The 72,089-nt window shown below is 39.9% G+C and overlaps 1 long non-coding RNA gene across 2 annotated transcripts; it reads left to right on the plus strand.

Annotated features, from left to right (window-relative positions):
* The first annotated feature begins 27,378 nt into the window (after window positions 1–27,378).
* Window positions 27,379–31,806, plus strand: LOC134223428 (uncharacterized). 2 transcript variants are annotated; one of them, XR_009982573.1, is made up of 5 exons: window positions 27,379–27,526; window positions 27,626–27,793; window positions 27,854–28,066; window positions 28,730–28,880; window positions 31,082–31,806. It is a non-coding gene; the product is annotated as an uncharacterized LOC134223428 (long non-coding RNA). The 2 variants fall into 2 exon arrangements; XR_009982572.1 differs by lacking the exon at window positions 31,082–31,806 and adding an exon at window positions 30,064–30,240.
* The last annotated feature ends 40,283 nt before the right edge of the window (window positions 31,807–72,089 follow it).

A 72,089-nucleotide genomic window follows, 5' to 3' on the forward strand; every position in this document is an offset into this window, starting at 1 on the left:
CAGATATCTACATGATGATAGTCAAGAGTTTGATAATTTCCAACCTCTCAAATCTCAAGATAGGGTCGTAATAAAATCCAGCCGCCTTCAACACATTCAACGTTGTAGCCATACATCTTACTGGTAATCCAAGCGAAGTTCCGAGGGTCTCAATAAAGACTATACTCAGTCGAGAAACTTCCGATTAATCTAAATATCACTCTACTTCCGAAGTGCATCTTGAATCATGCACCTCCAATCCACTTTATCTTAGTGCGACGACAAAGCTACCATCGCTCTTAAGCAACTAGTCACGGCACAACACTCTCCACCAAATCAAATAATGTCTACTATGCACTAAACTAAGAATTGGTCTTCAGTAAGTGAATACATCACTGTCAATTCATGACCATATTTTCTCCAAATTTCCAAAATTTAGCTTCTTAGCATTCGATGCTCGGCAATACCTTAGAACAGAACTCTGCGAAATACACCGATAAACACCCATGAGTGCACCTCTGCACACTCTGCCATCTCTTCTTTTTTAACCTCCAACTAATCTTTCCTCTTAAATGCAACCAAATGTCAAGAAGGCTTATGTTATGCAACAGGAGCATCTTTTAAATACAGATCTCTTCATTTTCGTTGAAGTGCCAACAATGGACTTTTCCATATGAATACTGATCCTCACCTTATCATAATTCATTCATTATTTTATTTCTTTTCTCTCCGAGGCCGACACTCACTGTCATCAACATGTATTACTTCTCTAACTTCCAAGTGCTCAGAGGAAATCCATGTAATATTTGCGTGTCATTCTCATCAAAATTTTACATTTTCCTGCTTCAGTAAATCTAATTAACTCCGCGCTCTCTGAGAAAAACAACAACTATCCAAATCAACGAAACTTCATCCGGAAAACCAGAAGTCTTCCGCCCTCTCACATTTCAGGGAAACTCTCCGCACCACAATGACTACTGCAGAATTCACAGATTTCGCCTGACAACTCATCGTCCGGGAAATCCTATAAACTTCCGCTTGCTCCGCGAAAATGCCAAACATTTTCTCTATACCTTCAGAATCCACAGATTCTGTCAGATTTGCTTCATCTGGGAAATACTGAATATTTCCGCTTCTCCACGAGAACCATTCTCTCGAACTTTGCCCCCTGGAGAATTCTTAAAATTCTCGCATCTAATACTAGGGGAATCCTTCAGATTCCCGCCTACTCCAAGAGAATCACTCTGATTCTCGCAAAGTTCGCCCCACGGAGAATTCTAGCAAATTCTCGCGTCTTTTTTCTCATCCAGTCGGCAGTGAAACTATCATTTTCACTCCGCAAAATCCAACCAAGGAAAAGGTTCCACTGGTTCCAACATTTTTCAAACGAAACCATTACTTTCGTAATACAACGGCTAACCAGTATCCACTGGTTCTTTTTTCGGAGAAAATCTGCAATATTTACCTTTTACGATCCCATCCTCGTCGCCAGTTGTGAGATCGCGTCCGCCCGCGGCTGCGACTAAATAAGACTGAGCTGTCACCACCTCAACAGCAATCATCATCATCAACAGTGTTGCCGAACACATAACAAATGCAAGAGCTACACATTTAATGACTGTTTACATATTGTGCATTTCATCATAAATTGTACGGTAATGCGCGTCTAATATACTACAGTTCCGGTCGTCAACCGGAAACAGCTGCAAAAAAAGTTTTTCGGATCCGGATTCGAACCAACGACCCCAGCGTGCAAGGCGCGCACGGTAACCCCTACACCACCAAGTGAGGCGATCGCCGCGACAGCTACACACGACAGCTAGAAGTCCACCGATGCACGCCCAGGAGGCGTCGATGGCGTGAAGCACGACGGCAACGATCGAATAGGCGTTTTTCCGGAGTCCGCAGGAGTTAGACGGCCGCGTGTCGCAAACGAACCGTGAGTACATGCATGTTTTCATAATTCCAAGCGCTTGGTGAAGTTTGCCCCTAGCCCGAGATAAACCGCTAGCGTGGCCACCGTTTCGACAGCCCTACCGCTCGTCTCGTTTATGCGTCGGTAGTCGGCAAAGTTAATTTGCACACCCCCAGTTACCAGTAGTCGCAATGAGAAGAGTAGGCCTATAAGAGTATATAATCGGTAAAGAAGAGAGAATAGAGGAAATGAAATGAAGAATGAAATGTTTTTGCCTTTCTCGTACACTAAGTGTACGTAAAGGCTATAATATTGCTTCAAAAACAAAATTTTGATAGGAGGCCCGGAGGGCCGATTTTTATATACCGATCGACTCAGCTCGACGAATTGAGGTGATGTCTGTATGTGTGTATGTATGTATGTGTGTGTGTGTGTGTATGTGTGTATGTGTACAAATTTTGTAGACACACTTTTTTGAACTTCCCATTGTCCGATTTGCTCGCAACAAGTTGCAGACGACGCGGAATTCAGTCCCATTGTTTGCTATTGAAAATTAGATCAATAGCTCATCGCAATCTGGAGTTATGGCCATGCGAATAAATGCGAATAAAAAAATAGCAAAATGTTCTCAACTGAATACACCTAGATTCGAACTTCTGACCTCTGGGGTGGAAGGCGCTTGCCATACCACAAAACTATCGGAACACACGTGGTATAAGTAAACTGAATTCGTACAGTATTTATTAAATTAGTATGTGTGCATTTCTTTTCAAAGCCACAGAGTTCACTCTGCTTGGGTAATGGTGCCAATATTGGAAGTATTATTGAATCAATGAAAGAAAATATATATTTGATAATTCGAAATTGATAGTTTTAATGCATTAACAAATAGACAAACTTTGAATTTGCTAGAAATGAAATTGGATTCATTTCGTCTTAATAACTAATCTAAATTTCTTGGAGGTAAAATGAGCTCCACTATACTGCCGTCGCAAGCATAATCGTCCAATATTGATTTTGCATGGAAGAAAATATGGAACAGTTACGCTTGCGGCGGCAGTATATAGGTAGGAAAGCCAATTTGTTGGAGAAATTATTGTTTTCAATTAATATTCATAATGGCACAATTACAACGTGTCGCTTCAAGTAAAGCAAACGTTAAGTAATGCAATGATGAACAATATTATTAAGACCCCATTGTCTCCACTGAGGCCATGATCGCCTTATAAGTGTTTATTTGGGTAACCTTTAACGAAAATAAATGTGTTCAATAATTAATAACAGGGTTTCGACTTTTCGTTTCAATGAGACCAAAGCAAGCGTTTTTCGGGCCAAGGGAAAATCTTGTTTCGTTGTTTATGTTGAGGATCATCTTTCACCCATCAATCTTTTCTCTAGAATTAGCATTGGAAGATGAACGAAAATCTTGCATATTAGTTGAAAATCCTGTTTCGTTGCATTACTTTCATCTCTCACTCACTTTTCGCGAGAATTATCACAGAACAATTACAAAATTGTATGACCGCGCCGGGATTCGAACCCAAAATAGTAACAATAATAGCTGTGGGGATGCGCTTACTTTAGCCACACCACCACGCTATCTGTATGAAAGCGTCAAGTTATTTGTTCCACATAAGCTACTACCATTTGCATTGATGATGCCACGAAAAGACTCGAATATGAAAGAAAAAGAGCAAACCAACGTTTAGCGGCAATCGAAGTGAGCGAAAAATTGTTATCACTCTCCAGGCTGTTTTTCTTTCCCGAAAAGCGATTTCTCCCCGAAAACTTTCGTGAGGGAAAATCATGTGCTCCTGAGATTGAGTGAGCATTATGAACCCTGATAGCGATACATCAAATTTCGAAAAAAAATCGAAATTTAGTTTTTGGTCCCAAATGTCCTTTAGATGCATGAAACTTCGATATTTGATGCCGTAGTAGAATAATTGGATGTCTAAAGCGACAAGAAAAATTTCTGGAAAATTTGAAATTTTGATGATGTTCTGGGGGATGCAAATCTCCCTGTACAGGGCAACAAATTTCGAAAAAAATCAAAATTTAGTTTTTGGACCCAAATCCTGTAGATGTATGAAACTTGGATATTTGATGCCGTAGTGGAATAGTTGGATGTCCAACGGAATTTTTGAAAAAATTGAAATTTTGATGATTTTAGTGTTCTGGGGGATGCGAATCTTCCGATTTTTGAAAAAGAAATCGAAATTTTGTTTTTGGTCCCAAATGTTCTTTAGATGCATGAAACTTCGATATTTGATGCCGTAGATCAATAATTGGAGGTCCAAAATGACAAGAGGAATTTTTGAAAAAAATTGGAGTTTTGATGATTTTAGTGTTTTGGGGGATGCAAATCTTTCGGTATAGGGAAAAATCAAATATCGAAAAAAAAAATCATTTTTTTTTTGTCCCAATTGTCCCGTAGATGCATGAAACTTTGATATTTGATGCCGTAGTGGAATAATGAGATATCCAAAGTTACAAGGAAATTTTTCAAAAAAAATTGAAGTTTCGCTGATTTTTGTGTTCTGGAGGATGCAAATCTCCCTTTTTTGTCCCAAAATTCGAAAAAAAAAATCGAAATTTTGTTTTTTGTCCCAAATGTTCTTTAGATGTATGAAACTTCGATATTTGATGCCGTAGTGGAATAGTTGGATAAGAAAGAGAGAGATAGTCGTAAATGACGCTATTTTCGTTTCAAATATTGACTTCGTAGACTTCTTTGCGTAGTAAATTCAACATTCATTCAAATAACCTAGTGTATTTTGACTACTAGGTCATAATGATTTTAGTAGAGCTGTCTTGATCAACTTCACCCCAAACCAGATTACTCAAAAAATGTGTGATAATTTAATTTATTTTAATAAATGCGAACGCTTTTCAGAAAACTAAAGTTGTTGATTATTGCAACGTTTAGCAGTACATGTTTTGAAAATATTTGTTTCGATTTAAAATGTAAACACACATTGTTATTGCATGTTTTGTCTTAAAAATGATCATCTTCCCCCCAGTTGACGGTACCAAATAGTTTTTCATGAAAAATTCCTAATTTTGAGAAAACCCGCGTTAGATGTCTTTAGCCATACAAATTTTGGGCGGTTAACTCATGCTGGCTATTTACGCATATACGATAGCGCCTGGATGTGGAAGCGGCGGGTAGAAAATCAGCCACTGCCAATAATTCATTCTGGCGGTTAGCTCATGCTAGCTATTTTGCGCATATACTATACTGCCGTTCTACGCATGCTTGTACCAAGTTCAAAAAACGACAAATGGGAAAATGGCATTTGAAATTGAACACTAATTTTCATTGAAGGCGTATAACCATAATGCAATATAATATTATTACATCAAAGCCCTATTCAGAAGACTTAATTTCATTGAAATCATTCTTATTTTACACTCACAAATAGAATTTGCGACAACGATCATGAAAATAGTTTGGCGGGACAGTTATGCCGAGAAATAAGAGCACTTGTTTCATGGTTTCTAGGAATATCAGCCCTGTTCAATGCATGATTTCGTGAATGACTACTGCGATTGACATGTCTCCACATGCTTTATCTATGGAAGTGAACCTGCCACGTGGTTGAAGTGATTATGTCGTTAAGAATGAGTATTGTACAATTTACCCCCATTAAACCAGTGCAACAGGCTAAGATTGCAAGATCTAAACTGAAAATGCTATTTTAATATGTGTTGCTTCATAAAATAACAGAATCCGCCATATTGATGAATTTAATCACCGCGAGACAATTATGCGTAGAAATTAAGGAATGGGACAAATAGACTTGATGTTGTTTTCAATGATTTTCCGAACAAAGTTCGAAATCTGTTAGAGTTTTATAGACTGCTCTATGGTGAAAATTTAAAAATCCACAAAAACTAACATGGGACAACTATGCATAGAAGGGCAGTATAGCGCCTAGATGTAATAGCGGCGGGTAGAAAATCAGTTACTACCAATAATTCATTTTGAGAAATCGAAAAAAATTTAACATCTAAACATCTAAACAAACAAAATATTTCGTAGGCAGATCAAGTTAACGCCACATGCTTGGCGTATAGTCAAATTGCAGCTAATGTTTGTTTCCCCGACACACCACACCCCATCACATAGAAAGCTTTTGCCAGTCGTACGATCCATAATGAAGAACCAACAGCAACAGCAGCGCTGCCAGAAGTCAAATTTAAAGTTTTGCGCCATGACAAATGATTTCAAATAATTTCCTCCTTGGTATGTTCACTCGTTCTCCGCGCGAAGAGAACCAGCGTGAGCGTTGCCAGCTTTCTTCGTTTCCTTACATCATCCTCTTTCGCATGCGAAGCAAGCACTTTTAGATGCAAGTTCTGCTATGCGCGCAGCAGGAGTCAAACCCGTTCGACGCGCTGCGAGAACAATCAACGACGCGACGCACTTTCGGTTAAACTCGATCGTAGTGTCGGGCTGTGCTTTGCCGAAAGGCGCACTGACACCGTGCACGCTTTCGTTCATACTTCGATGATTGGAAACAGTGATGGTCGATTCCCGAGAGAATCGGCAAAAAGCTTTTATTCTCTCACCACTTGACACACACTCGTCTTCTAAACATGTCGTATGCGAATCAACACACGAGCTCTCATTTTGATGAATTTGAGAGGACCCGATTTCAAGCATGTTCATTTCTTTCTATACTCGGTTGATAGCGGATTTAGCCCGCTCTCGATTCACTCTCTGCTGATCGAAGCAGCCCAGAAATTTGACCAAGTTCAATCGCTGCTCGATAATTTTCAGTGAGTGAGTCCGATTTCACTCATTTCATTGCAATCAGATTTGTTATATCCCCATATAAATCGGATATACTGACAGCAAAATGTTAGGTGCGTCGCATCGTTTGCAGTACCTACGTGGCGCTGCATATACTTCAGGGGCAAAAACAGTTATAGATTAGTAGTTCTAAACAATATAGAACATCACTTGCATTATATTATACAGATATTGGTAACATTTAGTTTGCTTAAATACGTTGCGTTGCGTTGCGTTGTAACGGAGTATTTCGTAGATTGCATACTGATAGTTGTCATGTATATTCTTTACCTTTCTTACCCCAATTGCTTATGGATTTCCATTTGGGATTCAATGGAAATCCAATTGGGGGTCCAAAATGATAAAACATTTAAGCTATCATTGACGGCCACGCCCATCTTCTCCGTTACTAGGAAAGGGAAGGAAATGATGATATGACATCTACTTAACGAGAGGCCAGCGACTCACCGACGCCCTCATAGATGTCAAGGAATTGGATGGTGGGTAGGGTATGTGGTTTAGGAGTATCATTATAAGCAAATGATAGAAAATTTGTGGAAATACGTTGGGAGTGACTTTGCTAAGAAATTTATGTCACTCCATTATCCTTGCCGATGATTTTCCTCGGATGGGGCGAAGGTATTAGCCTTGCCCTGGCTAATAGCCTAGGTTTAAGCGCCTTTGCTCGCTCTCTGAAACGAAAAAAGAGCAAGAAGAAATTAAATTCCCCTTCCCCCCTGATATAATAATGATTTTTAACTCTATAAATAGCACAAAACAGTAGAAGATTGCTGCAGAAAGTAAAATTCAGTAGGAGAGACGATAGAGTATACCGGTACCGGTTGACATAGGTGATCATCGAGAAAATCCGATCTAGGGAACATATAACCTAATTTACTGATTCAGCTTATCTACAAGGTTCCTATAACAAAATTGTTAAATATGTACATCGACAGCATGTGTTGGATCACACGTATATTGACCAGTTTAGTCCGCTACAATAAAAGCTCACATAGGTAGGAACAGTGAAATGTAATGTATAATATAAACACAATCAATGTAATACGTATTCCACTGAGTTCTAATAAATATAGTCTAATAAGCAATAAGGTTTCATGATAAGTATATAATTTTGAATGGTTAAATCTGATTACAAAAAACCTATTCACTACGCTTGAATTGAATTCTTGATTCAAACAATAATTCAGTTGTTTAAAAATGATTACGTAAAGTTCCAACGCTTCAATGTGGATCATTTTGTGCAAATGAAATCCCCGTTAGAGTTATGCAATTTTAAAATTATTATTAAAACATGTACAATAATAGGTAACCTTTAACTAAATGATACACATAGATTGACGATTGGGCTTGAACATACGATGTTATGTTGCTCAGCTCATTATGGATCGCCAATTTCCCTATTGTACATTTATCTATTGTAAACGCCTTTTTAGACGTTAAAATTACAAAATATGGAATTTCATACAAACTTACTAAATATTGTTCGTTATCTTATGGCCCAATATTGTTCAAACACAGTTCTTATATCTGTTCCCATGTCAGTAACAAGGCAATGTGTACATGAAATACATTGATTTCTCACCCAAACATCAAGAATCATGAACAAAATTATGCTCACCTAACTTAATTTTGAATCGAAAACCATTTTATGACATCCAAAATTTCATTAATTTCACACTTTTTAAGAATTCAGCTAAAAAAAACACCTTCACCACCATGCACATATTATAATAACATTAAAAAATAGTTAATCCCATGCCTGTACCTATATTAATAACACTATTTTCTACAAAAAAATCCGCACAATATTACTCGTATGTATATGCAACGATATTTTTGCGGTGTTGCCGAATTCCTCAATATTTTGTATTATTGAATGAATTATAAAAATATACAATACCAAATATTGTTGTAGTTTTTCTACTTAACCGTTCAATTTTATGTTCGCCATGTCTTATCTTTTTGAAACACCTTATTTTACAAAAATGAGGTGAATTTTACAAAAGGAAATGTATTCAACTTTTTTTTTAAATAAAACTGTAGGTTGATAACACTTAAGAAATAAAAATACTGTAAGCCATGAAAACAGTTTGGAATATTTAAGAAGTTGTGAATTTCAAACCTATATCAATCTAGAGGGAATGACGGCTTTGGCAGGTTTTGTTCTATTATTTGCAGGGGGGTTTTTTACGACTGACTAGGCTCAAATTTGGCTTAAACATTCTTTGCATATCAAAGAATATTGTGACCAAATTTCATAAAATTTGGTCGACAAAAACCCCCCTGCCAATAATAGAACAAAACCTGCCAAAGCCGTCTTTCCCCCTATGTGAAATTTTTTAAATTATACTTTAAAAAAAATCAAATAGATATAGATTTATCGTGAAATGGAATTTACTTTATTTGTTGTGAAGTAAATTTCAACAGAATACATATGTTTTATCTGGAAATGGAATTGTATCTGCTTGTAATAATTAAGCAGAAAATCGGATCAACAGTTCAGAGGTAGTAATATTTTTAATTTGGATCTCGTGAACTAATGTATTCCATTATGGTGTTATTAATATGGGATTTTTGATCATTTCATACAAAGCATCTCATTGAGCAAAGAAAATGAAAATATTAAGAGGTAAAAACTTATCTTGGTAACGGGATCTTCATATAATTTGGCTTCTTTTTTCAAATCACACACGACACTTATGACTTAAAAATATTCACCGGCACCACTTGAACCTACTAATCTACTATTTTTTGCTTCACTTGCCGAACTACATTTAACACAAACTTTCAAATTAACTAAAACATATAAAAAAAAAAACGGAAACATAAAATGAAAAAAATGACAGCAACTTTAAGATGCATGCGTCCACGCGCAATGCTTGCTGCGACTTCGTAACATTTAGTTTGCTTATATACAGCATATATATGCAGTTGATAGTTACCACCTAAATCAAAGCCTCGTAAAAAACGTGTTTAGGTTCCACCAACATTCTCGACCCGACAGTAGATGCAGCGAGCCAGCGATAGATTCACGGTGACAGTGACAGTCGCGTCGCATGTCTTCTTCTTCTTCTTCTTTGTTGGCATTACATCCCCACACTGGGACAGAGCCGCCTCGCAGCAAAGATTTTTAAGTACAAGATAGCCCACTCTTCAATATCACATACATGCCACTGGTGAACCATTTTTAGTGATACCAACGCAGCCTGGTGTTGAAAAGTCGGACCATTTTAATGAAAATAATCAAGTTGACCATGATTTTTAATTGTTACTGAAATGTCACTGTTCCCTCATAAACCAATTTGACTTTGAAATCCTCAACCATCAAGAACGGGCTTGTTTAGTGGGAAGAGCACCTCCGATTTTGTGTTGTACCTTCTTGTAAGAAGTAACAACAGGAGGAAGCGTGCAATACCTTAGTCAAAAACAAGCTTCGTGAGACTCCGGAAGAGCACAGGTGGGTGCCTTTGGAACCCCTGAAAAATGGTGTCGTTTCAAATAAGGTAAACTAGTTGCTTGTTTCAGAGATTATCTGTGCTGGTGCTCTTTGTGCCAGATGTAAGCCTCGCCCGGAAAGAAATGAAAGAAATCTTCGATAGGAGGACCTGGTAAGATCTCGAGGGCTCACCCCCGCTTGCTAGCATCCAAGAACTGATAAGTTCGGATCCGGAAGTGCACATGCGGAACGTTGGAGCGAAGATGAAGCTAAAGAGGGTGTAAACCAGAGAAACTCATGTATGCAGCACGGGAAGTGAGCTCCCATACACGGTAATCGACTATTGAACACATGCGTTTCTCTCTTGATTTATGCTTGCTCATCCATGAGCCCCAACAGATCCCGAACGACCACATCGAGATCGCCCTTCGATTCATAAATATTGTAAAGAAAGAATAAATGTTTAAGAATCATTTGCTGTGTAATTTTTTATATCATCTGGAGATAGCAATAACGTCTTCTATTGGTTCGCCTACGTTTTGAGTATTTGGTCTGTTATATATTCATCAGACGCAAGTCAAAATTGATAATTGGATAGCTGCTCCATGAGCTGACAAAAAGGCTATTACAATAAATTTTATGCATGGCAGTATCAATTTTTTTTTTTTGTTAGTTGGGAAGTCGAATCCGAAGTACTCACGGTGGCTTGAGATGATTGGGAGGATGACATGACGTTTGTTTTAATTGTTTGATATTTTGTTTTGTTTTAATTGTTGGACGCAACGATGCGCTTCTACGCGTCGATATAGAGGCAATGATGCGCCTTCAAGCGTGGCTGTGATTTGATAGTTCGACCGCCATCCGTTGGAGCGCTTTTGTCGCGTTCGCCTGATTTTAGCAAGAGTGGGCTATATTGTTAATATATAATATTTGCTCGCAGCTTAGTGTTCATTAAGCACTTCCACAGTTATTAACTGCGAGGTTTCTAAGCCAAGTTACCATTTCTGCATTCGTATATCATGAGGCTTACACGATGATACTTTTATGCCCAGGGAAGTCTAGACAATTTCCAATCCGAAAATTGTCTAGACCGGCACCGGGAATCGAACCTAGCCACCCTCAGCATGGTCTTGCTTTGTAGCCGCGCATCTTACCGCACGGCTAAGGAGGGCCCGTCGCGTGTGTTAGGGGGAATTATTTAGTGGCTAGTAGAGCTCTATGGCAATACAGAAACCGTTTTTAGAAACGTGAAAATATCAAATGTGTTGACAATCGAAATAATTTCAAACAATTTAACCTGCCTATATCTCAGCTCAAATGAAAAAAAATATGGAAAGAGTTCTTTGATTTTTGCAGCCGCTAGGACTTACGAGTTATAATCGATTTCAGTTCGAGTTTGGGGCCGTACACTAATTACGTAAGCATTTTTTTCTGGGCTCCGTTGCGTTTTGACAAAATGACAAAAAAAAAATCTTAAAAATCGGTCCAACCGTTCGTGAGTTATATTGCATCAAAGGAAATGCAAACTCATTTTTATATATAGAATAGGGTGGCTCAAATTAGTATGGGAAAAACTTTTTTCAATTTTTTTGATGGGCCGCCCTCTTATTCGGTTCTATTATATGCCCTGATGCTCTGGACAAAATTTCAGCCAAATCGATCAACGTTTGGGCGGTGCTAAACTCGTTGGAAGTATAGGCAAGGTATGTAGAAACATCCAAAAACAGTGAATTGCAGTTGGACGGCACAACTTAGGAAAAAGAACTATGATACTCATCCAGATCTTGAAGAATTTAATACAGAATGTTACGCAGAAAACCGCGAGAAGATTAGAGTTTGCCCGGCTAAGTTATTAGCATTTCTCTGTAGTGGGGTTTGAGCAAATTTCGTTTCTTTTACCTTTGAAAAGAAATAAATTTACCCCTACAACACTCCAGTAAAATTCTAATATCTTTGCCTAATAAACTCTAATCTTCTCGCGGTTTTCAGCATTACATTTTGTATTTAATTCTACAAGAACTGAATGAGTATCATTGTTCTTGATCGTAAATTGTACCGTCCAACTGCAAATCACTGTTTTTGGATGTTTCTGCATACATTTTTCCATATAAACTTCCGACGAGTTTAGCACCGCCCAAACGTTGACCGATTTGGCTGAAATTTTGTCCATAGCATCAGGGTATCAAATAGAACCGAATAAGAGGGCGGCCCATCAAAATTTTTGAAAAAGTGTTTTTTGAGCCACCCTAATATAGAAGGTATTTTTTTCAATACATACAAACATACAAACCTACAAATGTGGTAAATTATTTTACCCAACCGGCGTATTTTGAACAAATTTCTAAGAAACAAAAAGTTTGACATAACAGCTAAATAGCGGAATGTTGATCATATTTTTAATGGCAGATTGACTCCAATGAACTTTATTTTACTTTAACTTTATTTTAATTCAAAATTGCATAATACATTCGCCTTTTAATTTTTTCATTGAATTGCGGTTTTAAAGGTGAGTTCAAAGTTTGAAACAAATTGTTTTACTATATTATCCAACTTTTTGGCATCCGTAGAAAACTGTTGCCGATATCTATGAGAATTTATTTTTATATAACTATTTTTTAATAATTCGATGTATTTTGTGAAATATTGGTTTTGACAACCCTAATGAGTTCACGAATCAAGTTCGTATAATCACACATTATACAGCGCATAGAAAATCTACTGGTTTGGCCACTCTTGATTACAATAAAAAATAACTGACAGATAGTGCATGAGAAACACGATGATAAAATCAAATGTGGAGAAAAATACTGTGTATATTTTAATTAATATGTAGTAGAGCGAGGTGTTGAATGCTTGCTATTTGTATCGCAAAGAAATTTTGCGCATCAATGAGAGGCACAGAACTCCCTATATGGTACATGTTTTTATTCAAAATTGTCATATTTGACATTCTAAAATATTGTATTGTAAAGTATCATTTGGTACATGATGCGCACTTTCGTATACAGGCCGGACTCGATTATCCGGAGTGTTGAAAAAAATTTCACTCCGGATAATCGAGCCATTTTTTGTTGTCGCTGAAAATTTAACTTTTGCTCAAAAAATCTTTATTCCAGTTACCTATATAAAATTTAATAAAATATCCCGTTGGTCCGTTTATGGGTTCTGACTACCGTTAGAGGTCAGCGCCGATCCGGAAATCTTCGGCGGCGGCGTTTGTCATAATTCTGGTCGGCGAAGGCTTGGCGATTTATTTATTACGTTCGTAACGTAGGTTTTTTCTCAGGATATTTTTAAGACATTAACGGGAGAATCTTTTTATTTCGCCGGAAAAATCTAATGAACTGTCCCAGGAGATTCTTCCAAGTTTTTCGAATTTTCAACAGGAAATGCCTTCAAGTTTTCACCGGAACTTAGTTGAAATTTTCTCGGGAAATTGTTTTTGAAATTTGCTTATGCCACCGGGCATGCATGCTTCAATTTTTCTCTCGTCGAGAATTTTCCGGAGTTTCTTCTTAACAGAAATTTCTTGTGATTTTTTAAGGTTTTTTGAAAATTTTCAAAAGACGAAGGGTCGTTTGGTTGAAAATCATTCGGTGGAAAGTCATTTGACCGGATACCACTTGGCCGAATAATATGTTAAGCCAAAAGCTATCTAGCCGAATTCCATTTGTTCGATACGGTTATTATGTGTAAAACGGATTGACGGTTCGACCAAACTAGACATTTGACTGAAAAAATCATATGCTCTAACAGGTCTTTTGGTCGAATAGGCCTTGTCGTCAAAAATTCCATTTGACCAAAACGTTATTCGAAAATGTTATTCGATTGATCGGATTATATGGTGAAAATCGTCGACCTGTTCGACCAAACGCCATTTTTGAACAAATGAGCTGTCGGAGTAAACGTATTTTTGGCCAAATTATCTATTCGGCCGTATGATCTTCACCCGTATGTCGCTTTCAGCCAAATGACATTTTTGGCCAAACCGTTTTCGACCTTATGTCACCTTGTACGGCCAAGCAGCATTTTTGGTCAAACGATTTTTTTCGGCAAATTCTTCAGAATTACCAATGAAAGTTCTCCGGGAAATCTAGAGGATCCTAAAAAATTAAAACTTCTAAATTTTATCCTTATGTACCAAGATTTTTCATATGTACTCGATGTTGTGGCTTATACATGTCGTTGCCTTCCGAAAATTCCGGAACAAAAAATAATTATTTTCATCGCATAGCACCATTTGACATTCTAACATCCGAATTTATTTCATTTGATTTATTCAAACTAAGGCCTCTGCAATACATAAAATGAATTTACATTCAGCTCGATCTGTAGTTGCATGTCGTTGTAGTCCACGGAGGGACCTCAAATCGATCCACCTTGCTCTCTGCGCTCCTCGTTTTCTTGTCCCCTGCGAAACCCTATCAGGAACCATTTTCACCGGGTTATTGCCCGACATTCTGAGCATGATATTGAGTATAGATCACTTTGGCCACCGAGTGATTCTTTTAAAAATAAAAATATTGATTTCATCATTAGGGGAGATCCATTAATTACGTAACGCAAAAATGGCCATTTTCAATCCCCCTCCCCCCTATGTCACACTTTTTGTATGAGGTATCTAACAAATTGGTATGCATTGTCACACTTTTGGAACCCCCCTCCCGTTACGTAATTTACGGATGTTTCCTAAATACAAGGATTTTTCAGCGACATTAGTTGTTACTATGAATATAGAACTGGTGTTTTAATCCATACACCGTTGGTGAAATAATTATTTTATCATATAAATATTGAGGCTGTTCACAAATTACGTAACGCTGGAAGGAGAGGGATGAGGTCAGGCCGTTCATTACGAAAATTTTAAGTGCATCTAAATTGAAAACATTTTTGAAACAAAAGAGATTAATAAGCTATTTATTGTTTTGTAAATCCTTTCTATTTAAATTGTTTTTTTTTTCTTCTAATATTTGGTTAAGTTGTATAAGAAAAGTTTGTACAGGGTGTTCAATAAGTTCGAATACAAATGTTTGATCACTGTGTTTGTAAGCCCAATGTACATATTCTGTATTAGTATTGGTGTCAGCGTTAGCGGTATATATACGCTCTCGGATGTGTGTGGTGTTGACATTCTGCCACTTGTTGTTTGTTTTAAACGCGCGTAGAAAATGGATTGGGGCATCATAAATAGCCGTTTTTGAAGGTCAAAATCATTGCGGCGTACTACAAAACTGAGGTTTTGAGGACGATTGATGCCCCCAGTGGCCCGGTGATAAGACGGAGATGAGCCCTACGTGTTTTAATAGGACGATAACCCTTTAAACGCGGAAATTGCGATTTTAGCCTAATATGGAGATAATTTCAGCGACTTTTTGGACAAAACATTGCGACTTGCCAGCTTCCCGGATTTGAACCCTCCTAACTTTTTTGTTTGGTCCTTCATTATGTTAAAGCTGTACGAATACAAGGTCAGTAACTTGGGCCAGTTCAAGACGTAATTATTAAAATCTGGAACGAAATGCCCATGCAGACCGGGCGTGCCGTTTGCGATGGGTTTTTGAAACGTTTGAAGCCCGCGAAGAAGTACAAAATAGAGGTCATTCCAAAAGAAATGTTACAAACGTTCCTTATAAACAATACTTCCAATGAAATGCAACCGGGAAAAGAAATAAATTAATCTCAATTTTTAAACATTTTTTGAAAGTGTATTTGAACTTATTAAACACCCTGTAATATTAGATTAAATGGGTGTCCTACGAAAGGCTGAAACACATAAGGCTGAATGCTCATAAGGCTGAACTAAAAGGGCTGAAATCTTGAAAGGCTGAAAGCCTCAAAAGGCTGAAAGTATCAGAAGGCTGAAACGTATCGAAAGGCTGAAATTGATGGGATGAAATGAATCCCAACCATACGATATGTTGTACCAACTATGTTGAGTGGTTGGATAGTGAATAATTGATAAAGAATAGAGAATAATGAATAAAGAAGAATAAAAAATAAAGAATAAAGAATGAAGAATAAAGAATAATGAATAAAGAAGAATAAAAAAATAAAGAATAAAGAATAAAGAATAAAGAATAGAGAATAAAAAATAAAGAATAAATAATAAAGAATAATGAATAAAGAATAAAGAATAAAGAATAAAGAATAAAGAATAAAGAATAAAGAATAAAGAATAAAGAATAAAGAATAAAGAATAAAGAATAAAGAATAAAGAATAAAGAATAAAGAATAAAGAATAAAGAATAAAGAATAAAGAATAAAAAAATAAAGAATAAAGAATAAAGAATAAAGAATATAAAGAACAAAGAATAAAGAATAAAGAATAAAGAACAAAGAATAAAGAATAAAGAATAAAAAATAAAAAATAAAGAATAAGGAACAAAAGAATAAAGAATAAAGAATAAAGAATAAAGAATAAAGAATAAAGAATAAAAGAATAAAGAATAAAGAATAAAGAATAAAGAATAAAGAATAAAGAATAAAGAATAAAAGAATAAAGAATAAAGAATAAAGAATAAAGAATAAAGAATAAGAATAAAGAATAAAAGAATAAAGAATAAAGAATAAAGAATAAAGAATAAAGAATAAAGAATAAAGAATAAAGAATAAAGAATAAAGAATAAAGAATAAAGAATAAAGAATAAAGAATAAAGAATAAAGAATAAAGAATAAAGAATAAAGAATAAAGAATAAAGAATAAAGAATAAAGAATAAAAGAATAAAGAATAAAGAATAAAGAATAAAGAATAAAGAATAAAGAATAAAGAATAAAGAATAAAGAATAAAGAATAAAGAATAAAGAATAAAGAATAAAGAATAAAGAATAAAGAATAAAGAATAAAGAATAAAGAATAAAGAATGAAGAATAAAGAATAAAAAATACAGAATAAAAAATAAAGAATAAAGAATGAAGAATGAAGAATGAAGAATAAAAAATAAAGAATAAAGAATAAAGAATAAAAAATAAAGAATAAAGCATAAAGAATAAAGAATAAAAAATTTACAGAAACAAAGGAAAGAGGAAAGAAGAAGGAAGAAGAGAGAATGAAGACGGAAGAAGGGAGAAGGAAAAAAGATGGAAGATTGAAAGAAGAAGGAAGAAGGAAAAAGTAAGATAAAGATAAAAGAAGAAATAATGATGAAGCGAGACGAAACAAGGAAGAAGGAAGGATGTTCTATGTTACCGCCATCGGGAGTGACAATGGGTCATCGATCTCACCGGCAGTCTGGAGGTCGTAGAGAAAAATCGTTCAAAAAGGTCTCTTATATTTTATTCTTCTTGCCCTCAGATACATTCAATGCATTCTACAAGCATTCATTCAGTGACCCATGACCCCGACGACGGTACCTCAAAATTTTATGAGCTGTATAGACTACAAAATAAGAATTCCGTATAAAAATTGAAAGACAACAAGAAGTTACAAGAAGGTTGCGGATCATTTTAGTTTGTGCTCCTTTTAACGTCAAATGTGAATTCTTCCACTAATATTGGTTTCTCACGATTTTTCAGCCTTTCGAGTTTCAGCCTTTTGTTATTTCAGCCTTATGTGAGATTTTTACTTTTCAGCCTTTTGTGTTCAGCCTTACGAGTTTTCAGCCTTATGTGATTCAGCCTTTCGTGGAAGACCCAGATTAAATGTACAACTTTCATTCAAAACCACACAGCTTGATGAATATTTTTTTATCAGCATGGTAGAACAGGTGTAGCTAAAGTCCACGAGACGCCCCTGTGTTACGGAGATCCTGAAATATTTTCCGCGCCAACTAAAATCAAATCCGCGCCATTTTCGCACGACTTGAAATCCATTCCACGCCAAATCCACGCGACAAAGAACTAAATTGTAAGCAAATACACGAGAAATAACATTTTTTCAATTAATTGCATATTATTCGGCAACTCGGCCCTACGAAAACCATTTTTTTGTTAAATATCTTGGCTGTGCATATGCACAGCATATGTTTCGAAATGGACAAATTGATATGAAATTTGCGAAAAAGAATCCACGTGTCTTGGAGGGACTCGAACCCTCAACCTCCTACTCTCTAGATAGGCGTGATAACCCCTACACAACAAGACCACTTAAAGGTCACGTTTGCGGAAAACCCATCAGAATCCGAGTACCAACCTCCACCGCGGTTAGCTCTCTTTTTTGCAAATTGAATATCTTTCGGATGCTTGATTTGTCCAATCTCCACATGTGCTTTACTATTGTATACCCACAGCCAAGCGAGTGCACATTGTTTATTAAACGAGAGGATCGCACTCCATGCCCCCCAGTAACTGTCTGGGCGGGACGGTATAGAATGCGAATTCAATCGCACTCTGCTGCTGCTGTGTGGGTTATCACGCCTATCTAGAGAGTAGGAGGTTGAGGGTTCGAGTCCCTCCAAGACACGTGGATTCTTTTTCGCAAATTTCATATCAATTTGTCCATTTCGAAACATATGCTGTGCATATGCACAGCCAAGATATTTAACAAAAAAAAAACATTTTTTCATCAAAATTTACTGAACGTCTTCTTTTCAAGTATATTCTTATTTATTGGCCATACATTTAAACTGGGAATTGGATTGCCTATCCAACTTAGTATTTCTTTATATAATAAGTAACCTGCAATTAGTATTACAACAACTCTAGATGGCCCTATTTCTACTCTAGATGGCCCTAGAAGTACTGAAGCTTAGTGAACAAGAACCAAACAGTCAAAACTATTTCAATAAGCACAGGTTTTTAAATGAGATGATGGTTTCGGCATGTTTTGTTCCTTTATTGTAAGTTGATTTTTGCCTTTCTCGTATACCGTGACCTGCCCTAACTCCGCGCATTGCCTAATACCGTGGATTTTATCCAAATTGATGAATATAGAGGTACTGTCTGTCATACACATCACATTATTTGGTGAAATGCACAAATATATATCAGAAAATGTTAGCAAATTATTATTGTGGGTATTTGTGACGTAAATTAGGCGCTAAAAAATAAATGGGAAAATGTATGGCTCGACCAGTCAAAATTTTCATCCGCTTAGCAAAACGCTTAAAATTATGGTTATATTTCTAAGTCTTGTAACCTAATTTTTTAATGATATTTACTTCCAATATCTCATTGAGCCCATTTTTACAGCTATAATATATGAGCTGGATACTGAAATAGTATTTAATATTCTTGTTTTTGCATTTTTATTGATCAAAACCATTGTCGCGGTATTAGGCCATCTTCTTCGCCAGTAGTGCCTAATACCGTGACTAGGCTATACCGTGAAGTTGATACTCATAAAAATAAAACAAAACCCTCTCATTGGATACATAGACCAGTAGACAGTATAATATAGGTATTGAAACATTCATGTTAGATATCCACGACATTTTATGCGTAGGATTACTAGCGGAGCATAATTCAGGTGAATTACACATTGTGATATGTATTATTCCAGTATTTCCCCAAAGAGAAACTTCTGTTGGAAGACTTGAGGATGATATACATCTAATGAACATACAAATCGTCTTTATTGTGTCATTCAGCACATGCGAATACGATATCATTTATGCGATATTTACCACATACTATAGACGTAAATATTTTTCCTGTACAGTTTCCATTAGAAATGTAGGTAGAGTATTTTTCATCTGAATACTAATCCTCCCATTGTCTTCAAATCTACTTAGACACTCGATTGGATATCACCTATCTAAAATCTAAATTAATGTGAAGTAAATTATTTGAAAAATTAATAAACGCTTTTAAACCATCAAACCATTGAGAAGTTGCTAACTTCCCAAGGAAATGATTATTTTTCCAGTAGGTATCTGTGTAAAATTGTAATTTTTTTATGAAGTTTTTTAGTAAGACCTAATAATTTAATTGAAATTTGTATATGATTCGATTACTTACATATTTTATTGTAAATGTGGTCTTAAGTTCATCATTTGAGCTTGTTTGACAGGGCACGGTATTAGGCAATTTTATGCGCGGTATTTGGAATCTTCTTTGAAATGTACGCGGTATTAGGCATTCATAAGTCAAATGTCGAACACTATTTTCTTCATTTTTTTATGAGTTGAAGTACAAAACATATTTTTCCCTTCAAATGTATTTAATATTGATTAAAGCGTCAAAGTTTTCAAGGGTGATTGTTACAAATTGAATTTTATATAGCGAATTTATTGTGGGCCCGTCCTTAACCCCACGGTAATAGGGCATGTCACGGTACAAAGTATACGTAAAGGCTATATGTTCGTTCCAAAAATGAACTTTTTATAGGAGGCCCGGAGACCTATAGTGTTATATACCAATCGACTCAGTTCGACGAATTGAGGTGATGTCTGTGTTTGCGCGTGTGTGTGTGTGTGTGTGTGTGTGTGTGTGTGTGTGTGTGTGTGTGTATGTGTGTGTCTGCGCGCACCAACCTAAAAAAATGTCACTCATTTTTCAGGTACTTATCCTTAACCGCTTTACTCGCAACAAGTTGCATTCGACGCAGGATACTCTACCATTGTTTCCTATCGAAAATTGGTCAGATCGGACTATGGGCTCGAAAGTTATGGTCAAAATACCACTTTTTTATAGAAAAAAAAGAGTAAAAAAAATGTCACTCATTTTTCAGGCACTTATCCTTAACCGATTTACTCGCAACAAGTTGCATTCGACGCAGAATACTCTCTCATTGTTTCCTATTGAAAATTGGCCAGATCGGACTATGGGCTCAAGAGTAATGGCCAAAATACTATTTTTATAATGCACGAGAAAGGCACCATCAACGCTAGGTGGATTAATGAGGGTTTTTGTTAATCGAACTCTATAAAGTTCGGCACAAGATACATTGATATACAAAGAATGTTCAGGTCAGATTTGACTATAACTGATTATAGATAAAGTTAACCAATAATAAGAAATACCAATAATTTCATCTGAAGTAATAATTTATGCAACTTTGTTGTAATTATTGATCACAAGACAAACTTGCTTAGAGATTAGAGAATTAGACAATGCAGCTCCGGTTTTAAACAAAACTTCAGTAAAACAATTATTTTAATTCGTATCAAGAAACAAATCTCGCGTAACATATGATTACGACTTATAAACTAAAACCATGATTTTTGTTATTCTAGCATAAACGATTGCTGTGTAAAAGATTCTTCATAAGATTAATCGTGTGGAAGACGAGTGTGAACGTGTAAAAACGAAAGTGCTGTAACTCGCTGCTAACTTCAATTTTTCGGTGAAACGTTGTGATATTTGTCGGAATAATATCGAAACATAGGCTGAACTCCTGGGATTATTAGGTCGCCGTCTGTGCACACCTCCATAGTATCGATTACCTTCGATAGATTCCGAAATTTTGCTATCTCTTCAATACGATTCGTCAACTTTACCATCTACATCATCGCCATTGTTACTGTGCCGTATTGTTTTGCTGCGAATAAAATGGTTTGCCCGAAATGTCCAGCGCCCGTCAACTGTAAGGATGAAATTGTCGTCGTATGTGATGGTAGCTGCATGAAGTCATATCACGCATTTTGTGTTGGGGTTAGCGAAACTATTGCAAATTGCACGTTAAAAAACGTCCTATGGCTATGCGACATTTGTTTGGATGCGTTCACCAGCCCCCTGAAACGGCTGTCATCTGCATACAATATGATTGAAGCCGAAAACTTGGTGCTAAACTTGGTGCTAGCTGTCAAGCTTCGGATTTAAGCACGGAACACAGTGACGCATGCGACAATATCGCTCGAGGAGAGATTTAATTCGAATAAAAAATAAACAGTATTTTAGGCTCGATTTTAGGCTGTTGTTAAAAAAAAGCGCACCGTCTAACGTATGTTTCATAAATTTATTGCAATTATCTCTATAGCTGAATCGTTCATTTCAGATACACATGTTTCGCTATAGCGCAAAAGTTATCAGCAATGTATTTGTTGCAATAACAAATACTAAATTATTAATAATAACAAATTTGCCAAGTCTGCCCCCATGTCGATATCTGAACAGTTGTGATAGATGTCTGAAGAAATTTGGCAAATATTTGGCATTGTGGGCCTTTAATTTCTAATGTAAATGTTCTGTTCTGTAAAAAAAAAAACTAGAAAAAATAAGACGGCAAACCAATTAACTGATTGATCAGCAGTGATTTATTTTTCCTCCAAATTTTAGAACACTATTTTCGTTGGAATCTGAAGCAAAATAAAACAAAAACGCTGGTATCTTCAGCAGTTTTCTGTTCATGTTTGAATTTATCTATTTTGCTGCTCAGAAATGCAGCGTAATTGCAAAGTACATTGATCCGAATTCCGTAGTTAAAGTAACGCGTTCAATCGCCAAAACATACAAAATTTGAATCTCGTGATTCAATCTGCAGAAAATAGAACAAAGCTGTGCAACAGCTTTGAGCTTTTGAATCTGAACTTAAATTAATCTAGGGCAGCTGCTGGGAGAATGCATGGTTCACTAAAATATAATCTATCTAACGATAAAATTAGTATATTCAACCGCTTACATCGTTATTCTTACTGAAAATATAGTAAAATTGTGTGGTAAAATCAACTATTTCGTTTGAGTCTATGCTAAATAACAATTTTTGTGGTAAAATTGAAAATAATATCAATCAAATTCACTACATTTATAGCAAAATTAAGCGAATTGTCCCTTCGGTTGAAAAACGTCGGTACTGTTCTTAATTTTACTACAAAATTGTAATTTCTACTACAAAGTTTTTTTCAGTGAAGAGTTAATGCGTCAAGATCAAATAGATGAATTGAGTTCGTCAACTGAAACGTAGGTGTGCTGTCTCATATCTCATAGTGGCAGTTTAATAATAATCGAATAGCCCCGCTTGCAGAGCAAGATTACTTTTGATAAATCTATCGTTTTAATGGTTTAAGGGGTTGCATCAGCTTTTTTTAAGACTAGGTATATTTTTTAATCTTCGAACTAGCGCTTTCAAGTTAAGGGTAAATGTTCCATTTTGGACCCCTAGAGGAAGTGCTACCCAATATCCGCTTATATCTTCCAAATGAGACGTGCGATACAAGCCAAAATCACATAATTTCATTTTTAAAATTAAGGTCACATAATTTGATATATGAAAGTCTTATTTATGGAAAGAAAGTTTGAAATGGGCATCGGATGTTTATAAATCGCTGAAATTTTCAACTATCTGAAATGAAAATATTCTTCGTTTTGGACAGTGCAACATCTTTTGGATCCCCAAATGTACACATTTTGGACACCCCCTTTTAGTCTGTTCAAAAATGAATTATCAATATGCACAGGTAAAGTCTTATCTTTCGATTGACATGCATCAATGAGAAAATTGCAGCGATTTAAATTTGCAATTTCAACATGAACTGATTGTGTCCGTTCTGAGATATTCAATCATGTATGCAATTTGAAGCATAACGCATTGTAACGCTTGCCTTCTTGATTTCATTAACATTTCATTAACGTTTCAAAACACATTCGCAGCAATCTTATTTGCATAAAGACCATGCGGGATTCAGCAGCGGCATTGATTTTAGTTCAAATATCAAGAAAATGTCGACAGGAAGGTCCAAAATATGTAGAGGTCCATATCAAGTTGGTTACCCTAATTTTTCGGTAAATGAGATGGACTTAGATTCGAATTCTGATAAACTTATTTCTCGCAGGACCTTAGCTCTGTTAGTGGAATGTCTAGAAGTAATTTGATTAAAAACGGAAAGCAGTACGAGGTTGGACTTTTCTCATACTGTGTATCAAGTGTGATATAACAAAATAAAACTTGAAATCTAAAAATTGCGTTTATTATGCAGTAGAAGGAAAGTCTAGCCCCGTACTGCTGTTTTTAATTAAATTGCTCCTAAAATGTTTGAGAAGAGTTTTAAAAAACTTCTAGTATGTTTCCCCGTGCATTTTTTTTTCAAATATTTTCCTTCGACTTCTTTTTCTTCATGCAACCTTTATTCGCCAATAATGATAAATTCATGAGGATGATGATGATCGCTGTGATGACAAACGACACAAGACAAACGTCAAATAGATTGCACCTTACCAGATAATTATATATTGTGGCAGCTATTACCGCACGTAAAATGCTGGAGAAATGACGAAAACAGAACAATATAACTTAAGTTATTGAAATTTAAAACTTTCAGGATCGAAAATCATTTTGTGATACATAATTAAATACCCGCGCGAAATGTACGGTACAATATGAACGGAGCTTTAAACTTTAAGAACAGCACTAGCGCCACACCAACAAACGGTGGCTTCAAGAACTAGTGCTTGTTTCACGGGCAGGGATGCCAGATATACAGACATGTCTGTATTTATACACACGGTAACCTGAATATACTCTTTTAGAACTATAAAGTACGCATAATCGAGGAAAAGTGGAACTACGCCTAAAAGGAGTATAATTCGTTTACTCATTTTTGAGTATACTGCTCATACGTCAAAATAGGCATACTTTTTACCCCTTTTCTACAAGTAAAAAGTGTGTAATTTTTACTCCAAGAACAGAAGTAAAATGTGTAGTTTTTACCCCTACAATTCTATGCATAGATTTGCTTTCAAAAGCCGGTAAGGTTTCTTCACTTAGTTCATTTTAATAACAAAACATAAGATAGTCAATCTAAAATCATTTTATTTTAATACATTTTATAGCAAATACATTGGTACAAATCATTTAACAAATCCATCTTCTATTGCCGTAGCCCCTGGGTATTCTGGGCCCATCCAAACTTCCTCATCAGTGAAATTTTCAGCATTCTGGCACCTTAGACCTTACTCAGCTATCTTGAGGGCCACGGCAACATCCAGCGTTGGCGGCAGCTGGTTGCAGTGTTCGCAGAACAGCGCTGGCAGGTCGTATAACAGCTTGGCCAAGAACGCGGCGGAAGCGGTTAGCAATGTTGGAACTTCGGTTGGAACGTTTCCTTTAAGTTGGATTTGGCTGGTTTCGATTGGAAACTTTACCGCTGGTATATGACCTGGGCATCCATTGTCGGCAGGAACGACACCCATGGAATTGGTGTTGAAGAGTCCGATGTAACTGTATAAGAATGTTTGTGCTGAACGGCTTCTTGTTTCTCGGGATTCCTAATCCAAATTACAACAATGATAATTTTATATTATTTTAAGAATCTTTGAAACAATATTAACATTACATACCTTTGCTAGCCAAAACTGTCCGTAACAAAGCGTGCGTATTCATCAAACATTTTACAGCAACTGAACTGACTGATTGCATCGTGAAGTTACGTGCTTGAAAATTTTCTTTTCTTGTTATGTACTTTTTTTACGCATTTCACAATCGCATGAGCATACTACGAAAATCGTAAAAAATACTCTCCCGTCGGTAATTAAAAGTACGCATAATTTGACGTATAGGCAATATTCTCCAAAGTGAATAAAAAATACTCCTAAAATGAGTATTCCTGTATAACCGTGCAGACTTTTGGTCTTGCATACAGACATCATGCAGATTACAGACATTATACAGACTTTTGATTGATTTTACAGACTTTTACAGACATTTCTTATCTTTGGAGGAAAACCGAAGCAGAAAAAATCATGAAAACCTGAGAATCTCCGATGATGATTCCAGTATAAATTAAAACCTAATGTTGCTTCTGAAAACATTACGTAGGGAATCCTGAGAGAACAACACCAAAGAAAATCGAACCAATTTTTCCGAGGACCCCGGAATTTTTCGTTCGGAATTCTTGAAGTAAGCCTGGAATATGCTTAAATGTATATTCTTTGAAATAATTGTACAATCTTCATAAAGATTTTATAAGTAATTCGAAGGTGAATTTGGACACTTGAATGGAAGCACTTGATTTTACAAGCATCCGCTGACAAAATGCTGTACAGAGTTACCAATGTCACAGACATTGCAGATAGTACAGAAAGAGCTCCTGTCGAAATTATGCAAGGGCCGCCTGTGTCCGATTCGGAGCCGGGTGATGATCTGCTGATCTTCAAAATAGGGAACCTATGTCACGCCGATGTGGTCCCTTTAATTTTCCGGAGGTAAACGGATGTAGTTGTCCAGTTTTTTCCAGTTTTCTCAAATGATTTCCTCCATGCAGGTTTTGACATCACCAAACGGGACAATGTCGTAAAATGTTGGCCCTGATGTCCGACTTCGGCAAGGAGATCCGCCAGGCACTCCGCATTGCCCCAGGATCCAAGGGAAGGTAATGTTCGAAAGCATGTTCGCTAAGATGCTTTGGATCCTGTTGTGCTTAGGCTTATCACTCTGGAATGTGGAGATGGCGCTGGCAGAGTCTAAAAGTACGAGGATGGGTTCCCTGAACGGGTAGATGGCGGCGCCGTGGCTCCTTCAGCCGAAAACATACAGCACATACCTAGGAGGCAGTCCGAGATAGTGAAACCGGTCCCAGTGACCCTAATGCCGACTCCACCCATCTGTAAACCTGTGTTCATAGTTGTGAAAATATCTGTGGCTTAACCACCGACCTTCTAAGAGCCACGAAATTGTCACCCTTGCGGAAATTGCAATCTATTTATATTCGCCGCAGGTCGTAGTGTGTCTATTCCGACCCCCTTCAGCTAGGAGAGGGATCTTGTATTTTCCAGCAGTGGCTGCAGCGAACGAGCCAGCTAGCGGCAGATGGCCACCAGCGCACGGTGGCAAAAGGCAGAACGCCAGCCTCGGCACAGGCAGACTGGGGTGGTGTTGCGAGTAACAATTCTGAGGCGGCTCGATTGTAGGAAATTGTAGGACCTCCTGTTGTTGGTTCGATGAGGATGAGACAAAGTCCGAACCACGTTGTCTCTGGTCCGACAATTTACTTAGAGCTCGCGGAAGTGCGAAAGGAACGAGAGTCTCCGATCAATGGAGACTCCGAAAACTTCCACAATCTTTTTGTTGGAGATGGGTTAGTCACCCAACCAGCGAAATGAGGACGTGCCCTCAAACGCTTTTGCTGGTTGTCAGAGTCTACCAAGTTCCGGACAAAAGCAAGGAGGTTGCCGGAAAATCCCCATTCTTGCCACTGCTAGAAGTCCTGATGGAGGCCTTGGGAACGTTCTACACTGGTAGAAAAAACATTTTGATTTCCATAAGTTTTGCCTTATGAAACCCTATAAATTCATTTTATTTTTGTTTCATAAGGTACTATTGAAAGCCATAAGTCTGCCTTATGAAATTCATAGTTTTTTCTTGCATAAAATAATCATAAGGCATTCTTATGAACAGGCCCTGTTCATTTCAGCGTTCATTCTGACAGTTGTCAAAAAATGCGCGGTTATCGATATCGTTCGACCTCGAGCTGACAACTTTTAAGAAAAGTGAAAAAGTTAGGCTACTACTAATATTAAAAACGGAATACAGCCTAATCAATCGAATTAGATGCAATTCCTTTATCGGTAAGTACTACTGGGGGACGGGATCCAGCAGAAAGTGAATGGACCGGGTTTGGAATCGAAATGTTTACAATTCTTGTGTATTTTGTTTTCCTTTCTTAGGCACTATCTACGATGGAGACGATGAGCACCACAGGTACATTCTGTTTGGGCAGCGTTCCGTTGCGGACATGAACGAAACGGAAATCGAACTCCTGTCGGGAATATGCAGCGAAGGAGGACAATGAAAGCTGATCCGGGTAAAAGCCCTGTGGAAAGTCCAACTTGCAGGTAATTTTGTTGTTTAGCTGAATCGCTTTGATGATGTAATTTGTTTTGTTTTTTTCTCAGGATTTTTTCTCATCATCGATGCTGAGCAGCCAGAGATGTGAAATGATTGCCAGCTCAAGATTGGCGATAAACGGTTGGATGGGAGTTACTTTTCCGGTCCATAATAATCCTGCAGTCCTTCTGGAAGCGGCATTGGTTCGGCGTTGCAACTCCTGCCATGAAAAGGCAGCAAAAGTCTTCGGCAAAGCGATAACAGCGTTGTTGTCCTTTATGGTGATGTGATACGGTCCTGTTTCTCTGATAAGAGCGACTGGACCATAGCCGATTTAATCGGTGGCGTTCAAGTTCCTCTCGGCGGCCAACATCACACGACGCAAAATTCCGGTGGTGCCTTCGGGTATTGTTGTGAAGAATAACCGAGGGGACCCTTCATTGGCCTAGGCAGTTATGGAACGTACACACGGTCAAGCAGTTCGACCAACATTGACTCCACCTCCCGTTTATTCAAACATTCATCAATTTTTATCAACACCGACACGAACAATCAATTTATTCGACCAACAATATCACACACGAACGACCGAAGCACCAACTCGAGCACCAACCATCAAAAAATATATGGGGGTTTGTGCAACTTCACTACAAATGCTCAAACATGTTCGGCGAACTTTGACTCCACCCCCGACAACTCAAACCAAAATCAAACCGTTTTAATTTTTTCCAACCGAGCCGCCAACTGTCAAATGGTTGTTCGAACAACTTCACACACGTTCCAACAAAGCAGCAACCGAAGCGTTTTCTTGGGGGTGGAGTCAATGTTCGTCGAACTGCTTGACTGGTGTGTACGTAGCATTAGGGTATTGAACGCCGGCAGTCGAAGCAGGGCCGTCGGGTAAGATAATCAATGTATAATCAATTATTTGCTTGTTTTTGTAGGTCTGATGGAAGCGATAGAGCAAGAGCGAGGGTGGTCGAAAAATCAGGTTGATATACCATAATACCATATGCTTGGCCAATCCTTGAGGCCTAGATGTCAAGACTTCCTTGTTCAGGTTGGATGGAGTGAGAGCTCAACGGAAGGTAAAGAGTGAGTGTAATTATTATTTACTATTTGTTAGTGTTGATAATTATTTTGAGCTTTTAGTGGAATGTCTTCACTTGTCATAAGACGAGTTTACACAATTCCATTTAATTCCACCATTTGATTGTACCTTTGACAGATACGTATTTCAACTTCAGCAGTAAGGCCGTCTTTTGTGTCTCGTACTTGATTCGAAGTCGAGTCAAGTACGAGATACTGAAGACGGCCTTACTGTTTTCGGATTGAAAATTGTCTCGACTTCCTTTTGCATAAAAATCAAGACAAAATTTTCAAAATGACTTATCTGCTTTTGTAAACAAAGATTCAAACGACGATTTGACGAATCTGATAGCTCTCCCACGCAAACTAACACCATTAACAGGTAGCGGAATCCTTCATCTACCTATTGATGGTGTTGGTTTGCGTGAGAAAGCTATCAGATTCGTCAAATCGTCGTTTGAATCTTTGTTTACAAAAGCAGATAAGTCGTTTTGAAAATTTTGTCTTGAAATATCATCGTGCTAGCCTCATGATTTTTTTTAACTTCATTTATATGCCTCATGATATACGAATACAAAAATGGTATCCTGGCGTAGAAACCACGCAGTTAATAACTGTGGAAGTGCTTAATGAACACTAAGCTGCGAAGCGGCTCTGTCCTAGTGTGGGGATGTAATGCCAATAAGAAGAAGAAAAAGAAAGGTACAATCAAGTCGTGGAGTTAAATGGAATTGTTTAAACTCGTCATATGACAAGTGTATTTGTAAGTGTTTGTAAAAAAAGAGATAGTCTTCGATGATTTGGTAGGGAGATCCCCTTCACTTGTACGGGAGAGGCCAATCATGCTGGCAAAAAGGCGAGGTTTAGAGATGATCGCTGACATAAAATTTTCATTTTGAACTAGAAAAATTATTTAAGCTCTTTTAGTGGAATGCCTTCAACTATCTAAGACTGTCTATTGTACTTTCAGTTGAAAACCGAAGTGAGCTCTCGCGACAATCGAGTTTCTCCCGTTTCCTTTTGTCGCAACTACGTCGCGACTAGTGCGCATCATGGCGCACGGTGGTGGCATAGATGCGCACTAGTCGCGATGCAGTTGCGACATCAGGAAATAAGGAAAAACTCAATCGTCGCGAGAGCTCACTTCGGTTTTCAACTGGAAGCACAATACGTTTCGTTAACTTTACAGATACGTATTTCGACCTCAAGTCGAGTCAAGTACGAGACACTGATGACGGCCTCACGAGTCAAGTACGAGACACTGATACACCATCAATTTGATATAGGCGGAAAAAGCATCAGTGATAAAAAACGAAAGTCTAAAGTCTAATTAATAAGGAATAGTAATAATAATTAATTAGGAATAATAATAAGGAATAATAAGAATATAAAAAGCAAATAAATTAATTTCGATAAAGTCTAATTAGTAAACTCCTTCTTACTTGATTTGATACCATCGAGTAATGTATTATAGAGATTTAGAGAGGTAAAGTTTTTAAATTAACGTGAAGATTCCAATCAGAGTAACAAAGATTTTCATTGAGTTAGTTAGAGTTTACTATGCGTATGATATAGGTGAAGTAAGAGCGTATAGTCGGGAGCACACATTGAAATCAATACATTTTCAAAAGTGCATTCCAACAATTTCCAAACGCATTTTTCACCATTCATCGACATAATATGAAAGGTAACACTCCCTTGTATAAGTCAGCTACATTTGAATGATGATTTGTTGAGCTTTTCAGCGCTTTTCGGAACGATTTCCTTAGGTGGCCCATATTGCCCCGATCACCCCTATGTTCAAATGTGATTTTTTTGTTAAATACTTGCGGCTGTGCATATGCACAGCACATGTTTCGAAATGGACAAATTGATATGAAATTTGCGAAAAAGAATCCACCAGTCTAGGAGGGAGTAATTATGTTCAATTGCGGTAAAATTACAGAATTTGGTCGGAATATGTAGATCAATGGAATTAATTGGAATAGTACGTACTGTCGTAGCTAGTTCAACCAGCCGAATGCTGGTAGTTGTGTTCAATTATTGATATATATTAACGATATTTCATTTAGTTTCACTTCATCTGAATTTATACAAAAAAAGTATTAGTTATCCTTTTAGATTTTTTTATATGTTCCTCTAAACATGCTTCAAATAGATTTTATGATCTCTCATTTTTCAAATATGTATATTTTTGTATATTTCAGTGTTCAACCAATCAAAATCAACAGAATGGGTTATATGTATTTACATAACGCATCGCAAAGGGGTCTCCAGTAGCCTTGCGAGCAAAAGCGTAGGATTGCCAATCCGGAAATGGCAAGTTCGATTCTCGGTCCGGTCCGGTCCGGCCCTGGGCATAGTGTATACATTGTACACAGAGGGCATAGTTTTCTGAACAGGACATGAACCGCTCGATCGACTTCGTTCAGGAGGAGAAGTGGATGATCATGGACAGCGATGGAGAAGACTGTTCCAGATATGACTGAATATCCGGGTCCATACCTCAAGGAGGCGTTCTATTCAGGAAAGTTTTTCACGCATAGGCAATGGTTGATTGGAAGTTGAACGGCAGTCTACGATTGGAGGAAATATCTCATCTTCGAGGAACGCATCTGTTGAGACCGATCGCGTTCGGAGATGTATGCGTGGAGTTGCATGGGGACTAGGATAGTGACACGATGCAGATCTAGATCGACGGTTCGCTGAGAGGTTGGCACGAGTGATAAAGCACACTGTTTTCAACGTGAGTGTTTGCATCGGATATCGTTGGAGCTGTCGAGGGAAATTCACGTAGTGTTGGACAGCTACAAAAGCACACGAAATTGTTTAAAATTTAATTCGCAATACATCTTTCGATCGCGGAAGATCAGTACGTGGCAATACCAGACAGGGTTTCTTTTCCAGTTTAAGAATAAATTAAATAAATAAATATTTGCTTCAAAAAATACTGTATGATCATTTTTTATATTCTAATTTTAATTAACATTTTTTTAAAATGAAAATTTGAAAATGTTCATATGCTGAAGGCAAAGCTGATAGTATACGTATTTCATAACAAATCTTATGAAATTTCATAACGAAACTTATGAAATTTCATAAGGTTAGTCAATGAAAATTTTAAGGTAGCTTTAAGATAAACATATGCCTCATTATAGGCATAATTCATTTAAGGTTCATCCAGTTTCATAAGGCAACCTTATGGTTTTCAATCAATTTTCTTGTGGCGAAATTTCATAAGGCAAGTTAATGAACTTCGAAAGGTTTTTTTCGGCAGTGTAGATCCGCGTTGTAGGCGTTGTGCAGTACATCTTCCAGATATGCGAAGTATGTGCCCGTGCCGTGTTCCGGGCGGAACGCTTGTTAGCGAAAGCCGAACCTAATATCGACTTCTAATTTACAGCCGCTGTTTACAAACCTTTCCATGGTTTTGAAAACACCTCATGTCAGAGAAATAGACCGGTACATTGTGACATCTCGAGAGGAAATGTTGTTTTTGTGGATGGGTACAACGAGGCTTTTCCGCCATTCGTCCAAAAAGATTCGATCAGACCATGCTTGGTTGATCAACCCCAGAACCAGATTTTGGCGAAGTTGGGAAAGTTTTTGATGATGAAATAACCGACCTGATGATTTTCCATTACTCATTGAGAGCGAGATTGAGAGGGCGAAGGCGGAAAACGCAGAATTGAAATTGGCGTTTTGTGAATCCGGGGGGTCTCGAAAGATGGAGTGTGGTCGCTGAATCTCAGCTGGATCGCTAACGTAAACTTAATGAATTACAATTATTTTTGTTATACATTCTTAATTTTTTCACATTATTTATTATTTCATGGAACGAAAACTTATTTCGAATTTCATATTATTGAACCCTTGATATTCGATGATATCAAAAATGTATGGTTTTGAGTAATTTTATATTTCCAGTATACCTCTGAAGCCCCATACAGACAAATACAGACATTTTACTGAAGTTAACACAGACATTTATAAATTGTATCTGGCATCCCTGTTCACGGGGTTGGCGTTCACCGGTCATTTTTCCCGTCAACTATGCAGTGATACTAAAGCAATCAATTTCGATGTTGAAATTGCTGGGATACATGAAAAACTAACAGACATTACTGACACTCTGTCTACGCTAAGCTCTACAGTACACAAGTATCAAATCAATCAGTGCCGCAGGGTAATAATTCCGAATCGTCTAGCCCATCTCGTCACTCTACTCCGAAACTCAAGCATGGCTGCAGAATTGATGGAGCTTCTTCCAGAGATCCGAGTATAAATCATTCATCATCAGGTGTCCACAGCTTTACGATGCAGAAAGAAAATACTTTTTCACTCTTCTTGTCCAATATCGATAGCAGCGTTGAGGAGAACGATGTTTGTAATATGGTTGAACAATCGCTCGGAATAAACAACATAGAGCAGATTGACATTGTTAAACTGACGCCGAGAAGGAATTTTCAAAATCGTTTGCAGTATAGGGTAGAATACGGCATTGGCAGGGTGCGACAGTTGTTGGCACCCTCAACAATATTTGCATTTTCCAGCAAACATACACTATTTATAAACATAATTTTCTTCCAATCACACAATTTCAAGTCTAAACTTTCATTTAAATAAGTTGTTTGTGCAAAAGTAGCAAGATATGATGAGTTAATCATCGAAATAAATTTGCACTTTCGAAATCCTTGCCATTATTGCATTGCCAAAGAAAGCAGCGCACGAATAGCAAACTGTTACTTACTTTTTTTGGATCGCCTGTTTCTCCTCTTTATTGCGTTTGACACGACAAATTAAGTACGTACACTATTTTTTACACTTTATCACCACTACAAAGAGCAAATTTATGCAATATTTGCTCTATGTTTCACTAAATAAAATCGGGACTGTTCGTTTTCTTTGACAGCAGCACACTTCGGAATAGAGCGAGAGAATGTGTTTGTGAGCATATCAAACACACGCTAAAAAGATACCATGCACAATTCTATGTGATTTGATTTTAGCAAAAATACGAACAAAATATCCGGCGATGGCATTTATTTAAAAAAAGTGTTAAAATTCAAATGTTTCTATTCGGATTTTTACGCAGACCATGGATTATATTAAAAGTGATAGCAACACCGTAGTGTTTTAACCCTTATGTGGCTGACAGGACCGCTTTCCTTTTGCAACTTCAATACTTTCCAAGCTCATCAAAAAAATTATAATCATTCCCGTTCCTACATAGCGCATTTCAACCATAAATAATTGCCTACTTTTAGGGTATTATCTATTATTCAACTGTGAAACGTAGTGTAAGAATGGGGTGGCTGGATAGGACAGTGCTGTCCATTATTCAACATATGAAGACTCACGAGGTGGAATATATTGTTAATATACTATACTGCCAGAACCGACGAGCTTCGCTTTACCTAAAATTGATTAAATATATATTTTTTACATTATTTAAAAGACGTTAAGTATTCGAAATTTGCAAATTTTGGTTTCCATTTTTTAGATTAATTTTCGATTAAAGCAGAAATGTGTACTTCATTTGTATGAGAGTCCCTCTTCCAGTAGAGGAGGGGTCTAATATCATCATAAGAATCTTCATCGTTCGCTAAAACCTCTACATACAAATGTTCATGCCGTTTCCTAGTCTATAAGGGCAGACAGACAAATATTCATTCTTATGTGTATGGATTTGGTTTCACGTAGTTTACGTCAAGCGGTCGTGTCTTGTACACAACCACCATGATTTTTTTTTATAAAACAAACATATCATGTAAGGACCGCAAAGCACAAGTTGTATATTTGAAACAGGTTGATAGACTTTTGCTTACGCGACTCTAAGGCATTACAAAAGACAAAAGATGTAAATCTTGGCAGCGGACAAAAAGCATATAAGTTCCCTTCTCCTAAATGGCAAACATTATTCAAATAGGTTGAAAATGGTAAAAGTAATGAAAATATCAATATCTGGGTACACGGGTACCCTATCTGCCATTCACGTCTGATTTTTGTTGGCTTCATAAGGGTTAAATTTGTTTTACAATGTGTTTAAATGCTTTTGCCTATCTGTGTACATGACATAAAATTTATGCCAAGGCTAAAAATTAATGTTTTGTGTTAAGCCAGTTTTGATAAACAATAAAGTTTGTTCCAAAATTGAGTGAAGCGAGATGAGCGTGCGGCCGATTAATATGAATGAATTTTACTACTGGAGGATATAAACAACCAGCATTTGGCACCAATACATTACCTGTTTTTCACTTCCATGTCTAGTTGCTAAAGGGAGCAAATCCATTGCTGATAATAGAAATTGCTATGCCAATAGAAGAAACGTTGACCTGTTACTTTATAATAAATTTACTGAGTTTGTGGTAAAAGCTGTTATATTTGGTGAACACCAATCATCAAAGAAATAGCATACAAATGTATACCAGTTAAGCTGTGCCTGTGTTTTAGTGTAATTATTAATTATTTTTACCATTCAATTTGGCGAATGTCTTAGACTGCCAAGAATAGGTATTTTCCCCTACATCGTATAAAATCGTAATGGAAAAAAGCTACAAATGGAAAGCACTTAATGCTCATACTTGGCCTATTGATATTATGTTTCGCGAATTTGTCGAATTTCCGCGACGAACATGGAAGCCTATTTAGCTATAACTTGTTTGTGATAGTAGAGTAGAGTGGGGCAAGAGTACGCACTTAGTTTTCAATCGATCATGTGGCCCTTAAATGTGTACTTCATTTGTATGAGAGTCCCTCTTCCAGTAGAGGAGGGGTCTAATATCATCATAAGAATCTTCATCGTTCGCTAAAACCTCTACATACAAATGTTCATGCCGTTTCCTAGTCTATAAGGGCAGACAGACAAATATTCATTCTTATGTGTATGGATTTGGTTTCACGTAGTTTACGTCAAGCGGTCGTGTCTTGTACACAACCACCATGATTTTTTTTATAAAACAAACATCATGTAAGGACCGCAAAGAGCAAGTTGTATATTTGAAACAGGTTGATAGACTTTTGCTTACGCGACTCTAAGGCATTACAAAAGACAAAAGATGTAAATCTTGGCAGCGGACAAAAAGCATATAAGTTCCCTTCTCCTAAATGGCAAACATTATTCAAATAGGTTGAAAATGGTAAAAGTAATGAAAATATCAATATCTGGGTACACGGGTACCCTATCTGCCATTCACGTCTGATTTTTGTTGGCTTCATAAGGGTTAAATTTGTTTTACAATGTGTTTAAATGCTTTTGCCTATCTGTGTACATGACATAAAATTTATGCCAAGGCTAAAAATTAATGTTTTGTGTTAAGCCAGTTTTGATAAACAATAAAGTTTGTTCCAAAATTGAGTGAAGCGAGATGAGCGTGCGGCCGATTAATATGAATGAATTTTACTACTGGAGGATATAAACAACCAGCATTTGGCACCAATACATTACCTGTTTTTCACTTCCATGTCTAGTTGCTAAAGAGAGCAAATCCATTGCTGATAATAGAAATTGCTATGCCAATAGAAGAAACGTTGACCTGTTACTTTATAATAAATTTACTGAGTTTGTGGTAAAAGCTGTTATATTTGGTGAACACCAATCATCAAAGAAAGAGCATACAAATGTATACCAGTTAAGCTGTGCCTGTGTTTTAGTGTAATTATTAATTATTTTTACCATTCAATTTGGCGAATGTCTTAGACTGCCAAGAATAGGTATTTTCCCCTACATCGTATAAAATCGTAATGGAAAAAAGCTACAAATGGAAAGCACTTAATGCTCATACTTGGCCTATTGATATTATGTTTCGCGAATTTGTCGAATTTCCGCGACGAACATGGAAGCCTATTTAGCTATAACTTGTTTGTGATAGTAGAGTAGAGTGGGGCAAGAGTACGCACTTAGTTTTCAATCGATCATGTGGCCCTTATGAAGCAAGCTTCTGCATATCAAATCAGTTTCAATGATTCATATACTCTTCCTTTATGTAACCCAGTGGAAAAAATATTGAAATTATTGAGATTCGTTTTAGTAGAACCCTTATTGCAAGACAAGTGAAAAACGCACTCTTACCCCACCGGTGGGGTAAAAGTGCGCATCGGTGGGGTAAGAGTACGCATTTATACAATCATGTGCTTTAAGTATATATTACCACAGATAAGAGTTAATAACATTTAATTGATGTTTAATGAACAGATATTAGGAAATGTTTAAAGATTACGTAACTCTGAATGAGGGAAGGGGTCCTAGAAATGTGAACTTTCATACGAAAAACCATTGCTTTTTATATATACAAAAAACTACAGAGGTAAAAATATATATCAGGTTTCGCGTGGCGTATACAAAGGCATTTTCCTTAAAGAAAGTCCACCAATCACGTAACGTAAAATTTGGCTATTTAATCACCCCTCCCCCCCCTCATCTTACACTATTTGTATGAATCCTCTAAAAATTATATGGATCGTCACACATCTCGCAACCCCTCCCAGCTAAACGTTGCATAATTTATAAATGTTTCTTTTGATTAAATGAAATTATCATTTAGATGAAATTGTGTTTTCGTACTACACTAGTGGAAATAAGTATAAAGACAAGCTCGGTTTCCATACAAAATGGCCATATTGGGAAGTCAATATCTCGATTCTTAGCGATTCGATTGGGCTGATTTTTTGCCAACAAGCCTAAAATGACTTGAATTTTTATTCAATGATAGTTACATTTATGCATATATTCTGGTTATACGCGTTTCTGTTGGAAATAATTATAAAGACAGTTCCGTTGTATGGAGCTCCATATAAAAAAGTGGTGTCTTTATAATTATTTCCAGATTTTGAGGTCAACATCAACAGAGATGTATAAAATTTACTCAAAGATCGAAAGTTCAAGTTAAAAACAGGTGCCTAGTAAAATTTCAGCCAAATCGAATCGTTACGAATCGAGATATCGATCCTTAATCATGATGAAAATGTATGAAAATCATGCTTGTCTTTATACTTATTTCCGGCGGTATATGTTTAGGTGTACAACAAGTCCTAATACAATTTCATTATTTCGCTTCAGTGCTTTGTTCGCTAAGTCCTTTCTAACACCGAATTACTTCAACTTATCTAAAAACTTGTGATAATTTCAAATTCTGTCCCTTTTCTCTTAGTTGTGGATCTTTACGCTTTGGAAGAAGTCTTATTTCGCCCGGAGATACGGGTTTGACATCATAACTTGAAGATTCATATGCGTACTCTTACCCCACCGGTTCCTGCGTACTTTTACCCCACAGTCCCAAAAATTATTCAAGTAATGGTTTTGACTTCTTGAAAAACCAACCGGATTGGTGTTCTGTACCATAAAGTACTCTATACAATAGGTTATCGAAATGGTATAATGTTCACATGATTGAGCGTATATATGGGAATGAAATACTAGTTGCGGAAATCCAATTATTTTTAGCAAAATGACCAAAAAGTTATCTAACTCCATATCTCCCTTGTTGTTTATTCAAATCGTTTACAATTACACATGATAATAGTTGGCCAAAATACCTGTCAAACTGATGCAGTGCTGCTAGTTTATCTTTTTTTATTACTTCAAAAAATCGAAAACGTACTCTTACCCCACGCGCACTCTTGCCCCACTCTACTCTATATATTAACAATATCAACCGCATCTATCGATATTTACTAGAGTGGGGCGCATTCATATGAAAAAAAAAACGCAAACTTCATTTCATCCAATTAAGCATTACATGAATTGTGATATTGTTGTACGAATTTAATTGTATAGTGTAATTGTTATTATTGTGTATGTATCGTTAAAGTTGTAACAGTTTGTAAATATTTCATCTCATGCATCATTGGGGCTTATAAATCAGCCTGTTGATGTTTTATCAAATAAATAAATAAATAATCCTAGGTAAAACTTCATACTTGATATTCCTTAAGAAAGACATTTATTGCTGTTTTGAGTGAACGTCTCATGAACCATTTGCACCATAGTGGTTTTAAAGTCCTTTGTTTGGCGCCCTTTACTACCATGCGGAATGTTTGCTTTGGTTTTTAGTCCGTTCACTTTATATTGTTTATTTAGAAAAACTAGCTTCAAGTTATTTTAAAATGTATATTCTTACTATGTTTTCGATATATCGCATAGCAAAACTGCTCTGGCTAACAAATCTGAACAAATCCGATGATGTTACTAGCTTTGAGCAAACGGCTTAAAAACCAGACGTGTTGCCGGTAATGCGAGTAAACGGCGCAATTTTTGTTTTAGCTGAAATTTTGTAGATTTCGAATGGTTTTTCAATTAATCTTAATCTGCTGTTATAATATAACTATTTACGTATAGTATTGACATGGTTTTGGCCATGAAATGAGTTTCAAATTCAATAAATTAATTAAATTAGTCATAAAAACTTGAACCTCATTTTTCTCGGTTCAGCATTGTTGGTTTTTCGGCCCTAATCATATGTTGCTCGAGAAAGAGTTTTTTTTTCGCAAAAGGCAGGCGTCCATTTTTCTATCAATTTTATTGCATTCGGCGCATACACTCATCATCAAGATCAAAACGCCAAATAAAACTTGCTGGGCGTCTGTCGCATAAGTCTAAGATCAACTTCAAAACCTTCCGGAGTTCTGGCAAGCTATGAGAGACGGACGAGGACCCTGAAGCTGCTGATCGTTGTCAGAATCCAAGTTCGAAGTTCGGAGAAGACCTCAGCCGTTTCAACGATTTCGCCGTGTTGAGTAACCTTACAGCTGCATCATCCTAAGCACATCCCGCATAGCATCTATCTGCTGATGGAAAATTGGATGGACCTCAACGGTTTGACCGGATTCGGTGAGTTTGTTCCGATATACATTATATTTAGTATGATTTATTCAAATTGATTGGAATAGGGCGGTGTTACTCCATCATATTGGTTTGATATTTCGATAGTGGTGATGTAACTTGCGGTTAGTTACCATGAGCCCCCATACAGACATATTTTCATCCGTCAAATTTTCAACGCAGGCAACAAATTTAGTTATTTTATAAAAATAATGGTTGTCATCCGAAAAGTTTCGCGAGCAGGACCGTTTGCAAATTTAGGCTGCGATAATATGATTGGAAGTGTAAAATGTATACGGAATACGGGTTTTATTGTGTCAAAACTGAGTGCAATTTTAATGTCTTATTTCTGAAACTGTTTGTGACTTTTGGTTGCGATCGCGATCCTTGCGTTTTCTATGCTTCTTTCTATCATTATTTGATGGAGGCAATTGAATAATTTCCAATTTTCACGAATAATTAAAACATGATCCAACTGATACAGTGCAAAAATCATCCCTGTTTTATATATTTGAATGTTTAAAATTAATAATTTCATATAATCCCGTTCTTTTCAGAAGTATGAGATTTTTTTTGTTCAGAGTGAATCATTTATTTGAAAACAGCAGTTTCCGATTATTTATTTTTTTTTTAAATATATTTGGAAACCAGGAAAAATTGCTTTAAAACAAATGGCATAAATTCTTTTGACGTTGTTGACATTGTTCAACGCTCAGCAAACTAAAGGCATAATCAAGCATACAGTGATATTTTATTGAAAATTTATTTGACCGTTGCAAAAAGCATAACATTATCGAAAAAGCACACTTGTTGTAGACAAATATTGGTAATAATTTCAATTTGAAGGATAGGTAATATATTCTATAAAATACAAATTAGTTTATTCTATTAAACAATTTGTTTTTAATATTGCAAATAGCTATTTTCACACAAAAAGTATGCTCGTCTTCAGTTTCTTGTTTTTGACTCGACAAATCAGATTCCAAATGGTAAGAAATGGTAAGATACAACAACTATTTAAAAATATATGTATAATGAATTAAACTAAATACGCGCTGGATTCAAAATATATTATATATATTTTGAATCCGGAAGTTTGATTATGTTACCTTTATCCATTTGATAAACGGTAGCATAACCAGGCGGGGCTTACTGTTAGTGATAGTGACCTCGGAGTGGACATGAAATACCAGGCACTCTGAAATGGGTCACTGGTGCAGTAGAGCTAGCAATTTCTAACTCCCGGATTAAATCTGACTGTTTTAACAGACAGCTTTCTTCCATAACATCACTGCCAGACAGTGGGGGTTAGTTTGTATCAGGGCTGGTAGCAATGAATGCCTTTCAAAATAGTGACTTTAGTGACCAACGATGACGAAAAAGTGACCAAATAGTGACTTTCAATTGCAGAAAAAGTGATTAAATAGTGACTTTTGTATGAAATTTTAAACTGATTTTTATAAATAGAAAAATTGCATTAGCATTGCAAAATAGTGTTTTGAAATCTTTACTGGCCACGCTCATCTTTATGGTAAGGAGGGAAAGGATGGAAGAAAGAGGCCAGGGACTGCGACACTTTCATAAGTACCACGGAGTTGGATATTGAGGATGATATTCGGATGATACTTTCTGTTATCGACGCCCTGATCGGTCATTATTCTCCCTGACGTTGAGAAACATCAAACATCATTGTCATGTGATGAAACTGATGCTGTTCACTATCTTTGTCACCGGAGGGTATTAACGCTCACTAGCAGACGTGGTTCTGATCACATTACTCCTAAATTATGTACACTTTACTTGAGGTTCGCCTTTTGCATTTTAACAAATTCCATTCGTGAAAAAAACATAGTTGACATGAATCGAAAATAACTTCACGATTTTCACAACACACTTGGAAGCATATTTCCCAAATTTAATATATTGCTACCAGATTCACATTTGATTTGGTTGATTATTATGAGCATGATGACCGTGCATTGTGCATTTCATAATTGCTACTCCGTGATTGACCAGAACAATCGCAATTGCACAGGGAACCAATGTATGGAAGCATGAGATTTACTCTCCAACCTCAATGTGCACTTCGTTTCGAGAGCTCTTGTATTTTAAATGGTCGATAAAGGCCCTGATCATGTCCTCATGGTCTATCGGGGATGGGAAGGGATTGATGATGCAATCACTCTCCCACTGCAGGCCGAGAACACATCTGTACTCGCCACGAGTTCATGCGGAATTTCATTGGAATTTGGGGGTAAGGTTTTTATGCCATAGGTTCGTCTTGGTTAACGGATTGCCAATGTGGAACGAAAGGGTGGTGTATGAGTAATTCTCGCTGAGACCGGGCCACTATTTGCACGAGGTTCTTAAAAATGCCTAAATTTATATTTATTTGAAAGCTTTCGGCGAGTATATTAAGGATCCGAGTTGAATTCTTCAGAGATATAAACCCCTCGTTATTTATACACGAAATCATTTTAATGGAGCCCTCGATTTTTGTCAATTTTTGACTCACCAAAACAGTCATAACTCCAACATTTCTCAACCGATCATAAAGATCAGCATATCGTTGGAAAGAGGAAAAGTGTATCCTCAATAATAAAAATAGGGGCAGCCATAGTGAATTAGGCCGCAATCTTGAATTTCTTTTTGAAAACTATTTTTCCGTCTGGTTGGCAACCACCGATTTTGAATATTAATACATCGAAGGAAAGCTTAGTTTATATTGTGCATTGTGTCCAAAAATCTCAGGTGCATGTTTTTTCTATCAAAAGTTATGTACGATTTACCAATACCAGAATTTTTAAATTATTTAATACAATAACTTACTCGTACTAAATTGGACGCCAGAGATACGATCTTTTTCGCTCATATCGGACCGCTAAAACTAGTCAAGATGTAGGTAGAGGATTGAAGATGGAAACGGCATGAAAGCCCAGAGAACATGAAAAATCTATGGAAAGATACAAATGAGAAGAAGTGGAACGGACATGGGATTGAACCCACGACCTTCTGCGTAAAATACCACCAAGCCCGTTTACACATTTGATTTAGATGATCATAATAGACATATTTTGAACTTTTTTACAACAGACAATACAAAAATAGTGACTTTAGTGACTATTTTCCGAAAAATAGTGACTTTAGTGACTATTTTCCGAAAAATAGTTACTTTAGTGACTTTTGGAGACAAATAGTGACTTTTTAGTGACCAGAATCAAAATAGTGACCAAGTCACTAAAAAGTGACTCGCTACCAGGCCTGTTGTATACACACACACTCATCATATGTTGCTCGAGAAATAATACAATATCAAACACGGTTGCTCAAGCCCCGTTGATTTGTCTGTCAGAATTTTGATTTTCAAGCGTAAATATTTTCACGAATTTCAGCAGAAATTTCGTTGGGTATTTGGCAGAATAATTTTGCGTAAACTTTAGTAAAAATTAGTCCGTTAGTTGTGAGTTATTCTCCTTCAATTCTTGTAACAAGTTTCTTTAAGAGCTCATGAATGAGTTCCGTTTTTATTTTATTTTGAGTACTGGAATTTCAGCCAAAATCTCCTAGAATATCTGCAAAAACTTCTCCGAGAATTCCTGCAGAAATTCATTATTCGTGTGCAGATTTATCTCAGCAATTTTGTATTTAACCCTCCGGGAATTCTTACAGAGAAATTTAAATTACAAAGAAATTGACAAAGTGAAAATGGGTGTCCATGTCCTTCAATAGACATATTTTGTGATATTTCAGAATAGATCAAAAATGGCAAAAGGTGGCGTCCCTCTCCTCATAACATTTGTTTACAGAATGCTCAAGAGTAGGGTAAAATGCCCAATAGTGGACCCCCTAGTAGCAGAATTTTGCTCTTCCTGTCTTAAGGAGTAGAAATTTTCAACATATTAATTCTGCTTGATATCTAACAGCAAGCTCTGCATCTCCTCTTCACGATACATACATAAAACACCCAAATACACGACGTTATTCGTTGATATTAACATTTTGAAGTCTAACTGAATTCACCCTATAGTAAACCCCCTGGGGGTCCATAATAGGAAATTGCTTCCCTATAACCGACACTTCATTTGATTTTCATGTCCCGTTTCGGGACGTTCTTCTTTCCTATTATGGACCCCCCAAAATATTCTTATAGTGAACACTTTGTTTTTATTTTCTAAAGAATAGAAAAAAATTATCTAATTTTACTTTTCATAGTATTTCCAATGCATGTAACCAAATCATAGGACTGTAAGGTAGGTTCTCCCGATGGAATTTCATAGCAAAATGTTTACATTGTGCTATAATAATGCAAAACTGGCTGGAGTGTCCACTATTGGGCACTTTACCCTATAATGCATGCCCCGTTCAATAAGGGCTTGGACATATCCGAAAAATAATGTTAATAGCCTTCAAACGTAGGTTTAGGTCTCAACAACAACTAAAACTAAATCCGCGCGAAACCCTAAAATCGTTATGTAAATCCGCGCCTAATACTCGAAATTCTCTAAATCCGCCTATTCGTAACAACCCTGAAGTTGGTGATTCATAGATTAGATTTAGACTAAAGAAACTTCAAGCTTAGATTTCCATTCCATTCTAGTCATAGCATATCTAGTCTTTGCGTCACATATTCAAGAAACGTACCGTGCGATGCGTTCAACAAGCAAATCGATAGGTGAAAAGTATTTGCATTTTTTCTAATCCATTCCTCACATTTCCGACTCCTTTTGATATCTTCGACACCTGTATTGCTGTATTTCACGGATTTGTTTTTCGATATGTACATTGAATTTATTAAAAACCCTTAAGCAAAATATTTCAGATTAGAAAGAAAAAAAAACAGAAACGTGTGCAATGTTTTTTTGCTAATGGATCTCTGTTATGATATTGTTTATTAATTTAATAATATTAAACTAGAATTTCTTTAGAAAAGGGTATTCATGGAACTGTTTTCTCGAAATATCTAAAAAGGAGGACATTTTAGTGCAAAAGAGGACATCTGATTTTTAATGAAAAAGGACATGTCCTCCTTTAGGATACCATATGGTCACCCTAGTGATTCATTCATTTTTTGAAACCTAACCTCACTTTTAATTGCCTACATATAGTTAATTTAAGGCTGTGAACCATTCCACAGATTCGTTTAGCTTTTAGTTAAAGCTTGACATTTCGATGGTTATTTCGCCGTGGTTAAAAATAACCCTGCTCCGGAGCATGGTTATATTTGACAGTTCAATAGTTAAACTTTGTTCGCGAGAAAATTGGCGCCAAATCCATTTCGTTCCGAATAACTACCAATCTGTCAAAACTCAAATGGGTCGGCTTCGGAGTAAAATTTTAACCACGATGGGAAAATAACCATCGAAGTGTCAAATTTTAACTAAAAGTTAAACGAATCGGTGGAATGGTTCACAGCCTAAGTATCACTTATTGGACCCAAATTCAATATAAATTTATAATACTTATTGTCTACTTACGGTTTCCTTCAATCAACTTCACTTTTTTTGAATTTTTCCGCAATATTTTGAAAAAAAAAACTTTGCAATAAAATTAAAATGCGTCGATCGCGTTGTACTTTTTGGTGTCAAAGGCATCTTTGAAAAGCATATTTTTTTCGTTTATAGAATTTTCTGGCATCTGATCAGGCTTCTCTTTCGTGTACTGAAGATAGGTTTTTTTGTAGCATGATGATGATAACAAGTCCTATCCTTGGTGTGCGTTTGAAAGAGAAAACTATATATACTAGAAAGAACGTTTTCGAATCGAGGGGTCGTTTGATGGTTGCAATCCAAGGAGCTAGATTTTACTAAGGTGGCGCAGATCAGCGCTGCGTGCCACTAGTTCTCTCTTTTACTCTCCCACTGATCTTATGCAACGCAAATAGTGACGTCACTATTTGCGTTGCATAAGAACAGCGGGAGAGTGAAAGAGATAACTAGTGGCACGCAATGCTGATCTGCGCCACCTTAGTAAAATCTAGCTCAATGATTGCAATCTGCATTAAAGAATACACAGCACACGGCAAATTTAACCTACACTCCAAATAATTCAAACGTTGTTTCCACCTGAATATTCAGGTACATTTTACGTGCACACGTAGCTGCAAATGCTTCAGAAAATTCAGGTGAAACTTACGTGTCCGGTGAATACTATCCAAAACTCAGGTAGAACTTACCTGATTTTCACGTAGAATGAAAATTCTAACAACAAATCAGGTAAAAGTTACGTGAATTTCAGGTGGAAAAAAATCTACGTACTTTTTCAGGTGGAAACAACGTGCAGATTTTTTTGGGTGTAGGCATATTGTTTTTGTTATTCCTATAGTGGAATAGGCCTTTTCATGTGACACTGCCGGGGCTGCCCCAGCAAAGGAAGGTTACTCTAACTTGACCCTAATATGAGTGTAACCTGTTAGAAAGTTACTCTAATATTCTCACTAACTTTAGGGTAAAATGAGACTAAAATTAGACAGATCTGCAACACTTTTGTTAGGTATGTTTATGTTTGTTGCATGATTTGATCTAACATGTTAGTCTAACTTTAGAGTGAAGTTAGTTATGTTTCGCAGTGGGCGGTTAGGGTATTGTTAGGGTTGTTTGAAAAGAGCTTTTATGCTGATTTATTTACATCCAGCTGTCATTCATGGCAGAATGATTATGTACTTGTGAAAATCGCGAAAATATTGTCTGATTTTCTGAAAATTGCACGCGGTGAACCTTCCTGAAAGGTACCGCCGCGCTCTCTTCACCCCGTTTACTTGATTCTTATGGGTGAATAGCATTGCGGTGTATCGTTTGGCGCGGCCGTACCTTTCGACAGTCATTCGCCGCGTGAAGTTTTGTGCAAGTACCCATTTGGGAACATTACAAACGCCGCGCAGTGTATCATATCCAGAAAATCTGACAATACATAACCAAACTGCCTCGAATGACAATGGGATGTAAATGAAATATCAAACAAGATCAACGGTAAGTTTTTTTTTACATATGTCGAATTCGTTTTTAAAAAGTTCCAACCTAGGTTGGAACCAGTTCCAACCTAAGTGCTGTCAAAGTGTTTTTTTATTCGCTCAGGTTGGAACTAAATAGGTTCGCACTAGTTCCAACCCCAAAGCTGTCGGGTTCGCACTGTGTTGTTTCACGGTTTCTCACCAGGTTCACCAATACAAGTGCACTTCAACTGTCAAAACCATATGGGTGGAATAAACAATCCGAAGGGAAATACAAACCAGAGTGAAAACGAAGCTTTTTGTGCATTTACTAAAGAATGCGCATCGGAAGCCGTTTTATGGAAACTTTTTATTCCCTATGATATTTGTCAACATTTGCATTATATTTAAATTCCCTTAGGACTTTTTTCAGTAATCCCAGGATAATTTGTTTTAAACGGAAATATTATGAGCCTTCGATAATTCAAATTGCAATTTATTCTAAAATTCCCCCATTAATTATTTATTTAAGTCTTATAATTCTTTCAGGTATTCCTCCTTGAAGTCTTGTATGCATTCTATTGCGAATTCTTCCAAGAATGCATTGGAGCAATATTTCAGGCATTCCTTCATAATTTTTTTTCTCCAGAAGTTCATCTGGAAATTCCTCCAAGAGTTCCTACGAAGTTTCTCCAGGAATTCCTTCGGCAGTTTCTCCAGGAATTCCTTCGGAAGTTCCTCCAGGAATTCCTCCCGAAGTTCCTCCAGGAATTCCTCCAGAAGTTAATCCAGGAATCCCACCAGCTATTCCTCCAGGAATTCCCCCGGAAGTTCATCCAGAAATTCCTACGGAAGTTCCTCCAGAAATTCCTCCCGAAGCTCCTCCAGAAATCCATCCGGAAGTTCAGAAGTTCCTCCAGGAATTCCTCCGGAACATCCTTCAGAAGTACCTCCGGAAGTCCCTCCAGAAATTTCTCCGGAAGTTCCTTCGGAAGTTCTTTCAGAAATTCCTCCGGAAATTTTTCCCGAAATTCCATCAGGAATTCCTTCGGATGTTCCTCCAATAATTTTCCCGGATGTTCTTTCGGAAGCTCTTCCAGGAATTGCTCCGGAAGCTCCTCCACGAATTTCTCCGGAGGTATTTCTGGAGGGACTTCCTGAGAAATTTCGAGAGGGACTTCCGAAGGAATTTTTGGAGGGACTTCTGGAGGTATTCCTGGTGGAACTTCTAGAGGAACTTTCGGAATGAATTTCTGGAGGAACCACCGGAGGAACAGCTGGAGCAATTCCTGGAAGACCTTCCGGAGGAATTCCTAGAGGAACTACCGGAGGAATTTCTGGAGGAACTTGCGGAGGAATTTCTGGAGAAACTTGCGGAGGAATTTCTGGAGGAACTTCCTGAAAAATTTTTGGAGGAAGTTCTAGAGGAATTTATGGTGGAACTTCCGGATGGATTTCTGGAGGAGCTTCCGGAGGAACTTCTGGAGGAACTTCCGGAGGAATACCTGGAGGAACAGCTGGTGGGATTCCTGGATGAACTTCCGGAGGAATTCCTGGAGGAACTTCCTGAGAAATTCCTGAAGGAAGTTCTAGAGGAATTCCTGAAGGAATCTCTGGAGGAACTTGCGGAAGATTTCCTGGAGGAATTTCTGGAGGAACTTTCGGAGGAATTCTTTGAGGAACTTCCGGAGGAATCCCTGGAGGAACCACCGGAGGAATACCTGGAGGAAATTCTGGAGGAACTTCCGGAGGAATTCCTGACGGTACTTCTGGAGGAATTCCTAAATGAATTTGAGTAGGATTTCGTGAATGAATTTCCAAATCATATACTGAAGGAACTTCCGGAAGAAGTTTTGAAGTATTTTTGGGAGGAATTTCTGAAGAAATTTTCAAAGGAATTCCTGAAGGAATGTTCCAAAGATTTTCTGAAGGAACTTCCGAAAGAAATTTTTAAGGAACTTCGGAACTTTCATAACGAACTCCCAAGCTCCGAACGTAACTTCAGGAAGAAGAGGAACTTCTGAATAGATTCCTGAAGAAATTTCCGGAGGAATTCCGGAAAGAAACTCCGAGTAAATGCCTGTAAGAACTTGCGGAGGAATTCCTGAAGAAGCGAAAAGGAATAGAGAATCTGGGGTAGATATATCCAACCAAAAGTAAATTTCGTAATTCGCGAAAATCAGAGCGCGTACTTGATCATTTTTATCATGATCTGGTTTGTTGTGGCCCACAAACTGCCAGTGCACTGGTAAAGTCCGGTATGGTGTCGATCATATGTTTCGAATCAAAACAAACACGATGCCACGCACACCACCATATCCAATGACAGATGGAACTGAAAACGTTTTTTTATTCAGGGTTCGGGTTGGCACTGACCCAGGTTTAAAAACGAATTCGACAATAAATTACATTTTCCGGAGATTCCTCCAGAAGTTCCGTCAGAGATTCGTATGAGTTGCTTCGCAGATTCCCCCAGGAATTTTTTCAAAGATTCCTGCAGAAGTTCCTTCGGGGATTCCTCCAGGAATTCCTGGAAGATTTTTCCTCCAGGATATTCTTCTGAGATTCCTCCAGAAAATCCTTAATCCTTAACTGAATTCAGTGGAAGAAAATCCTATAAGATTTCCCTCGGAGATTTCTCCAAGATATAAGATTCCACTTGAAATTCCTGAGGGATCCCTCTAACAGTTCGTTTGGAGATTCCCCCAGGAATTCCTGGAAGATTTTTTTATGAGATCCTTCTGAGATTCCTCCAGGAAATCCATCAGGAGTTGCCTCGGAGATTCCTCCAAGGATTCTCGCGGAGATGCAACCAGAAATTCCTTCGGGGACTCCCACTGGATTCCCCTACGGTCTCCTTGAGAGATTCCTGCAAAAGTTTCTTCGGAGATTCCACAAGAGTTTTTTTCGGAGATTCCTCCGCGGGTTCCTTCGAAGGTTCCTCCAGGAGTTACTTTGGAGTTTGCACCTGTTATTCCTTTAAAGATTTCTGCAGGAATTTCTTCGGAGATTAATCCAGAAGTTCCTTCGGAGATTCCTTCAGAAGTTCCTCCGATGATTCCTACAGGAGCTCATTCGGAGATTCTTCCAGAAGTTATTTTGGATATTTCTCCATCTCTCCTACAGGAAGCCTTACCAAATACCTAAAACAAAACACTTTCAGAAGTTAGTTCCTCTTTCCTGACTATTTGGATCCAATCTTACCACTTAGTGATGATAGTTGCATTGCTGTCTTTCAAATCTTAAAAAAAATGGAATCAGCATAAAAGCTAAAAATGGTTATGTATTCGAGCCGTAACATAACTAACAGACCCTAACCAGGAACTAATAATTTTAGTTAGTTCCTGGTCAAGCACCTTCAATTCCGGAACTAGTTAACATTGCGTTCGCGATAAAGCTAAGAGTTGATTCTTTTAGTCATGTCGAACTCCGACGTAGCTGAATGGTTCCCGACCCAGTGAATTAACACTGCGCTGGAATGAGTGGTGAAAATATGAGGCTATCCAGTGGAATAAGTAAGAAGGTGAATCCGACGGTGAAATAAATTGCTGCAAGCATCCAGTTTTTCAGTAAGAACGACGATATGGAGACCGACGAAATAACGATGATCTAACCACGAGGTGCATTCTAAGCGGTCTTGGCATTATATCCCCCATTGGGACATTGCTGCCTCGAAGCATAGTGTTCATTAAGCATTTCCACAGTTGTTAACTGTGAGGTTTTTAAGCCATTTTTGCATTCGTACATCATGAGGCTAACACGATGATTTATGCTCAGGAAAGTCGAAAAAAATTCCTAGACCGGACCGGACATCGAACCCAGCCACCTTCAGGTCTTGCCCTGGGTCTTGCTTTGTAGCCGCGCAGTAGCTGATCGAGGTATGATAAACCGTGAGAAGTAAAATTCAATAAAAACAAATTCTGATTTATAATTTTCAAATTGAAGAAACAGCTATACGGAATACTTTCTGCCCTTGATGGAAACGATCGATGCAATGAAGGAGGAAAATGATAAAGCTGTCGATGGGAATTATGTACGTTCCAGAGGCAGTTCTGAAGAAGAAGAAACTGGGCAATGCTGTATCGGCTGGAACCACCTGGAACGTTCGTATATAATCAGAATATGGTTTGAAGTTTTATGTCCAAAACCACCCCCCTGGCTACGCCACTGCTCGGAGCAATAATGCTATTAGACAGTTAACAAATAAAAAAAGAAAAGATAGAAAAAAATTATTAAGTTTTATTCTTTGGGCTTCCTTTCATAATTGGTATACAAAACATATCGGGGCTGGATGGCTATAACTCAAGCAAAAGTGTGTCCCACCAAATCTCCTGCAGTAGTTGCTCTGACATACAACTCGGAAATATATCGATATCATGCACGCTGTTGTATTGTCGGCGTAGCACCAAATTATAGTTTTATATGTCAAACTTATTGATGCGTTGTTTAGCGCATCTTTAGTAAACCTGTGCGCCGATTGAAATTTTATCCGCCGCCGTGATAGATCATTTTCAGTCAGCGGCGGCGGCGTGAGCCAGCGTGGTCTAATTTCAAGCGTCAATAATTCTCCGGATTTTTCCAGAAGTACATCAACGGATTCCTCAGAATTTTTTTTCCACTAGTTCGATGGGAAGATCATCAAGAAATACCTCTGGACATTCCTCCAGATATTTCTTCGGACTTCTTCTTCCAGAAGTTCCTCCGAAATCTTCGTCCGGAAGTTCCTCCAAGATTTCGTCCGGAAGTTCCTCCGGGATTTCGTTTTAAAGATCTTCCAGTATTTCATCCGAAAGTTTTTCAAGGATTTCGTCAGAAAGTTTCTTCAGGATTTCGCCCGGAAGTTCCTCCAGGATTTGGTCCGGAAGTTCCTCCACAATTTCTTCCGGAAGTTCGTTCAGTTTTTCGTTCGAAAGCTCTTCCAGGAAATCTTCCGACTGTTCATCCAAAAATTCCTCAGATATCTCTTCCAGGATTTCGACTGGAAGTTCCTCCTGTATTTCGACTGGACGTTCCTGCATGATTTGGTCCGGAAGTCTCTCCAGGTTTTCGTCCGAAAGTTCCTCCAGGATTATGTCCACATATTTCTTCGGCAGTCTCCAGGAAGTTTTTCCATGAATTCTACCGGAAGTTCCTACAGGGTTTCGTCCGAGAGTTTCTCCAGGATTTCGTCCGGAAGTTCATCCAGAATTTTGTCTGGAATTGCGTCGTTCCTCTAGGACTTAGTCTGAGAGTTCCTTCAGGAATTTCCTGAATTCCTCCGGAAGTTCATTTATAAATACCTCAGGAAGTTCTTCCATTATTTCCTCCGGAAGTTCCTCTAGGATTTTGTCTGGGAGATCCTGTAGGATTTCGTTCGGAAGTTCCTCCAGGGTTTCATCGGGAATTTCCTCCAGGATTGCGTCTAGAAGTTCCTTCAGGATTTTAACTGGAATTTCCTCCAAGAAAACACATCACTTCCTCCAGGAAAATTCTTTTAGATTTTTTTCGGGAGTTTCTCCAGGAATCTTTCATAGGTCCTTTTTCGCCTGAAAGCCCCTCCTCCGTAGATGCTTGGAGAAATTCTCCAAACTCCTCCAAAATCCTTTTTATTTTTTTTTTTAGTTCACATATTTCATTGAAGCTATTACGACATGTTTCCGTGACTTTTTCCAGAAATTTAGATTTTTTACGGATATTCCTCTAGAATGTCCACAAGTTTTTCCTTAGGGATTCTCCTGAAATTCTCCCTGGAGATCCTCCATGATTATTATTTTTATTTCAGACTAAGGCCGAAGTGACCTGTGCGGTATGTAAGAGTCTTCTCCATTCGGCTCGGTCCATGGCAACACGTCGCCAGCCACGCAGTCTACGGAGGGTCCGCAAGTCATCTTCCACTTGATCGATCCACCTTGCCCGCTGCGCACCTCGCCTTCTTGTGCCCGTCGGATCGTTGTCGAGAACCATTTTCACCGGGTTATTGTCCGACATTCTGGCTACGTGCCCGGCCCACCGCAGTCGTCCGATTTTCGCGGTGTGAACGATGGATGGTTCTCCCAACAGCTGATGCAACTCGTGATTCATTCGCCTCCTCCATGTACCGTCCGCCATCTGCACCCCACCATAGATGGTACGCAGCACTTTCCTTTCGAAAACTCCGAGTGCGCGTTGGTCCTCCACGAGCATCGTCCAGGTCTCGTGTCCGTAGAGGACTACCGGTCTAATGAGCGTTTTGTAGATGGTCAGTTTGGTACGGCGGCGAACTCTATTCGATCGAAGCGTCTTGCGGAGTCCAAAGTATGCACGATTTCCAGCCACTATACGCCTCCGAATTTTTCTGCTGGTATCATTTTCGGCAGTCACCAGTGAGCCCAAGTACACAAATTCTTCTACCACCTCGATTTCATCACCACCGATGCCAACTCGCGGTAGGTGGCTCACATTGTCTTCTCTTGAACCTCTTCCTATCATGTACTTCGTCTTCGACGTGTTGATGACTAGTCCGATCCGCTTGGCTTCCCTCTTCAGTCTGATGTAGGCTTCCTCCATCTTCTCAAAGTTACGTGCCATAATATCTATGTCGTCGGCGAAGCCAAATAGCTGGACGGACTTATTGAAAATTGTGCCACTCGTGTTAATCCCTGCTCTTCGTATTACCCCTTCCAAAGCGATGTTGAATAGCAGACACGAAAGACTATCACCTTGCCGTAACCCTCTGCGGGTTTCGAAAGGGCTCGAGAATGCCCCTGAAACTCGAACTACGCACATCACCCGATCCATCGTCGCTTTGATCAACCGTGTCAGTTTATCCGGAAATCCGTTTTCGTGCATTAGCTGCCATAGCTGGTCCCGATCGATTGTATCATATGCGGCTTTGAAGTCGATGAATAGATGATGTGTGGGCACGTTGTATTCGCGGCACTTCTGCAGTACTTGGCGAATGGCGAACACCTGGTCCGTGTTGGAGCGTTCGCCCATAAAACCCGCCTGGTACTGCCCCACGAACTCCCTTGCAATTGGTGCTAGTCGACGGCATAAAATTTGGGAGAGTACCTTGTAGGCGGCGTTCAGCAATGTGATTGCGCGGTAGTTGCTACAATCCAGCTTATCGCCCTTTTTGTAGATGGGACACACGACACCTTCCATCCACTCCTGCGGCAAAACTTCCTCCTCCCAAATCTTGGTAATGACCAAGTGCAGCGCTCTAGCCAGTGCCTCACCACCGTGTTTATATAGCTCTCCTGGTAGTTGGTCAACCCCAGTCGCTTTGTTGTTCTACAGCCGGCCAATCTCCTCCTGGATTTCCTGGAGATCCGGGGCCGGTAGAATTATGTCCTGCGCGCGTTCCCCTAGGTCCATCACCATACCGCCATCTTCGTCTGCCACATCGCCATTCAGGTGCTCTTCGTAGTGCTGCTGCCACCTTTGGATCACCTCACGCTCGTTCGTAAGAAGGTTCCCTTTTATGTCCTTGCACATATCAGGCTGTGGCACGTGGCCCTTACGTGAACGGTTCAACTTCTCATAGAACTTTCGTGTGTTATTAGTGCGGTACAGTTGCTCCGTCTCTTCACGGTCTCGATCTTCCTGCTGACGCTTTTTCCTCCGGAAAATCGAGTTTTGTCTGTTCCGCGCATGTTTATATCGTGCCTCATTCGCCCTCGCCCCGGTGTTGCAGCAATCTCGCCCATGCTGCATTCTTCTCTTCTACTAACTGCTCACATTCGCCGTCATACCAGTCGTTTCTCCGATCCGGGGGCACCGTGCCAAGTGCAGCGGTTGCGGTGCTACCAATGGCGGATCGAATATCTCTCCAGCCATCTTCAAGAGACGCTGCGCCTAGCTGCTCTTCCGTTGGGAGTGCCACTTCCAGCTGCTGCGCGTATTCTTGGGCTAGCCTACCGTCTTGTAGCCGCCCAATGTTAAGCCGCGGCGTCCGACTTCGACGCGTGTTGTACACCGTCGAGAGTTTTGAGCGCAGGCAAACTGCAACGAGGTAGTGGTCGGATTCAATATTCGCACTGCGGTAAGTGCGGACGTTCGTGATTACCGTCGATTAGAACGTGGTCGATTTGGTTTTCCGTTTCTTGGTTAGGTGATCTCCATGTGGCCTTGTGGATATTTTTGCGGGGAAAGAAGGTGCTTCGGACTACCATTCCGCGGGAGGCTGCGAAGTTTATGCATCGTTGGCCGTTGTCATTCGATACGGTGTGCAGACTATCCGGTCCGATGACCGGTCTATACATTTCCTCCCTTCCTACCTGCGCGTTCATGTCACCGATGACGATTTTGACGTCCCGCAGTGGGCATCCATCGTATGTCTGCTCCAGCTGTGCGTAGAACGCTTCTTTCTCGTCGTCGGGTCTCCCTTCGTGTGGGCAGTGCACGTTGATGATGCTATAGTTGAAGAAACGGCCTTTAATCCTCAGCTTGCACATCCTTGCGTTGATTGGCTGCCACCCAATCGCGCGTTGGCGCATCTTTCCCAGCACTATGAAGCCGGTTCCCAGCTCGTTGGTGGTGCCACAGCTTTGGTAGAAGGTAGCCGCCCGATGCCCGCTTTTCCACACTTTCTGTCCTGTCCAGCAAATCTCCTGCAGCGCCACGACGTCGAAGTTGCGGGGATGTAATTCATCGTAGATCATCCTGTCGCAACCTGCGAAACCTAGCGACTTGCAGTTCCATGTTCCAAGCTTCCAATCGTGATCCTTTATTCGTCGCCTAGGTCTTTGCCGATTATATCGAGTCGCATTATCTCTTATATTGTTCGTAATTATTGGTTTTCCAGGCGGCTTATTGGGCCTGCGCAAACCTCCTGTCTCGCCGGAGGGCCGTCGTGTCAGGGCTGTTTAGCGTCCCACCTAACACCAGGACTTGGGCTTGTGCGCTTTGAGCGGCACACGGTCGCTTTGGCGGAGCCTACTTGCGGATACATGCAGCTTTTTATAGAGGTTTAACAGGGCCCACTGTCAAACCCCACCACATCCTAGGCAGGCGCAACAACTCGCAGATGGCCTGGGGAGGGATCGTCAAGCCCTTGGACAAAGTCCCTGCTGCCCCCGAATCCTCCATGAATTCTTCCTAAATAACTTCGAGAATTCTCCAGAAATTTCTACTGAACTTCTTTCGAATCTCACATAGAATTTCTAAAGCTACTCTCACCCAAAACCGAAGTTTTTTTTAGGTATACTAATGGACATTCAATGGCGAATTCCTTCAGGAATTAAACCGGAAATCCCTCCAGGTGTTTCCCGAAACGCCGAAACATTACTCCAAGAAGCCCCAGGAGAATAGTTTTGGGATTCTTCAGTTATTTCTTCAGAAAATGTTCTGGAAAATATATATTTGAAGTTCTCCCAGCAGTCTTTACAGAAACATTAACAGAAATTCTTTCCGAAGGTCCCTAATTTTTTGGTCCTTCCACTCAAATTTCGGCCTTGGAAATTCTTCCAAAAATCCTCCTGCCTTCTCTTGCTAGAGTTTCTTCAAGATTTGTTATGGAATTTACTTCAAGAAAACTTCTATATATTCCTCTATAGGTTCTCCAATACTTGCTTTAAAAAATGGTTCGAATTTCTCCCACAAAATTCCTTCACGATGGATTTTTTGTGGATTATTCGAAGGAGTTCCTGAAATATTTTATGGAACATGTCCGTCTTGAAAGATACATTGAAGAAGTTTCTGATGAAACTTGCGATGGAATTTCTGGTTCAAATTCCTATAAAATTTATAAATTTAACGATAATTATTAATTTATTAATAATTTTAGATGAAATTTCTAATTGATTTCTCAATGGACTTCCTAGAGTTATACTAAAAAAAAATCACATATAACTAAACCATCCATTGGAAGCTGAAAAAGAGGTTATTTCGTTGAAAATAAGCTTCTTCAACTGAAAAACTAGCTTGTTCAGCTAAAGTTATTGGGTTAGTGGTGGGCTGGATATTGATAAACTTATACAACACGGTAGAGTACGGTGGGCTGGATACGTTTTACATATGCCGGAAGAGCGTCAAGCGAAGATAATATTCAGTAGAGAACCCGGAAGAGACCGTGGAGCTATAATAGTTCATCAAGTTAGTAAGTAAGGTATTACATTTGTTATTCACCCTTTTTTGCTTTCTCCGACCACCTTTATCTAATTTTATGTCGATTGGACCAAATAATTATGCGAAATCAGACATAATCGAACACGGTTTGTTGTAATCGTTTGCCGAAGAAAGGCAACGTTTTGTAGGGAAGCCATAACGACACAACCAGGAAGACTGCTCTCCCGCTGCAACAGTTATGAGCCAAACGGTTCTCGGACAGCACGGCATTAAGGTTTATGTCTAGTTATGGAGAGCTTATGGGTTTCTATGCAACCGTTGAAACAGCTAACATCTTTGTTGAGGGTTTTGTTCTCTGTGACGAGAAATTCTTTGCGAGCATGCACATCCAGCAAGGAGAAGTGCGATTTAAGTCGATCAGGGTTGCCACATATACAGATTATTCTGTATTTTACAGATCTTTGGAACAGAGCGGTGACCAAGAATCTGTATATACAGGTATACAGATTTTTAGCAAAATTACAGGTTTTACAGATTTCTTGTAGAGTACAGTACTGAAAATTATAAATAAAATTATATAAATAATATGCACTTACACAGTTAAAAATTCTGAAAATTACACGCCATGGAAATATTTAAACGCTTATTTTTGTGTTCAATAGTTTCTAATTTTACATCCAACTTTTTCTTGTATGCAATATTTAATACAAGCTCCATAGTAATGACGACCTGTAATTTTAAAAAGTGATGGAAAAATGAGTCGAATTGAACGGAGCCTTTTTGTTACATCTAATATGCTGTAACATTTTTATACTGTGTAGTAAATACCTGTTTTCAATAAAATTTAGGGCTTATCAAATTATATTCTTCGCCACTGATCTGAATAAAGGCCATTTTCAAATTGGCAAAAAATAATTTGATTTGAAAAGATTAGAACATTTTGCAATGTTCAGACTATATTTAAAACAGGGGTCTCAGAAAAAGTTCAAGCAATAATAAAAGAGAAAAAGATAAAGCATTTTTTCACATATTCAGAAACAATTAATCAGTACACAGTATAAAAATGTTACAGCATATATGATGTAACAAAAAGGCTCCGTTTGATTCGACTCATTTTTCCGTCACTTTTTTAAATTACAGGTTGTCATTACTATGGGGCTTGCATTCAATATTGCGTACAAGAAAAAGTGGATGTAAAACTAGAGGTTATTGAACACAAAAATATGGGTTAAAATATTTCCATGGCATGTACTTTTCAGAATTTTTAACTGTGTAGTTCTATTTAGTGGGTATAGCTTGCTTGAGTGAGCAATGTGGTTGGTCCCCTAAAGTTGTTGTGTACATGGCCACAATAGTTAAAGATGGACTCTCGACTTTTTCAAAACAAAGTTTGTTCAAAAACCATTTTGATTGGGTTTAGATGGATACAGATTTTCAATACAGATTTTTTGGCTTGAGATACAGATATGAAGATTTCCAGGAGAAAAAATCCAGATTTAAATGTGGCAACCGAAATAAGGAGTGATACCAATTTGGCTAGAGGCACAAGAGGTATAGATTTGAAAAGACTTGGAGCACGTGCTGAAGCAGGCCTCAAGTTGTTTGAAAGTGAACTTAACACGATTTACATCGTGAGCATTAATGAGCATGAGCATTATGACCGCACAATTCGTAGTTGCTACTCCGTGATTGACTAGAACTTGCGAAATTGTACAGAGAACACAATAAATGGGGCTTGGGACTAGCTACCCATTCTCAATGTACACGTTTCGGGAGCTCAAATATCTAAAGTCAATAACGGCGCCGGCCACGTCCTTACGGTCATATAGGAAGGGAAGGATTGTTAGTCCGACTCTCGTTGCTACTAGAGACCGAGAACACCTCTGCATCTCCACGATTGTCTTGGGATAGGATATCGTTTTAGTTACAAAGGATAATTTATCTGGATTCACTTCGGTAAGTGATGCGATCTATGGGATGGGAAATAACACTCTCGCTGTCTGAAACTTTCACTTTCTGATTTATTTACTCACCCGCGCAAAACAGAGCAAAATTACGGCGACCGGCGGATCGTTTTGCCTTCCGCACAAAGCAAAACTAAACTTCGACGACCGGCCGATCCGCTTACTGGAGAAACACGACCGGACAAGAAACAAACTTTTACTTTCTGATTTATTTACTCACCCGCGCAAAACAGAGCAAAATTACGGCGACCGGCCGATCGTTTTGCCTTCCGCACAAAGCAAAACTAAACTTCGACGACCGGCCGATCCGCTTACTGGAGAAACACGACCGGACAAGAAACAAACTTTTACTTTCTGATTTATTTACTCACCCGCGCAAAACAGAGCAAAATTACGGCGACCGGCGGATCGTTTTGCCTTCCGCACAAAGCAAAACTAAACTTCGACGACTGGCCGATCCGCTTACTGGAGAAACACGACGGGACAAGAAACAAACTTTTACTTTCTGATTTATTTACTCACCCGCACAAAGCAAAACTAAAATTTGACGACTATCCGCTGACTGTAGAAACACGACCGGACAAGAAACAAACTTTTACTTTCTGATTTATTTACTCACCCGCACAAAGCAGGGCCCCCTTATTTTCTCATACTCGGATTCTGCATACCTTATCGTTTTTCTGTCAATGCTCTTTTGTGCGATTGTATTGTGCAAATTTATTGCCAGGTTCGGTTTTTGTCGTTTGTTGTTTTGTTTTTCATCGATGCGTCGGATGCTCTACCGCCCTACCACCTGTCCTCGTAGTTTGACGTTCCATTTTGCTGTGCGGTGAGATAAACCCGATAAACCGTAACTTACCTAACTTGCCTCGCCGATTCGGTCGCGATTTAGTGTATAACGGAAAGCTGTTCAAGGTCAGGATGCGCTGCACAACATCGAGGCACTTGTCCGGTTGCACCCGTTGCACCATCCGAAACTGAAACCACAAACCACACTCGCCTTGCAGTTTAATGCAGCAGAGAGCAGACGAACCATAAACAGAAGCAGAATCGAGCGGCATCAACCAGCCGATCACGCAATCGTAACGCCACCGGTCACCATCCGAATCCACCGAAGCAGTAGATACCGTTCCTGGCGGAGAAGCTATCTCGCTGGCTCACAGTTTCTGCAGACTGTTGAGCCCGATGCAGAATCTTGTTACGCTGGCGGTAATAACGCAAGTCCTCCCAAACGCCTACCGCATCCATTACCAACGCAGCGACCTCACAGACCGCAGGAACCGATGACACCACTCTGACGCCGTACGCACTGCCCCAGTTTGGCTCAGCGGCATCGTCAGCATTATTCAACGCCTTTACCTAATCCTACGATGGCACAAACAGTGGCCGCGGCCGCTGGGAAGCAGATCAGGATCCCGTTTGCCAACGTGGTGTCCGCCAAGGTGTTCATCGACAAGCAACCACCTGTCAAGTGCTTCGGCTTGCGTTCGACAATGTGGCCTCGGCACGATCCGCCATCCAGGCGATGTAGGTTTCAGATCCGCACCAAGCGGCTGAAAGTGAGTTGCAAGATGTGCGCAAATACTGTTGTTCAGTTTTCTTTTATGTCGGCTTATTTCATCCGGTTTTCATTTGATCCTTAAATAAAATGCTCTTCATCTATGGTAAGTTTGAAGATTAATTATGAATCTGGATGGTAGTAATAATTATATGTTCATATTTGCCGTTCCACCATGCAAACATCATCGGCATCCGCCACTGCCTCGTCAGGAAGAGCCATGTTATGATGACAAAATCACAGGTTGAAACCGACGGAAAAGTATACGTAGTATTTATTATATTCAGTCTGAAGCCGGAGGGCCAGTGCAGGACGCAACAGTCGTCTCCATTCAGCTCGGTCCATAGCTGTACGCCGCCAGCCACACGTATGCGGAAGGTCCGCAAATCGTCTTCCACTTTGCTCGCTGCGCACCTCGCACCTTTGGGCCCGTTGGATCGCTATCGAGAACCATTTTCACCGGATTACCCACTAGCAAAAGACAAGATGTCCTTTTGGCAATGAACTACGGGCCGGAGCGAAGCGAAACATGTCATTTTCCGGTGAGAACATCGTTCTCCCTGGCCAATGTAAGCGATAATGAATTTTCTAACGATTCATTTTCTAACAGTATATCTTTATCGAACAGCAGAAACAGTTACCAACCGGAAAATGCAAACCTCCGGCTTTCGTAGCTGACCAAGTCAAGAATTTATACTCAGGGAAGTAGGATAGCCATGGAATACCTACATACTGGAAGTGGCCGCTGGAGGAAATTATCTACAATAGCTGACCACATACAAATTGGTGGAACTAAGGATAGGAAGCTGTGACAGATGATCGGGCAAGTTAATTTTATTCAATTTTGTAATAGAATTTTTTATTCTTATTTAATTTTTAAAAATTTTGATTTTTGAATCATTTCGATTTATTCTTCTTCAGTTAAATTTCAATGGAACTCATATCTGATTGACTAATTTGTCGAATTGATGGTTATATTTATTCGACTATATACTGTCAATTTATTCCAGTTATTCTTTCGTATAACTCTGGGTATACTTTCCGAATTTTATCCAGCAATTTCTTGGAAATCTATCGGTATTGAATTTCAACACGAGTTCCTTCCTTCAGCGATACATCCAGGAATTATTTCGATTTTGGCTTATTTGAGAGTTAACTTTAAATTACCATGCTTGACTAAATATAGCAACAAAAAATGTTTTCCAGGAATTTCTTAGAGATTACATTCTGATTTCTTCATGATTGAATCCTTAGCAATTATCGAGAAAATAATTCGATACAATCTTCTGAGTTAAATGTTTACATAGCTGTATGTTATATAGAATTTCTTAGATATTTATCAGGAATTGCTTCGATAATGCTTCCGGAATTACTTCGAAAATACCTCCATAAATTCTTTCGAATACATCCTCAAGGAATTCCACCGGGAAGTCCTTTCCTCCGAGGAATTCCACTGAAAATCCGGGCAATGCTCGGGAATCCTTCGATCTTCTCCGGCAATTCCTCCAGAAACTCTTCGAATTCTTTAGGAAATATGTTCAAGAATTCTTCCAGGAATTTCTTCGAACGTCTTCGGGAATTCTTTAGAAAATGCCTTCAAAATTCCTTCGATAATTCATCCGAATTCCTTTGAGATTTATTTCTGTAATTCCATCGGAATTCCTCATGAAATCCTTTCCTGCACTTATCCGGGAATTCCTTCGATAACATCTTCTGGAATTCCTTCGATAACATGTTCCGGAATTCCTTCAGGAAATATTTTCGGGAATTCATCCGGGAATTATTTCGGCAGTTCTTCCGGGAATTTCTTCGGCAAGGAAGAACGGGGATTCTTCGCCTACGGATATTTCTCCGAAATTCCTTCGGAATCCTCAGAAATTTCTTCGAAATACCTCCGGGAATATTTTCGGAAATTTCTCAGAAATCTTCCGGTACTCCATTCTCGATAACATCTTCGTGAATTCCTTTAGGAATTATTTTCGGTATTTCCTCCGGAATTCTTTCGGGCAATTTCTTCGGAATTCCATCGGAAATTTCTCACAATTCCTTCGATAATTCCTTCAGGAGTACCATGGGAATCCCTTCAACATTTCTTTCGTAAATTTCCTTATCAATCCCTTCGGGAATTCATCCGGGAGTTAATTCCCCAAGTAACACCAAGCAGGTGGGACTGGGGGCAGCAGGGACTATGTCCAAGGGCTTGACGATCCCTCCCTAGGCCATCTGCGAGTTGTGGGGCTTGCCTAGGATGTGGTGGGGTTAGACAGTGGGCCCTGTTAAACCTCTATAAAAAGCTGCATGTATCCGCAAGTAGGCCCCACCAAAGCGACCGTTGCCGCTCAAAGCGCCACAAGCCCAAGTCCTGGTGTTAGGTGGGACGCTAACAGCCCTGGCACGACGGCCCTCCGACGAGACAGGAGGTTTGCGCGCCCAATAAGCCGCCTGAAAACCAATCTACGATCAATATAAGAGATAATGCGACTCGATAGAATCGGCAAAGACCTAGGCGACGAATACAGGATCACGATTGGAAGCTTGGAACATGGAATTGCAAGTCGCTAGGTTTCGCAGGTTGCGACAGGATGATCTACGATGAATTATATCCCCCAACTTCGACGTCGTGGCGCTGCAGGAGATTTGGACAGGACAGAAAGTGTGGAAAAGCGGGCATCGAGCGTTACCTTCTCAAAGCTGTGGCACCACCGAGGCTGGGAACCGGCTTCATGTGCTGGGAAGATGCGCCAACGCGTGATTGGGTGGCACCAATCAACGTAAGGATGTGCAAGCTGAGGATTAAAGGCCGTTTCTTCAACTATAGCATTCAACGTGCACTGCCCACACGAAGGGAGACCCGACGAGAAAGAAGCGTTCTACGCGCTAAGCAGACATACGATGGATGCCCACTGCGGGACGTTAAAATCGTCATCGGTGACATGAACGCACGGTAGGAAGGGAGAAATGTATAGACCGGTCATCGACCGGATAGTCTGCACACCGTATCGAATGACAACGGCAACGATGCATAAACTTCGCAGCCTCCGCGGAATGGTAGTCCGAAGCACCTTCTTTCCCCGCAAAAATATCCACAAGGCCACATGGAGATCCTACAACCAAGAACGGAAAACCAAATCGACCACGTTCTAATCGACGGTAAATTCTTCCGACATCACGAACGTCCGCACTTACCGCAGTGCGAATATTGAATCCGACCACTATCTCGTTGCAGTATGCCTGCGTCAAAACTCTGACGGTGTACAACACGCGTCGAAGTCGACCCTCGGCTTAACATTGGGCGGCTACAAGACGGTAGACTAGCCCAAGAATACGCGCACAGCTGGAAGTGGCCTTCCAACGGAAGAGCACTAGGCGCACGTCTCTTGAAGATGGCTGGAGAGATATTCGATCCGCCATTGGTAACATCGCAACCGCTGCACTTGGCACGGTGCCCCGGATCGAGAAACGATGGTATGACGGCGAATGTGAGCAGTTAGTGGAAGAAGAATGCAGCATGGGCGAGATTGCTGCAACACCGCACGAGGGCGAAAGGCGATATAAACAGGCGCGGAACAGACAAAACTCGATTTTCCAGAGGAAAAGCGCCAGCAGGAAGATCAGACCGTGAAGAAACGAGACAACTGTACCGCGCTAATAACACACGAAAGTTCTGAGAAGTTAAACCGTTCACGTAAGGGCCAGTGCCACAGCCTGATATGTGAAGGACATAAAGGGAACCTTCTACGAACGAGCGTGAGGTTAGCAAAAGGCGGCAGCACTACGAAGAACACCTGAATGGATGTGGCAGACGAAGATGCGGTATGGTGATGGACCTGGAGAACGCGCGCAGGACATAATTCTACCGCTCCGGATCTCCAGGAAATCCAGGAGGAGATTGGCCGGCTGAAGAACAACAAAGCCCCTGGGTTGACCAACTACCAGGGAGCTTTTAAACACGGTGGTGAGGCACTGGCTAGAGCGCTGCACTGGTCATTACCAAGATTTGGGAGGAGGAAGTTCTGCGCAAGGTGGATGGAAGGTGTCGTGTCTCTACAAAAGGGCGATAAGCTGGATTGTAGCAACTACCGCGCAATCACATTGCTGAACGCCGCCTACAAGTACTCTCCCAAATTTTATGCCGCGACTAACACCAATTGCAAGAGAGTTGGTGGAGGGTACCAGGCGGTTATGGGGAACGCTCACACGACAGGTGTTCGCTTCGCAGTATATGCAGAAATGCCGCGAATACAACGTGCCCACACATCATCTATTCATCGACTTCAAAGCCGCATAATACAATCAGTCGGACCAGCTATGGCAGCTAATGCACGAACACGGTTTCCGGATAAACTGACACGGTTGATCAAAGCGACGATGGATCGGGTGATGTGCGTAGTTCAGTTTCAGGGCATTCTCGAGTCCTTTGAAACCCGCAGAGGGTTACGGCAAGGTGATGGTCTTTCGTGTTTGCTATTCAACATCGCTTTGGAAGGGGTAATACGAAGAGCAGGGATTAACGAGTGGTACAATTTTCAATAAGTCCGTCCAGCTTTTGGCTTCGCCGACGACATAGATATTATGGCACGTAACTTTGAGAAGATGGAGAAGCCTACATCAGACTGAAGAGGAAGCCGGATCGGACTAGTCATCAATGCGTCGAAGAAGAAGTACATGATAGGAAGAGGTTCAAGAGAATGTGAGCCACCCACGCGAGTTGCATCGTGGTGACAAAATCGAGGTGGTAGAAGAATTTGTGCAGGCTCACTGGTGACTGCCGAAAATGACACCAGCAGAGATATTCGGAGACGCATAGTGGTTGGAAATCGTACGTACTTTAGACTCCGCAGCGCTCGATCGAATAGAGTTCGCCACCGTACCAAACTGACAATCTACAAAACCACTATTAGACCGGTAGTCCTCTCGGACACGAGACCTGGACGATGCTCGTGGAGGACCAACGCGCCGGAGTTTTCGAAAGGAAAGTGCTGCGTATCATCTATTGGGGTGCAGATGGCGGACGGTACGTGGAGGCGATGAATGCAATTGCATCGGCTGTTGGGAGAACCATCCATCGTTCACACCGCGAAAATCGGACGACTGATGGGCCGGGCCAGAGATGTCGGACAGTAACCCGGTGAAAATGGTTCTCGACAACGATCCGACGGGCGAAGGCGAGGTGCGCAGCGCGCAAGGTGGATCGACCAGGTGGAAGATGACTTGCGGACCCTCCGTAGACTGCGTGGTTGGCGACGTGTAGCAATGGATCGAGCCGAATGGAGATGACTCTTATATACCGCACAGGCCACTTCGGCCTTAGTCTGAATAAATAAATAATAAACACCAAGCATTACAATATTGCACATATATCAATCACAATTCGGCATGATAAATGCTAATTGCATTAGATCAGTTTAACGATGTGAAGTTGCATTTATTTATCTACTGTCAGACAACGATACTCTAAATCAGCATTACGCATGCAGCGATGTCCTTACTGATGCTTTCTTTCAACATGTCAAAGTAATGAACCATCAATTCGGTCTTGAATCATTTATTTAGTCTACAAAACAGATAACAGAGAATCAACAATTTGACGCCACAATACACGGTTGAGGCCGCATCTCTCCATCCTCAGAATACGCCCCACGCTCGCCAAGTCGTTTTGCACCTGGTCTACCCATCTCGCTCGCTGCGCTCCACGTCGTCTCGTACCTGGTGGATCGGAAGCGAACCCCATCTTGCAGGGTTGCTTACCGGCATTCTTGCAACATGTCCCCCATCGTACCCTTCCGGCTTAGCTCCTTCTGGATACTGGGTTTGCCGTAGAGTTGGGCGAGCTCGTGGTTCATTCTTTGCCGCCACACACCGTCTTCTTGCACACCGCAAAGATGGTCCTAGCACCCGTCTCTCGAATACTCCGAGTGCTTGCAAGTCCTCCTGGAGCATTGTCCATGTTTCATGTCCGTAGAGGACAACCGGTCTTATTAGCGTCTTGTACATGACACATTTGGTGCGGTGGCGAATCTTTTTGACCGCAGTTTCTTCTGGAGCCGTAGTAGGCCCGACTTCCACAGATGATGCGCCTTCCTCGACCACCTCGAAGGTATCTCCGTCTACCATGCTTGCCTTCCCAGGCGCCTGTCGCGCTCGGTTCCTCAATCATATATACTTTCCGGATAAAAAATACAATAGAGTTGCAATAAAACATCATACAAATACAATACATTTTATTTATGAACATTACATTCTATTGTTTTATATCTACCAATTAAAGTGCCATATTGTTGTTTCAATAGACGTACATTTGATTCTATTTTAAGTAAAATTGGCAATAGAATCACAATAAATTCAATTGTAATGGCAAAATTTGTTCGAGAAAAATCGATTTTTTATTGTAAAGATACATATCAACCCTATTTTCTATTGTAAAACTGTCATTTACAATAGGGTTTATGGAAAACAATATTCTTCAATGTTATTCTTTGTGAGCCACAATAGAGTTTACCGTAATTACTATTAATTTCAGCGTACGGTTCAATAATTTCTATTGTATATTTTGGATTTTTATTAGGGTTGTCATTGACGCATTCACCCAGTCCAACTTTTGTTGCTTCACACGTTTCAGGCGGGTGTACGGTTCTGCCACCTTTACAAATGTTCGCCGACAATGTCCATTCATCCGCAGAAACAAATAAATTGATTGAATCTGTTGAAAATCGTACCCCGGCGCAGCTCTCCGCATGACACCTTCTGCGCAATGTTGAACAACAGGCACAGTGTTCGCCCGAAATCTTCACACGTTTGCACACCATCCACCGTTGCTTTGATCGGTCTGGTCAGCTTCCCAGGAAGCTGTTCTCGATCCATAATTTTCCATAGCTCTACGCGGTCTATATTGTCGTATGCCGCCTTGAAATCACGAACGAATGGTGCGTTGGAACCTGGTATTCACGGCATTTTGAATGATATGCCGTACAATAAGATCTGGTCCGTTGTATAGCGGCCGTAAACGAAGCCAGCTTGATAACTTCCAGCGAACTAATTCACTATTGCTGACAGATGACGGAAGATGATTTAGGATATCACTTTGTAGGCGGCATTAGGATGGTGATCTCGAAAGTTCTCCACCTCCAGCTTGTCGGTTTGTTGGAAGGGATCAATGGTGCGAACGTTTAGAGGTAATCATATCATCTACCAGAGCTGCGGCAACACAAACGAGCTGGGAACAGCTTTCGAAGTGATGGGCGATATGCAAAGGAGCGTGATCGGTGTGGCCGATCAATGAAAGAATGTGCAGGTTGAAGATCAAGGCCGGTTCTTCAACTTCGCATAATCAACGTCCAAGCCCACACTCCGGAAGCACTGATGATGATACGACGCATTCTGTGCGCAGCTGGAACGTGAGTACGACAGCTGCCCAAGCCACGACGTCAAAATCATCATAGGAGATTTGAACGCTCAGGTTGGCCAGAGGAGGAGTTTAGACCGACTATTGGGAAGTTCAGCGCTCACCGGCTGACGAACAAAACGGCCTACGACTAATTGTTTCGCCACCTCAAGAATATGGCCATTCGCGCACCTACTTCCAACACAGCCTCCCGTATCGGTACACCTGGAGATCACCACTGCAGACAGAATCACAAACGCACGTTCTGATTGATGGACGGCGCTCCTTCGACATTATCGACGTCAGGACATATCGCCCGCTAACATCGACTCTGACCACTATCTGGTGATGGTGAAACTGCGCCCAAAACTATCTGTCATCAACAATGTTCGGTACCGACGACCGCCGCGGTACGACCTAGAGCGACTGAAGCAACCTGATGTAGCCACTGCATACGCGCAGCATCTCGAGGCAGCGTTGCTGGAAGAGGGGACTCGATGGGGCCCTCTTGAGGACTGCTAGGACAGTTAAAGCAGCCATTAACGACGCAGCGGAGAACAATGTCGGGTATGCGTATGTGGGACGAAGTCGGCGGAACGATTGGTTCGATGAAGAGTGCAGACAGATTCTGGAGGAGAAGGACGCAGCGCGGGCGGTCGCGCTGCAGCAAGGTACCCGGCAGAACGTGGAACGTTATATACGGAAGCGGAAGCAGACCCGCCTTTTCAGTAGAAGAAACGCCACCTGGAAGAAGCAGAGTGCGAGATGGAGATGGAACAGCTGTGCGTTCTCAAGAAACACAAGTCCTATCAGAAGCTCAACGCATCCGCAGGATGATTCGTGCCGCGAGCCAAATGTGCCGGGATAAGGATGGGAACATCTTGACGGACGAACGTGGTGATCGAAAGGTGAAACAGCATTACGAGGAACATTTGAATGGCGCTGAGAGTACGGGCAGTGAAAGTCAAGGCAGCGGAGGAGATGACTACGTCAGTTCAGCGGACGATGGACGCCAACCAGCCCCCCTTGAGGGAAGTTAAGGATGCCATCCACAGCTTAAGACCAAAAAGCAGCTGGTAAGGATGATTCGGGCGGCTGGCTCAAGATGGGCCCAGAAAAGCTAGCCACTTGCCTGCACAAATTGATAGTCAGAATCTGGGAACTGAACAGCTACCAGAGGAGTGGAAGAAGAGGTTATGCCCCATCTACAAGAAATTGTCGCCTCGCTGGAGTGTGAGAACTTTCGAGCGATCACCATGCCGCCTACAAAGCCTACGGACCAGATCTTTACTGTACGGCAAATCCTTAAAAAATGCCGTGAATACCAGGTCCCAACGCACCATCTGTTCGTTGATTTCAAGGCGGCATACGACAATATAGACCGCGTAGAGCTATGGAAAATTATGGACGAGAACGCTTCCCTGGAAGCTTACCAGACTGATCAAAGCAACGGTGGATGGTGTGCAAAACTGTGTGAAGATTTCGGGCGAACACTCCAGTTCGTTCGAATCGCGCCGGGGACTAAAACAAGGTGATGGACTTTCGTGCCTGCTGTTCAACATTGTGCTAGAAGGTGTCATGCGGAGAGCCGGGGTATGATTTTCAACAGATCCAGTCAATTTATTTTTTTTCGCGGATGACATGGACATTGTCGGCCGAACATTTGAAAAGGTGGCAGAACTGTACACCCGCCTGAAACGTGAAGCAACAAAAGTTGGACTGGTGGTGAATGCGTCAAAGCCAAAGTACATCCTTGTGGGCGGAACGCGCGACAGGGCCCGCCTGAGAAGCATGTTACGATAGACGGGGATACCTTCGAGGTGGTCGAGAATTTCCACCTCGGATCCTTGCTAACGGCTGATAACAATGTTAGTCGTGAAATACTACGGGCTCCAGAAGAAACTGCGGTCGAAAAATATTCGCCACCGCACCAAATGTGTCATGTACAAGACGCTAATAAGACCGGTTGTCCTCTACGGACATGAAACATGTACAATGCTCGAGGAGGACTTGCAAGCACTCAGGTATTCGAGAGACGGGTGCAGGACCATCTTTGGCGGTGTGCAAGACGTGTTGGCGGCAAAGAATGAACCACGAGCTCGCCCAACTCTACAGCGAGCCCAGTATCAGAAGGTAGAAGGTACAACACGTTTACGTCAAAAAATGCTTACGTAATAAGTGTATACGACACGGGAGTGACACTTGTATCCCACCACCACAGTTTATTTCGTAGCCAGCATTGAAAATTCCGCTCTGACAGCCATAATGCAACGTACACACCAGTCAAGCAGTTTGACGAACATTGGCTCCGCCCCCAATAAAACGCTTTGGTTGCTGCTTTGTTTGAACGTGTGTGGAGTTGTTCAGACAACCATTTGACAGTTGTTGACTCGGTTGGAAAAATTAAAACGGTTTGATTTTGGTTTGAGTTGTCGGTGGAGTCAAGGTTCGCTGAACATCTTTGAGCATTTGTATGAAGTTGTATAAACCCATATATTTTTTGATGGTTGGGGCTCAAGTTGGCGCTTCGGTCGTTCGTGTGTGATGTTGATGGTCGAATCAATTGATTGTTCGTGCCACTGTTGGTGAAACTTGATGGATGTTTGAATAAACGAGAGGTGGAGTCATTGTTGGTCAAACTGCTTGTTCGTGTGTACGTTCCATAAGGGTAACCATTGGAAGGGATGAGATAGGTGCGTTCCGCACTGACAGTTTCATAAACGGCAAGCAGAAGAAAAGAGACTGCATCTATACTACGAAAACACAACCAAAACATCAGACCCTTGGTATACGACCACATGATACACTCAGAAATAATATAAATCTGTGAAGGATTTGAAATTAATCATTCTATATACATTTTTTACTGTTATACTTTGTATAGTATAAAAAGTATACTATCCATCATTATAAATAATACAAACCCGGAATAACGGGGAATTATTGTTGATTTGTCTGTCGTCTTATGCTACGTACACACCAGTCAAGCAGTTTGACGAACATTGACTCCGCCCCCAGGAAACGTATGTGAACGTATGTGAAGTTGTTCGAACAACCATTTGACAGTTGGCGGCTCGGTTGGAAAAAATTAAAACGGTTTGATTTTTTAAACCTCTATAAAAAGCTGCATGTATCCGCAAGTAGGTCCCACCAAAGCGACCGTGTGCCGCTCAAAGCGCACAAGCAGAATCCTGGTGTAGGGTGGGACGCTAAACAGCCTGACACGACGGCCCTCCGACGAGACAGGAGGTTGCGCTGGCCAATAGGCCGCCTAGAAAACCAATCTTACAAACAATATAAGAGATAATGCGACTCGATATAATCGGCAAAGACCTGGCGACGAATACGGATCACGATTGGAAGCTTGGAACGATGGAATTGCAAGTCGCTAGGTTTCGCAGGTTGCGACAGGATGATCTACGATGAATTACATCCCCGCAACTTCGACGTTGCGCTGCAGGAGATCTGCTGGACAGGACAGAAAGTGTGGAAAAGCGGGCATCGAGCGGCTACCTTCTACCAAAGCTGTGGCACCACCAACGAGCTGGGAACCGGCTTCATAGTGCTGGGTAAGATGCGCCCGCGTGATTGGGTGGCAGCCAATCAACGCAAGGATGTCAACTGAGAGTTAAAGGCCGTTTCTTCAACTATAGCATCATCAACGTGCACTGCCCACGAAGGGAGACCGACGACGAGAAAGAAGCGTTCTACGCACAGCTGGAGCAGACATACGATGGATGCCCACTGCGGGACGTTAAATCGTCATCGGTGACATGAACGCACAGGTAGGAAGGAGGAAATGTATGACCGGTCATCGGACCGGATAGTCTACACACCGTATCGAATGACAACGGCCAACGATCATAAACTTCGCACCTCCCGCGGAATGGTAGTCAAGCACCTTCTTTCCCGCAAAAATATCCACAAGGCCACATGGAGATCACCTAACCAAGAAACGAAAACCAAATCGACCACGTTCTTATCGACGTAAATTCTTCTCGACATCACGAACGTCCGCACTTACCACCAGTGCGAATATGAATCCGACACTACCTCGTTGCAGTATGCCTGCGCTCAAAACTCTCAACGGTGTACAACACGCGTCGAAGTCGGACGCCGCGCTTAACATTGGGCGCTACAAGATGGTAGACTAGCCCAAGAATACGCGCAGCAGCTGGAAGTGGCACTTCAACGGAAGAGCAGCTAGGCGCAGCGTCTCTGAAGGAGCTGGGAGATATTCGATCCGCCATTGGTAGCACCGCAACCGCTGCACGCACGGTGCCCCGGATCAGAGAAACGACTGGTATGACGGCGAATGTAAGCAGTTAGTGGAAGACAAGAATGCAGCATGGGCGAGATTGCTGCAACACCGCACGAGGGCAGACGAGGCACGATATAAACAGGCGCGGAACAGAAAAACTCGATTTTCCAGAGGAAAAAGCGCCAGCAGGAAGATCGAGACCGTGAAGAAACGGACAACTGTACCGCTAAAACACACGAAAGTTCTATGAGAAGTTAAACCGTTCAGGGGCCACGTGCCAC

Source organism: Armigeres subalbatus, chromosome 3 (assembly GCF_024139115.2).
Source record: "Armigeres subalbatus isolate Guangzhou_Male chromosome 3, GZ_Asu_2, whole genome shotgun sequence".
Taxonomy (NCBI): Eukaryota; Metazoa; Arthropoda; class Insecta; order Diptera; family Culicidae; genus Armigeres; species Armigeres subalbatus.